Source organism: Aptenodytes patagonicus, chromosome 2 (assembly GCF_965638725.1).
Source record: "Aptenodytes patagonicus chromosome 2, bAptPat1.pri.cur, whole genome shotgun sequence".
NCBI classification, from domain to species: Eukaryota; Metazoa; Chordata; class Aves; order Sphenisciformes; family Spheniscidae; genus Aptenodytes; species Aptenodytes patagonicus.
Window position 1 is genome coordinate 13,607,684 of NC_134950.1, and position 72,089 is coordinate 13,679,772.

The window sequence follows — 72,089 nt, forward strand, 5'->3', positions numbered from 1 at the left end:
ATAGAGAATTGTCTCTAGATACAGAGAGCAATACTTTTCTGTTCTTGCTACTTCCAAAGGCTTGGATCTCTTAAGTGATAGCCAGTGACAGGAACCAGCCCAACTTGGACGATAAAACCCTGCACTACAAGAAAAACGCCAAAACAACAAGAACCGCATTCTTAGGACCAAAAAATAAAAATAAAATATAAAAGAGTAGATGGGGAGAGATACTTGCCACCTCCTAAGAAGATTTTTAAATCAAAGGGGGACACTGTGATTAGATTAAGGCCCCAGAATGACAACAACTCAGCTTTCTCTTTGAACTCAGAGCGGCTCCCAGGATGAAGTGGTGTTCAAAGACAATTCCTTTGCATGAATAATATGGGGGAGGGTTTAATTACCACCTCCTCCTCTCATTCTTCATCTTCTCAAGCCAGAAAGCTCAGGTTTCAGCAGTTTTGTTTCTCACTGACACTGTGGCAGACGGGGGGGGGAAGGGAGAGAAGGGAGGAAATACTACAAGGCTGGGTAAAAAGGGCAGCAGCCAGTGAGCTGTAGCAACAAGGACAGAAAATAAAAGAGCACTGCTTCCTTTATATATAACCAGTTTAAAAGAAAGAAAGAAGAAAGAAAGAAAGAAAGAAAGAAAGAAAGAAAGAAAGAAAGAAAGAAAGAAAGAAAGAAAGAAAGAAAGAAAGAAAGAAAGAAAGAAAGAAAGAAAGAAAGAAAGAAAGAAAGAAAGAAAGAGAAAGAAAGAAAGAAAGAAAGAAAGAAAGAAAGAGAAAGAAAGAAAAGAAAGAAAGAAAGAAAAGAAAGAAAGAAAGAAAGAAAGAAAGAAAGAAAGAAAAGAAAGAGAAAGAAAGAAAGAAAGAAAGAAAGAAAGAAAGAAAGAAAGAAAAAGAAAAGAAAGAAAAAGAAAGAAAGAGAAAGAAAAAGAAAGAAAAAGAAAGAAAGAAAGAAAGAAAGAAAGAAAGAAAAAGAAAAGAAAGAAAAAGAAAGAAAGAAAAAGAAAGAAAGAAAGAAAAAGAAAGAAAGAAAGAGAAAGAAAGAAAGAAAGAAAGAGAAAGAAAGAAAGAAAGAAAGAGAAAGAAAGAAAGAAAGAAAGAAAGAAAGAAAGAAAGAAAGAAAGAAAGAAAAAGAAAGAAAGAAAGAAAGAAAGAAAGAAAGAAAGAAAGAAAGAAAGAGAGAGAGAAAGAAAGAAAGAAAGAAAGAAAGAAAGAAAGAAAGAAAGAAAGAAAGAAAGAAAAAGAAAGAAAGAAAGAAAGAAAGGAAGAAAGGAAGAAAGAAAGGAAGAAAGAAAAGAAAGAAAGAAAGAAAGAGAAAGAAAGAAAGAAAGAAAGAAAGAAAAGAAAGAAAGAAAGAAAGAAAGAAAGAAAGAAAGAAAGAAAGAAAGAAAGAAAGAAAGAAAGAAAGAAAGAAAGAAAGAAAGAGAAAGAAAGAGAAAGAAAAAGAGAAAGCAAGCAAGCGTGAGCTATCCCACTGATATTATAGATCTCTGGAAAGGGTAGTGTCAGAAAGCGCAACTCTTGTGCAAAACAATCCTATGGCTCAAAACTCATCTCACTCAGAGGTGTTTGTTACATTATAGCTATATGGGAACCATGGTATATACAAAGCAGAGCTGTGTTGAACCTGGTTTCACTCTGGCCAAGTCAGGTTAAGTAGAGCTACAACAGATCCAGACCAAGAATGATTAAATCCTAATGTTCCCCTGTGTGAATAAAGACCAAATTCATGTTGCCTTTATATTTATGTTGTCACTTATCCCCTTTTTAATGGATAAGATATTATGCATTGCTAATGTTATTGGCCAGTAACACCGAACAGAGAGAGAAGTGTGAGTCTGTTTTTACCAGATTTCAGATCTTTTCAAATACAATTGACTTGAGTTCAGATAATATTCACAGCTTAGAGCAGAGGTAAGAAATTCTCTTAGTTAATATTATTAATAGCTTATGATCAGCCGTGCTATCGCTTGTCTCTGCAGACCTCTTAAAATATCTGCAATAAGAGTGCCCTCTCTGGACAAAAAAAGTAAGCTCTCCACATGCATTGCAGAGACAGGGATCTGGTTGTATTTCCTCTCTCCAACTCCTCAAAGCTCTCTCTGTAACACTCAGTGGCGAATCGCCTCTTGCCACTCTCTTCCCAGCTCATTTGCCAGCTGAGGATCTCTGAAATGCAGTGTCCCCCGCCGTAGGAACCGCACGCCCTTCCTGACATGAACTTTCCCTTGCCAGGACTCCGCCGTGAGTCAGTTGGAACTAATTAGTGTTGTGCAAAGCTTACGTTAGGCAATAGCAGCTGCGTGATGAAGCAGATTCCTCCCAGGTTGCTCCGTTTCCAGTGGTTTCTGACTAACCTCCCCGGTCCGTGCCAGGTGTCGATGGGACACCCCACAGGGAGGTAGTGGCTTCATTTGCTCTCCTCCAGCGTCTGTCTTGGGTGGAGGTGAAAGGGAGCAGAGCAGGCAGTTAGAGTGCACTTGGTTGGGTCCACCCAACCCGAGGGCACCCAAGGACACCTGAGACCAGGAGAAAAGGATCAGCAAATGCCTGATGTCTGAATTACCAAGTAGAAGCAGCCTAGAGTGTCAAAGACACTCTCAGGACCTCAGTCTGAGCTCAGGTTTCCACATTCCATCTGCTCCTGTGCTAAACAGCAATGGGCCCTCCTAGAAAAGCTCTCAGGCAGCTCTGCCTGCTAAGGAGAGGTCATGTGAAGACTCAGTACATTGAAGCTTTTGGCCAGGCACAAAGTGCTGGGGCCCATTCATACTGTGGGTGAGCGCTCCCCCAAGCGTCCAGGACTCACCTGGAGAACCACATGGGCCAAGTTAGAAGCAGCCGCACGGGTGCTCGTACAGGCAAGAAACATGGGCAGAAAGAGAATTGACACTTAAGCCTGGTCTTGGGGCTATTTCTACCCTGTAGAGGTAGACCGTGAGCCCCTTTTGTGGTTTGTATAATAAGGCAAGCCTAACCCTGCACCACAGAAGGTGCTGCTTGGGTGATTATCTCCCCGACAGGAGGGTGAGGGGGAAGTGGGAAATATTCAGTGGGGCTGATGGTTTCTGTAGGAACAGAGGAAGACAGAAAGTAAAAAAAAAAATTAAAAAAACCTTTTATACTTTACTTCAATGAAAGATTCCTCTCTGTTTCTGAGAAAGAACCAGAGATAAGCCAGTATAACACATCATCACGAACTATCTCTACCCAACTCCACACCTTGGGGGATTTGGTTGCTGATTTGCCTTTACTGAAACATTGCCCAGCTGCTGAGGGGTTTGATCAGCCACCCAGAAGATGACGAAACAAATGACACTGGAGGAGATGGAGGTTCCCAGTAGCAGACACAAGATAAGGATTCAGGCCACTTTGCAGCCCTGCCCTCCTCGCTGCAGCTGGCTCGAGCAGCCCACACAACCGCTGAACTCTTTTGGGGAAGACTGGCTTCTGGAAGAGAGAAGATAAAGAAAGACAGATGGACAGATCATCCAAGATTAATGATGGAAAAAAAATGAAAGGACTTGTAAGAGGAAATTTTCGCTATGCCAGAATCATTATTAATCCCCTGCAACTCCCTATGACTAAGAGCTGTTAAACTTCATTGGCATTTAAAAATGCAGATATTCCATTGCACAGGCAAAAAGCTGCTAAGATATTGGGATATGCAAAGGGGATTAACTGTAATAGGCATTTTTCATTCACACGTTAGAGTATTTTTTCAAAAGTGTTTATTACTTTGTCTCTTTAGCTTCTGGCAAGTTGTTTGTACCTCCTCTATTTTTTAACAACTGCTTTTTTTAATTTGACAGTGTTTTTTAACTCCCATGCCAGTTTCTAAGAAATTAATCAGAGAGAAAGAAGTTTCAAAAATATGAAGGTATTCCAAGCACTGGGTAAATGAGTGTCCAAAAAAAGACCAAAATCAATTCCCTCACTGAGATAAACATGGGCACAACCCTTAGTAGACATCACAGAGGCAAAGCTTGATGGGAAACAAGTCTTGATGCTCGCAGCATCACTTGCTTTGATACAAAATTATATTTATAGAATTTTAATTTTAACCTTTTTGCAACCTTTTCTCTTCAGGGTCCCCTTCACAGGTAAACTTAATGTAGCATCTTTGTCTTTCATTGCTTTGCACCGCACGCCATTATTTGAGCAACATGAGACTCTGAGTTATCTGTGCAAAGCAAGACTGGCATTCAGGTTTCCAATTGATTCAGCTGTAAATGGAGACCACAGGGACAAGGATCAAATCTTTTTCCTAACAGGGATGATATGACAGTAGGCACTACCAGGCTGCTTATACAACACATACTCCAAACTCAGGTATTCCCAGCAGCTCTCAGCTGAAAGATCACCCTGCTTTTGAGTGCAGAGCTGGCACTGTGGCTGTACAGGGATGCCAAAGCAGCAGTGCGTGGCAAACCCTTTGCCACGTTGGGTTGGTAATGGGCAAAAAGCTAAAGCTCCAGGAGATGCAAAAGGCTGAAAAGCCCCTCCGAGGCTGCAGACACCCATGCATGAGTTATCATCACTCCAAGCCCCCTCAGCTCTTGTGTGCACCTGCAAACTGCCTTTGAACATGCAGGTGGGGTGTTGTCATTTCTTTGCTACCTCCTATAGGGAACACGTGATACTGCCTCCTGAATCTTCAAGCTTACACTAAGCTTACAATGTTTGCCTGAAATAGGGTAAAAAGGCACAAATCCACCTCTTGGAAAGCAAATGCTGCCAGTTCATTGAAACACATGGCCCTTTACTTCCTCCATAAGAGAAGGTCTAGAGCAGCTAAGCAAACTCAAAGGCAGGATACAAGATAAAGGCAGCTTTGAGAAGAAGGATTTGAGGTTTTATTTTTCCATTGCTCCATTCTAGAAATAACAATCAAACCTCAGGAAGGGGTGAGGTGGCACTCCATCATTACAGATTGTGTGTGTCAGTGCATAGATGCTGTGGAGATCCCTAGCTGGGGCCTGGACCTCAGTTCGAGCATGGAAAGTCCCTCAGGAATGGCTCTGTACTTCCCGAGGAAGCAGTAAAAATGTTATAGGTCTCTGCAACAACTGGTGTTCGTCTGCTTTCACAAACGACCTTTTTACATTCACATTCATGCCCACATTTCTTGAATGCAAGAAACAATTAACACCCCTCTTTTTTCCATTGTTACAAGGAATTGTAACTAAAGGATGGCAACAAATTCCTTCTGTCCCAGGTCCCAGGAGAGAGAAAGCCTTGGTACATCCGTGAGCTGGGGACACCGGAGGGTCAATCTAGGGAAAAGCCACCAGCTGTTGTTTCAGAGCACTGTGAGGAGGCAGGCTGCAGGTTCAAAGTACCCTGCAGATGTGTCTGGAAAGGAAGTGGGAAAAGAAATGTCTGTTAGCTGCGACTTCCCTCGGACTAGGATGGAAAGGGCACGGGCAAAATTTTCTCTTGTTCTCTTGAGAACAGAGGTTTATCAGAAGCTGTCCCCTAATTTAGTTCTGCTTTTCCCATGATTCTCTGCCTCCGATTGGGATGGGTCTCCTTCCAGCGAGGAGTACAACTTACACAGATGAAGAAAACCCTCGATCTTCAAAGGGCTGCAGCACATTGCCATAATGCCATCATAGCATGGCTTAGCCCCATCTATATAGGCAAGATCAAACAGTATCCTGCAGAGTCAGGATGCTATTGCATTACAACATGATTCTTCCCCTTGACAGATTTGGCCAAAAGCCAGGCAACAAAATGGGTCTGCTCGAAGTGAGCAGACTTGAAGTCATAGACAGCAGTTAGAGATTTATGCTGCTGCAGTTGCTTCAATCTCCAGCATACCCACATGAGAAATCAAATCAAGACGCTGTCCCCCAGTATTTCAGGCTTACCCAGCCATCTGCAAACCAATGGTATGAACTTTGTGCCTTGTATGTTATCACTGTAGCTAAACATACTGCATTTTTTTTTCAAAAATGTGTTCATCAAGTAAATTAATCATTAATAATAATAAATATTAGTTAATATTAATCTGCAGAAAATCAGGGGGGGGATCCTTTGGGAATATCCCTATGTAAGCATATCAAGAAATCATGCTATGCTCTCATTTTCTAATGTAACTGCCCATTCAATGATAGCTTGATAGAACATGGCATAGAACTTTCTGGTGGCACTTTGCTGCCAAGATGTTTTAATAAAAGGGAATCAGCAGGAGGTAGCAACCTGAAGTACCAAGCAATGCCACAAAATCCAGAGATTTTGTGAAGAGATTTTATTTGTCCTTCTTCATACATCTGTACCCTTGATTTTGGCCTTGAAGTCATGAATGTATTTATTATTCCTTGCAATATGCAGGATGAATCATAGAATCATAGAATAGTTTGGGTTGGAAGGGACCTCTAAAGATCATCTAGTCCAATGCCCCTGCCGTGGGCAGGGACAATCCATCAGTACTGTGGATTGGAGAGGGGAGAGTGAGAGAAATGAGCCTGTTAGGGCTTGGTGAATCTAGCAGGACTAGCAGAGGGACTGAGGCCCTTAATACGTCTATGTTAAAAGGCCTTGTGTCTGCTGTAATCTGGAATTTGCCAAATGTTTTCTGCATGCATGTAGGATTGAATACAATTGAGTTTATACTGTGTACCCAGCCACCACATCTGAGATGAGTCATAGTGTATGCTAAGCTCAAACCCATTGCAAAAAGAAACACTGAGGGATTTACACAAAAATATAGACTAGTGTGTCCTGAATGAGTGCATTTCCTTGGGTCAAGTGATGGGCTGCAAAATCTTAAGCTGCTGTAACTCAAGTCCTAGCAATCATATGCCTAATATATTACAAAGTCTGTGTCTATCCCAGTAAATGAAATTAATTAGAGTCTGTTCACTGGTGCTGAAGGGTCATGTAATGGTTTGTGTTCTCATGACTGGGCTGGAGCCTGCAGCTGGTTCTGCCTGGTTTGGTACAGTAGACATAGCCTCACATGCTGTCAGATGAGCGTGTTCAAAAGGACAAAAAAAATCTTTCTTAACCTCAGAAAGCTGAGACCTCTGCAGGTGACATTAAATGTCATGGGAGGACAGAGCTCTCTCCAGTAAGTACTTGCAGACTAGGGACTTGTTAAGTGTCATGTCCAGGAGGACCCTGAGTTCCAGCTGGATGGCAGATGGCACCTTTTACCACTGGTCACAGAACATGAGTGTTTGCAGAATCACTGGTTAAATAACAGTATCAGAGCATTATGTTAAATTGTGTGTTTGCCTGCGTAAACCATTGTGTGAGATGCAGAGGGTTACTCCAAAAGGTTAATAAAATCAGTAGTGTAAGGTATGTTTAACCTCTAGAAACAGGCATGTGCCAGGAGCACTGAAGATATTTTAATAGCCAAATCACTGTTGTGCCCTCCAGCCACAGCGGGGAAAAGCCACTCACTAAAACACAGGAAGATGCAATGGGGCAATGTCTCTTTAGCCATGATGCTCCTTTAAGAGTCAGTCCACAACATAACACAACAGCTCTGAATTACCCTCTGTAGGAAGCTGCCATCCTCCACTGACTATGGAAAGATCTTGGAAAAAACATCCAGCCTCTACACACGCTCCCCTCCTGCCCCAACACGCTGTTCCCAGCTCGGGGGGACAGAGACACAGTGGCTGCCTGTAGCCCACAGTGGGGACAGCAGCGTGGCAAGGCTCACAGCTCTCCCTGACAGATGAACATGGAAGTTCATGCTTCTTCTCATGGCATTGTTTCCATGCCTGTGTCTACCCGGAGGATTTCCTCTTGCCGTGACCGGCGATGGAAAGACTTTCTCCCACCGTAGGCCAGACAGTCAATATCACTTCAGACTGCAGCGTGCGGCAGCAGGAAAAGCTGAACTCTGCATCAGGGCATGTTAACGCTGCCAAATCTCTGTCGATTCACTGGTAGCTCTGATATGTCACCTACTCCTGTGGCTGTGGTCAGGGAAAAGACCCCCTCATTGTCAAGGCTTCAGTCTGACAACAGGCATGAAAGAGCAGTGTCTTTGAAATCTGCCCTCATAACCAGAACTGAAAACAACATTTTCAGTAAAAGATTAGGAGAGCAAGTTGAACCAGCAGGCTCTGCAGCCTGTCATTACTCACAGGTTTGCTTTGTTATCAGCACGTACATTCAAACGCATGTTTGCAAAAGGGCTGTGGCACGGTCGCCCCGTTCAAATCGTGGAGGAAAGCAACAAAATTATTTGGCTTGTGTTTGCCTGTGATGAGGTCTTGCCTTCTTTGTGTGCAAGCTGCTGGGGATCATTAGTACTCTCTGATATTTGTTATTTGCAAGCAGGCCTGCTCTCTTCAGGTTCATTTCCTGCTCCTCAATGCAACACTACTAGACATTTTCGCACACTCCGGATGCATTGCATAACACGGGGCAAAAATCTTCAGCAACTAAGTGACTGCCTGACCATCCAATAACCCAAACAGCTCAGCTGTCGTACGCTGCAACCCAGCTTCCTACCCAGACCACAGGCCGAGAAAATCCATGAAGGCCAGAGAGCTCCACAAAGTGGGACCTGCACCCTTCCCACAGCTTAACAGTATATCCCAGGCAAGAAAAAATATGGGCAAATCCAGGCTCCTGGGACAGCAATTGATTGTTAGTGTTGTCACATAAGACGTTGCCATAGACAAGTGTTTTGGGTCCCATCTTGAGATGCACCCTTCCTTGGTAAGGTCTGCATGTCACAGACACATCGCACAGCCACACTGCTCAGCAGCCAGCTGGGAGGTGCACAGCACCCCACAAGTGTTAGGTTCACTCCTGATTTTTAGCTACTTTTGATGGAAAATGAGTCACTAACTCAGAGCTACTGCTCTGATGTGGGACTTCCAGAGAAAGGAACAAGACATACATGTGCCCTTTGATTTCTGGTAAATTTTCATACAACATGGGCAGAAAATAGGTCTCTAAGTAGTATGAGTGCAGCTGCATCCCTGGGGGTCTCCTGGGGCAGCTGTACTCAGATGCCTGCAGGATGGTGACCCTTCTCTCACTGAGCTGGTGACGGTAGGAAGGGGCTGTCATTTTAATAATATTCACCTTCCTACCACTGATCTGCAACATGAATCATGTTCTTGGAAAGTGAGCAAGAGACCATGTAATTATTTGGGTAAAGTGGCAAGTTTGGGTGAACTGATTGGCAAGTACTAGCAACAGACAAAAGAGCACCCTAAAAATTAATAAAAGGGGAGTCCTGAGCCCCCGCCTAGATCTCAAACACTCTAGGAAAGTCTCACTCACTTTTTTAATTTCAGTTAATGAAAATTTCATTTCAATGAAAATTGAAATTTCATTTCAATGATTTTTTTTGTAATTATAAATAAACACCTTAGAGGGTCCAGATCCCTGTGTCTTCATTCCCATGTGGCAGCTGAGGATGACTGCATTGCCTCAGCTGGCAGTGCTATTGGGAGGACAACCCCAAACACCAGGCTGGCAGAGGCCAGGGCAATGCTGCAAGCAGGCTGTGACTGGCTGCACCACTTCAGTGCCCTGCCTAGGCAGCAGGGCGATTAATAAAGGCAAGTACCTCCAACCAGTTGTGGAGGCTTCTAAAAACCACTATGCTGGTGGGTGTAAAAACCACTATTCTGTCCAGTTTCTCCATCTGAAGGCAGCTGGGAATGTACAGGAGTGTGTCCCCATCCTGTGAGCAGCCTGTTGGAGGTGAGAGCCCCAACATCCTCCCAGGTGGGAAACTCGTCCTCTTGAGAGATGGTTGGGCTCTCCAGACTGGTCAGGATCAGCCCTGTCAGGAGCTTGGCAGCAGTGAAATAGTGTGGATGAACACGTGCCAACCTTGAGCGGCCTGGCTCTGGTCAGTTTAGTTTACTAACACAGTCATTGTTTGTAGATCTATCTTTCAATTGCATGTGCTCTTTGTTTTATGTGGTGTTATCTATGGATTCTGAACAGAATCTAATGCCGCTACTTAAAAATAACATCGAGTTGTTCTAAACTGGGCTCTCACTACTGTCACATTAGACTACAGGCATGTGATTAAGTCATTTCTCTTAAATTAGACTTCACAAAAGAAACCTCTAACTGACCCGCTTTTACTTCTATTCCATGCTGGTTACACATTAAAACTCATTACTTCAAACCATCCTGAAAGGCATTTTTGCTGACAATCACAGTCCATTCTAGCCAAGAGTTCTGGACACATCCAAATGTGCATGACTTGTTTCTAGTCTGAACCTGTCTGCTATTAACTGCTAACTGTTGCTTTGAGTTATGGCTTTCTCTGCTATATGAAGGAGAATTTGTTGGAAAGTTTCAATTTTGCAAGAGTGATTCCATTTTAAAGACCAGTGGTTTTCTCCAGATCCTGTAAAGCTTTACTTATAAATAACCTTGGATTTAAATGCCCAGAACACTGGCAGCCTCTAAAATGGTTCTGTATATAGTGAAAACAACCACAGAGTTTTAGGTCTGTCTGCACCCAGTCTTCATGAGCCTCAAACTGCCCACGACATTTATATTAAAATCTGCAAGTGGATTCTCAGTTGCCATAAAATCATAATTTAGGGCATGATTCCGCTTTCACTTCCACCCATATCAGTTTCTGTAACTCTCTCACTTCCAGCAGAATCCGCTACATGTGGAAGTAGGTGTGGAACACACCTGACATGTCAGTCCAGTTGTTGGTAGTTTCATGGAGTTTAGGGATGGAAGAAACTGCTAGATTGCTTAGTCTGACATCCTCATTATGGAAATCCATTCAGTTATTCTTGTACTGTGTCCAACAAATTGCACGGAGCTAAAATGTAGCTTCCAAAAAAGCATCCAGAGGATTTCAAAACATAGGAATCCACCACTCCCCTTCATCGTTCAGACAACTGTTAAAGAAAACTCACTATTAAATGTGCCTCCTGTTTAGCTTGAATAAGTCTACCTTCCACGTTTAGCTTTTCACTGTTACATGAAAAAGATCCTTATTATCTCTCATTTTCTTCCTATGAAGACAACTGTGCATTGCAAACAGTTTGCTTCTTGTTTTTCTTTTCGAAAAGTTCTGCACAGTAGCTGATCTGCAATAGAAGAGTCTGTGTAAATCCTTACCTGAAGAGAAGATGCAAGGTAAGAGCCCTTCAGCATGGATAGGCTCAGCCACCTCAGCTTCACTGAGGGACCAGCTCTGTTCATATTTCCTGGCAGCAATGTTACCGAGGATGCTGTTTAGGGCAGTCCTGCTGCCAGCCACCACCGGCTGCTCATTTCCACCCGAGGACATCCCTGTGCCCCTCACCTTGGACAGCCAGGTCATACGTGCACATAGGAAATGGCTTTCATGCTTTGTGGCTGTCTTCAACACTGATCAATTCACTGAAGCAATCAGTTAAGCACTGCAAACTGCTGGTCCAAATGAGGGAGTAGATTGACATATGTGTATGTGTGTGTGTGTGGTGTATGTTGGGGAGAAGACTGACACATTTAAGGGTGATAGGAAAGAAGAGGCAGGAAAAATACACATGGAGCCATCCCCTCAAGATAAAAGCAAGTACTCAATAGTTGCTGGAGAGTGGCTAACATGCCATCAATTAATTCCCTAATTTGCTCTGCGATAGCCAATTTATTTAACCATAGCCTATGTCAAACTCCCCCCAAAATATATTTTGTCTGGCCTCTGTCAAACAAACCCATTGCCTCATTAGAAAATGAAGTCAGGTTAGTTCATTAAGATTATACTCCTACTGCTGGTGATCATCTATGCCTGCAGACAGTGACAGCCAAGAAGTCCCTCTTCCCCACTACTTGTGATTATAAATCCTAATTAGAAAACAGGATTGTTTGATAATGGTAACCATGTGGACGTAACATAATGTATAAATGTAGATGTGATATACTTCCAATGAAACACATCTACATCTGTTTTCTATAGCACTGCGTGGATTGGCATTAATCATATCCTCCTACTTTTAATTCCTTCCTGGTAGGAGAACCTAGCTTCAGTGACCTACGTTATCCCGCTTGCCCTGACAGCATGATCACACAACATGAGCTATGGCTGAGAAGGAAGTAGCTGTGGACATGAGAGACTCACCACTCCCATTATGTCATTTTCTAAAACAAAGTTTCAGTGTGATTTAAGTGCTGCTATTGCTGCCCTTGTAATACAAGTAGGACACAAAGATTTGTGCCTCACCAGACTCTGTCTCTTGATCCCTGTTCAAACCTAAAGAGCATGGGATTAAGCCAATGGGACACTGTATTTCCAGAGTAATATACAGTCATCAGTAGAGGAGACGTGCAGCCTCCAAATTTAAACTATTAAAATGTGGAATACAAAAAACAAGAAATAATAGTTCATTTGTAACAAATGCACATTTGAAAAACTTCATTTGTAACACTTGGTTACAAAAAGAAGAAAAAACCCAAACAAACCCATCCCCCTCAAACCTCATTTCAGAAATTATCCTAGACGTGAAGTCCCTTGGGCAGGACACAGGTGTCCCTGAATCAAGGCAAGGCAAACAAGTGCCCAGGGAGCCCAGGAGACACTGGCAGCAACAGCTCCCCAAGGCACAGCTTTGGGGGTAGCCATGTTCAAGAATGGACTTGGGACATCTGTGTTAGACTTAATCATCTCTTGCTTCTGGAAGCATCAGAGAAAGTCTGATGTCAGGAAATCATGCTTCAGGACTCACACAGACGTCAAGGACTTGGTTACGTGTATGATGGTAGCAAAGCTTGGTGATAGCTCCTTGCCTGGCTAAATGACAAACGTTCATCATGTTATAAGCCTGGCTTACACCAGATATTTGGGCTGTAGGAAGGCTAGTGTGGACAGGGGGTTCAGTATCCCTCTTGACACCCTTCTGCCCTCTGGCCCTGCTTGGAGCAGACACTGCAATTTGCCCCTTGCCTGATGAGAGAGCTGTGCTGAGCCTTGTAGCAAAAGGTTGTGTAACAGCAATCATTTGGAGGTGGTTGGAGTATGGGAACGGTGCTGCCTAGGGAGGAAGGCCTGAAAGCCCTGACAGACTTCATGCTTGCTAAGCCATGCTGTACTTTCAAGGACACGCTAAACCATCATAAACCAGATTGCTGCCAAAAGCAGTTGTCCTGCCTTCTCCCTGCCCAAGTTACTTGTTCTTACTTTTTTGCTGCTCCCTCTCCCCAAACAGCTATTTCCTAAGCTAGGTCAGCTCTCCTGACATAGGGAAAGGGACAGTGAGGAGAGAGGAATGAGGAGCCCGAAGCAGGAGGAGGGTGAGACAGCTGCTTTCCCTGGCACTGCCAGGTTAAAACAGCCACAAAACTCTGGCTTAAACTACAGGCAGACTTGTTATTTGAGGCAGACCAATTGCTCAAGAGCTCAGCTTCGATGCATATCCTAAAGCCACTCTTTCCCTTGGCAGTGACTGAGCACATCCAAAGATCTGACCACTTCCCCAGGGTACCCAAAAAATCTCCAGCCTAGGTAACCACTGACTTTAAACCATTTATTGCATATGAGGAGCCCCCAGACTGCTGCAAAGTTTTCCCATGCCAGAAGGTAACGACGGGCAATAACTCGGCAAGGAGTCATCACTGGGTTTCCCTATGGTGTCTGGACATGATCCCTTTGTGGGCCCGACGCCTCCAAGCAGCGACCTTTGTGGTCCTTGAGAAAACAGCACTGGGGAATGAGAAGCTGATTCCCCCCCATCCTCCCCCGAGGGTCCCTGCCAGGGCACGGCGAGACACAGCAGCATCCAGCCCGACTCTGCGCACCCGCCCGCACCGGCCCCGCTCCGGCAGCGCATCCCGGTTCTGGGTGTTACCAGGCTCCGTGCTGCTCCTCTCACTTCAACAGTGCCACCTAGTGCCTTTTTAAATAATTTCAAGTGGAAATGGGGCTCGAAAGTGGGGAAATCCGCGTTTGAGGCAGAGAGGAGTTACAAAGGGAAGGAGCCCGCCCGCGGGAGAGAAAGCTGCTGGCAGGCGGCAGACGGTGGGGTGTGCTGTTAAGTGCCGATGCCCCTGGCTAACTGTAAACCATCAACAGAGCACAGAGTGAACATTTCTGGTTTAAAAAAAAACCAAAAAAACCCTAAAAAAACCCCCCACCACACAATTTTCCAGTTCTTAAATCGTCTAACGTGTTTCCTGGCTTGTTTTAACACAAGTGGCATGGGTATTAATGCCAGTGGGAGCTTCCTTGGGTATTTACTACTGCAAATGTTTCCGAGAGTGAATGGGTAAAGCAGGATTGGAAACTGCGAAGTTCACCCATTCATAGAGGCAATTCCCTTATTAATAAAAACCAGCAGCAGCAAAAACTGTCACAGCCGAATAGGGGCTGTGGGAGGGACGAGTCCCACACCCCAAGCCTAGAGATGCAGGGAGTGGGGAAGTGGGGGTTTCCGCCTAACTGCGGGGCATGAAGAAATCAGGTGGTGGCAACATGTGTGTATTGCATTTCTCTGCAAAATTTGCAACTTAGCTAATTGAATTCCTGCCGCTGAACTGGTCCTTGGCTGAGATCATTTCAATGGGCAGGGTTGGTTTCTTTTTTTTTCCTCCTTACAGGAGTTCCCTCCCCTCCTTCTTCCCATCCTCCGCCTATTAAAACAACTCAAGTCTCACTTGTTAAAAGACCCCATAACGTGGAGGAGGCAGAAAAGCAGCAGCAGCAGCAGCAGCAGGAAAGAAAAAGACGTCTGGAAAATATTACCCGTTTGCTGCTGCTGCTGCTGAGAAACCTCATTGAAACAGTTACTTGGTCAGCAAGGCATCACCAAAGAGACTATCTGATGCTGTACATCTCTCAAACTTTCAGCCGCTGCCTTGCAACTTCTCCAGGCTCCTGGCTAGCCGGGTTTGAAATAAGATCTTCAGCTTCGACCACGAGAAACTGACTCCTAATTTATTACTTCTAACTTTTTTATTATTATTATTTGAAAAAAAAAAAAAATCCCACAGCTTTGAGCTAGAAACTGAAGCAGAGAAAGAAAAATACATGGTAATTGTGAAAACACGTGGGAGAAAATGAGTAGGACTGAATAGCCTTAAACGATTTTTAAAAAAAATTTCATTTTTACTTATTTTTTATTTCTGAGCGTCTCAATAAGTCCCTGAAAAGTGCGATTTGATCTTTTACCTCAAACTTGGAAACTGTTCAGCGGGAGCAACGGTACGTGAGACCACACAGCTGGCTGGAGCCCCTCTATGACCAAAGGACAGAAGGACAAACAAGGTAGGTGATTTATGATTAAGCTTCTGGCACCTCAGAAGACCCTCTCCTCCCATCCCCGCTATTCAAGGGAGGAGAGATGAAACAGATCCCCAAAATACGAGCGGGGCTGGGGGAGCATCTTACCGGCTCTACGCTACACCTATCTCAGCAATGAATAGGACCGTAGTGAGGATGAATGAGGTTTTCAGCTTCAACCCCTCCTCCGTGTAATCCGTTTAAGATATTGCTGAGCTTTAAGATTTGGGAAAAAAAAACAAAAACAAACCAAAACCCAAAAAACAAAAAACCCCAAACAAACCACCAAAAAACGCCAAACCCCAAACCCCCAACCAAACCTAAAATTAAAATAAAATCGAGCAACAGGTTAGGCAGCCGCGCCGCTGAGCCCAGCGGGGGAGGCGAGACCTGCTCACAGCCCGGGCTGGCTTCTCCCCGGCCGTCCCCTGCCTCCGCATCCAGGGCCGGGAGGGGGGACGTGACAGGAGCGGAGGGAGGGATGGGACTGCAGGAAGGAAGGCGAGGAGGCGGCCGGCGGGAGGAGGGCTGAAGTCCCGCCTCGGAGGGGAGAAACCAGCGCGACCGAGCTGCCTCGGCGCCGCGCTGAGCGGAGAGGACGGTTTCCCGAGGGAGGGACGGGAGAGGAGGGGTGCGGCGGGGCGGGAGCTGCAGGATGCCCGCGAACTTCCAGCGCTGCACGCCTGAGCGCGGTCCCGCCCCGTCGGGCAGCCCGCCGGCGGGACCCGGGCCGGCGGCCGGCGGCGGCTGCGGGGGCCGGCTGAAGGAGGGTCACGCCGGGGGCCCGCGGCCGCGGGGGGCCAAGGCAGCTCCAGCGCGGCCTTGAACGCCCCCTGCCCGGCCGGCGTCGGGCGGGGAAGGCCCCCACCGCCCCGCTCAGCCCGGCTGACCGCTGGGGTCCCGGCTGCCCCCGCCGGCCCGGGCTCGGCCAGCGCCGCCGGGCGGAGCGGAGCCCGCCCCCCTCGTGACGTGGCAGCGCGGGGGAACCCCCCCGGCGCCCCGCCCACCCGCTGTGACGCGGCCAGCACCGCCCCCATTGGCTGCGGCGCCGGGCCGGGGTTCCCCCGGAGGAGCAGCCCCGCGGCGGCGGGCGGAGCCCCGCGGACCCGGCCCGGGCCACGGCACTGCCCGCGCCGCTTCCTCGGTGTTCACCCCTCGGCAGTCTCGGGGCCTCCTTCCCGGCTGGAAGCCCCGTCGGCGGCCTTCCGCAGACCTCTGTCCCCCGCGGCCCCTCCCTGCACCTGTGCGAGTGCCAGTTCGCGTCCCTCGGACACGGCCGAGACCCAGCTCGTAAGAGCCTTAATACCCTTCGCCTTATCTTGCCCGACTCCATAGCAGTGCTGGCAAAGAGGGATGAAAGGGACCTTAAGAGAGAATTTACCCCATTTCCCAGCCCCCGATATACGACGACACTCCTGGTGGGCGTTGGCTAACCCCTTCTTCAGGGTCTGCAGTGACCCCACATCTCCCGAGGCATAGCCACTCCTCCACGTTAGCACCCTGCTTCATAGCCTCCTTCCTTATGGATCACTTTTCCGTAGGCACACAGGCGTTTTTTCTCCAGCACACATTGCGTGTGACGTGGGTGCCTTGGGGCTTGCTTAAGAGAAAGGGTAGGTCATTTCGTTCGGGGGTGATGGCAGTGAAATGTGTTCTCTTTCCCTAAAGAACTGCTCAAAATCCAGCCCCCACCAAGGTTAGAGGAGTTTTGTCACTGGTGTCAATAAAGCCAGGGTTTTATTTCATGTTAGTAAATCTTTCTTATCCTGCATGGAAGTGCAGAAAAACCTGGGAAAAGGTTTTCCCAGTAGGAAGAGCAGCTCTACTGGGTTCAGTGGAGTTTCCCATGCTAGTTCACTAGCAACAAACTTGGCGGTTCATATTTATGATGTGGAAGCAAATTTGCTTCATTTTGTTACTATTCAAGATTAGTGTATAAAGCAGCAAATTACTCCTCCATTCAGTGTAGTGGGACTTGACTGAGTCAAACAAGATAGGACCTGTGCTTTATAAACAAATTACAAGATAAAAAGCTATGAACACCAAATAAATATTTATTTGCTGGATAAAGGCATGGAATAGTCAGTTTTGTGCCAAAAACATCCATGGACTTCATAACCAGCAACAAGAAAACATTTCTAAACTAGATTTTTGTTTAACCGCAATCCAAAATATCTGAGTACAAATATGATTTACTTCTTGATTTATTTATCAGAGCATTTGATGGGGGAGGGTTGGCCTTCTTTTGGTTAATGTAACAACTAGTGTATCACTGTCTACATTAGGGACAAATCCAACCAGCAGCTGTAGAATTCATTCCACATCGGTTACTCAAACCTGTAAGAGACTAAATTTGGGCAGTTTAGTGGGAAACATACATTGAGCAGACAGGAGATTCTTGATTTGCTGATCAAAGCCTGTGCATGCAGATACAGTTTGCCATCATTACTAATCCTGTTCTTTATTTTAAACCTTAGCCCAGAGTTAATTTTAGTCTTATGTGAGCCCTTTCCAGAAGATCAATGGTATGACAAAATCTGGAAGTGATAAATAACCAATAGCACCAGATATGGTAACTCTGCTGTAGTAAAGATGTACAGATGTAACACAACTTTTCAGTTTCCTCTCTGCAGGCTGTAAAACAGAAGAGAGAGTCTGGACAGCTGTTTTATGCTTGTAATTAATGTGTACCTGGAATCATTTGTACTTCAAAGATAAATGATTTATTCTGCCGCCAAAATAAGGCTAATAAAAAGTCTAAATATTGGCTGGAAAATTGTAACGCTCAGATACAATTTGTGTATACACACAGGGTATATGCATATAAGGCCACATACAGTATGTGTCAGCCTGTGTGCATGCACACACACGCTCACACATGCACTCAAACACGCTCATGCCATTGAAGCAGCTGATCTGTTGAAGTCAATCCTATTATTCTCACAAGTAAGGAGGTTTTTTTAAGGCTTATGAAAGATGATACTCTTCCTTTAGTTGTGTGCAAAACAGCCCTCGGTAGCTGTATGCACATATATACCTGTGTGTGTCAGCTTTTATGTTGCCAACCTCACTGATCCCAGGCATCCTGCTGAGTAAGAGTTGCATGTTTATTACAGACAAACCCTTACTGACTCTACCTTCAGGTGAATATAGGCAAGGAAAATAGGAAGTGGTCTGATGGTTTTTGTTGGTGTTTTTCTGAGGAAAAACAGTTATATGGAACTGGAGAACCAGTGGGTCCCATATCACGCCAGAAAGAGTAACATTACAAATATCAGTAACCTAAGCCTTATGAAGGGGTTTGTAGACCTTCAAGAACCTCTTGCATGATCATGATTCCCCTTTTACAGGTGAGGAAGCTGAGGCAGAGGGAGATGAATTCACTTACCTAAGGTCACCCAGCAGGTGAATGGCAACACTAGGAACAAAATCCAAATTGTCTGGGTCCTGGTCCACTCTTAGATTCCCTAATGTAAGAAATGCAGTGGTTAAGCGATGACCCATCTGACAACCTTCATAAGGGACATTAATCTGTATAATAAATTTGTCAAATGTATGCACACATTTTTATCATCAGTATCCCAGAAACAGCAGCTTCGCAGAGAAAGATTTTTTTTTTATGCCTGCACTACAGAACTGCAAGATAAATTATCACTGATTTCCCTCTTCAGCAAAATACTTAAGTGCACACTTATCTTTAATGACATACTTACATGCTTTGCTGAATCCAAAGCCTCAGCACTAAGGTTCAGAGGACCATGACTAGTAGATGTTCAAGAATTCAGCTTCTATACAGGCATGTAAAAATGAGACATTTTCAAGGGTTTTCAGTGCTCAGCACTTCTGGTTGCAGCAAAGATCTTTCGGACAAGTCTGATGTGCAGATCTCGTATGTGGGGTTGGTTTGTATTAGCATTTCAGTTTGAATCAGGAGTGTGCTATTGAAGCCAATGACACAATTGCCCCCCTTCCAACCAAATTGCTTTGGTTTGTATTGCAAAGCGATCGCTGGGCACACAAACTGATTTCCTCTTGAATGAAGCTAATTGCAAGATGTACCCCTGGAGCACACTTTTCAGACAATAATGGTTTTTCAATCCATGGGGTCTGACTAAACTTAGTTCCGAGTAAAATATGAAAATGTATGGAGGGTGGAAGTTAGGTCCTCAGCACCAGGTGTTCCTACTACTACTACTACTGTTCCTGTAGTATTGGACCATTTGCCGATGTGGCCAAAGCCCTAGATGTCTAGAGAGAGACATAGCTCTTTTGAACCTTTAGAGGTGAAGGGGACAAAATAAGCATATTTGTGACTGAACCTTTAATGCTGTCTTCTGGACAAATATTGACTTTTGCAGTGTAAGGTTTTTTAAAAATGTGTTCAGATGTTTGGAATTAATAAGTGCTAATTCTTTCAAACAACCTTCCAAATAATTACGTCTTATGTACAAACTTCCTGTGTCTCCCCCTCTTGCTTTTTAATCTTCTGGGGAAAAGCTAGCCAGAAGTACTACATGGCAAGATGTTTAAGTGTTGTACATGAGAGATGACTTCTGAAACAGATGATGTAGTGAGCTGTATCCCACGTGTTGCAAGCAAACCTAACTTCAGTTTGACCTCCCGTCAGTCACTGGTTCCACGTCCTGTATCAGCAGAAGCAGGGAAGCACCTGATTGCTTCCTTAGCGCTCACAGGAGCTACACAACGGCTGGTATGGAATAAGTGAACAGACTGCAGATAATACTGATGTGTTCAGACACCAATACACATAGGTTTTCTGGATACATATTTGCCCCTATTCTGTTGCTTACTTTCTGATGTATTAGTAACAAATTAAGCTTTTTTTCTCTTTGCCTCCTGACTTTGCAAAGGGATGAACTATCTTCAGGTCCTGTTACGCTCAGGGATGCATGAAAGCTGATTAATAACCATATGGATGGACTGTGCTATATTATTTTGGAGAGGGGAAAAAGTGGTGCTTTACCATGGAAGTCAGCAGTGTTCTTTGCTGAGTAAAGACCCAGTCCAAATCAGGACATAAGAACATGCTGAATTTCAGTCAAGTGTCTAGATCTTATTGAAGTTAGATCTATGTACCTTAATAACAGTTAAATGCTAGCCTAAACATTTTTCAGAATAGAGAGAACTCAAGCATATTTTGCTGTTCTTCTAATTTGAGATCTAAGGCATTATTCAGTCTGAGAAAGGAGTGTGATCTCTAGTGTTAGAGTTAATACCCCAGTCATTATATGTACTACGTAGGTATCAGTCAACTCTTTGTTAACCTGACATTTTTTATGAAAATAATCTTAGAAGACTACAACTTTTAGTTATGCCAGTTGGTAATAGTAATGTAGAGTAAGTTCTCCTTCATCACAGGTGTGACCCAAAAAAAATACTCTTTGCATGGCTTTATCAGGATGCCAAAAGAGACACAATGCTAAACACCTCACTAGGTGGACTCTGATGTCAAGTACATGCAAAGGTTCATTTCTTGGCCATGCTTTTCCATAGGAGCCTCCAAAGAGAGGCACACATTGCCTCCTTCTGTACAGTCGCTACAAGGCACATACATACTTGGGACTGCTTGGTGAATCAAAATGTGTCACTGAATCAGCAACAGCCTCCATAGCATTAGGATTGAGTGCACCCTCAGTAAGTTTGCAGACGACACCAAGCTGGGCGGGAGTGTTGATCTGCTCGAGGGTAGGAAGGCTCTGCAGAGGGACCTGGACAGGCTGGATCGATGGGCCCAGGCCAACTGTATGAGGTTCAACAAGGCCAAGTGCCGGGTCCTGCACTTTGGCCACAACAACCCCATGCAGCACTACAGGCTTGGGGAAGAGTGGCTGGAAAGCTGCCTGGCGGAAAAGGACCTGGGGGTGCTGGTTGACAGCCGGCTGAACATGAGCCGGCAGTGTGCCCAGGCGGCCAAGAAGGCCAATGGCCTCCTGGCCTGTATCAGAAATAGTGTGGCCAGCAGGAGTAGGGAAGTGATCGTGCCCCTGTACTCGGCACTGGTGAGGCCGCACCTCGAATACTGTGTTCAGTTTTGGGCCCCTCACTACAAGAAGGACGTCGAGGTGCTGGAGCGTGTCCAGAGAAGGGCAACGAGGCTGGTGAGGGGTCTGGAGAACAAGTCTTCTGAGGAGCGGCTGAGGGAACTGGGACTGTTTAGCCTGGAGAAAAGGAGGCTGAGGGGAGACCTCATCGCTCTCTACAACTCCCTGAAAGGAGGTTGTAGCGAGGTGGGTGTTGGTCTTTTCTCCGAAGTAACAAGCGATAGGACGAGAGGAAATGGCCTCAAGTTGCGGCAGGGGAGGTTTAGATTGGATGTAAGGAAAAATGTCTTTACTGAAAGAGTGGTGAAACATTGGAACAGGCTGCCCAGGGAAGTGGTGGAGTCCCCCTCCCTGGAGGTATTTAAAAGACGTGAGATGAGGCGCTTAGGGACATGGTTTAGTGGGCATGGTGGTGTTGGGTTAACGGTTGGACTCGATGATCTTAGATGTCTTTTCCAACCTCAATGATTCTATGATTCTATGATTCTATGATTTAGCATATGGCTTTCATATTTCATTTCTACTAGATGGGCTGGTTAGTACTGACCAGCTCCATCCATGGAAATAAACAGCTGCAAGATCATGACAACAAATTGCTCAGCAGTAGACTTTGAAGTCTCTCTACATACACTCATCTTGTGCATACGAACCTTGACCCTGTTTGCTGGAGGCTGTGTAAAGCTTGTACTGGGTTCAGCACTGCGGGGTTAGGTGAAGGTGCCCATAAAGGATTTAGGTGCCCAAACCACAGAGTGGCATTAGTAGTACTGTCTCAGGCTTCCTGTGCAGTACATGTGGGACATAGGCACCTCCAAAAAGAGTCTGACACAGCCAGTGCCCTGGGCAGGGCAGGCGTTAATATACAGGTGTCTGCAGCTACTTACTTAAAACTTGAATCTTCAGTCTTATTGCCTCCTGAAAATCTCCTTCAGGGCTCATGCAAAGCAATGGACCCTATGACTTCTTTCAGTGCTAATAGTGCTTAGCACTTTTCCGTGCTAATTTTCACTCTTAAAAAAGTAATAATAAAGAAAGAACATTGCAGGTACTGTCTTCCTCCTCCTGCTTTACAGAACTGGTTAAAAACCTGCCCAGAAAGTGCAAGATCCAGGTTTGACTCCAGAGGCAGTGAGGTAACCCACCAACTCACCTTCTCACCAGGTGAGAAGCCATGTCCCTCTCCTCACTCCAACACCTTTTCCCATGTAGCAGCAGTTCCATGTGTATGCAGAAGTGACCTGCAATTATGTTTATCCAGGAGCAGGGACCGGCTGCAGGTCTTCCATGTGTTGAGCACCTCATCCCTAGCTTAGGCGGTGCTTTTTTTCTGAAGTGCTACAGTGCCTATTTCCCAGGACAAACTTACCAGGTTAGATCCCTCAAGGAACTGAAGATCCATTAGGCTGAAGCATAAACAAAACACTAAGCTGCGCTGATCATACGAGGTGTGTACGGTACCCCCTGCCAATTAGTCAGCTGTTGAGTAGGTCTGTAGTGATGGCAACTTTGAATATAAGCAATTACATTTTTCTGAAAGAATATTGCTAGCACTCAGAAAGAGTGATTATCGATGAAATGACTGAAAAATAATTGTGGCTTTGAAAGTTAACACGGGTGCACAAATGCTTAACCAAGCATTTGACACTTACATCTTGACTCAGCATGGCATTATTCGAGGCTTGCACGGTTAAAATGCAGTACTGTACACTGGTTCTCCAATAATGCTTGATTCTAGCTGTATGTGACAAGTTCAGGAAACTTCAGGAATGGATTTCAACTAATGCCTTACTAAGGATGCCCTTTTACATTTCACTGTGTTAGGCCAGGCTAGACATTCATAACAGCACTGTCTGACCTTAAAATCTTTGATGTAGCTATTCCCTACACTTGGTGCCTTTATTTGACTCAGCAGTTCATTTTTGGTCCCAGACATGTACAAGCATCATTTCCTTTTAACTTCTTGGCTCAATTATTGGAGAAGGGTGGAGAGTTTTTGGCTTCTTTGCCATTGTTTGGGCACGTTCAAGTTGATAAAGATGAGTTCTGCTGGGCAAGTTATCAATAGCTCACGTGCTAAAGCTTGAGAATATTGAGCAACTTTTTCCAGACTTTCCCTGAGATTCAGTCAGTTAAAAGACTATACATAAAAACCTCAATTGCACATACAAAGGGGAAAGTTTCTTTGATGAAAGCCAGGAATTTAGATCAAAACACAGTTTATTTTCCCAAGGTTGACAGTGAAAGGATAGAAAAAAACCGCTGTTTTATTAAGACCAGAAATCCATTTCTTGATCTTAAAAGACTGGTTTTTTGCAAGGGAGGGAAGCTGTGCTGTAATGACAGGATCAGAGAATTCATTTCTCTTTTTTTCCTTTTGTGCAGAAACACTTCATAGGAGAGAAAAAGCAATAACAAATTAATATAAAAGAAGCCTAGTACAGTATATAGTCAGTCAAATGTAAATGCTTCAGATCTTAATCTAAATCCTGTGAGCTCTACCCATACAAGTGGTGCATTGATTTCAGTCATATAATTCTTAATATAAGCATACTGTAGCCCCTACTCACTAATAGGAATTTTCTATTTCTGGCAAGAGAAGCAAAGTAGTGGACCCCAAATGGAAAAGCAGAGTACAACTGCACCGTTAATGAAAAGTTTACCTTGATGTTTGTGACCTTCTGTGTGCTTGAGGGATTAATAAACACACAGGCTATTTGACTTCAAGGTGATCTAGAGGGGATCCATTACTTAATCTGTTTTCTAAAGTGAGTCTATTTTGGGCACTGAGTTTTAATTCACCTATAGTGGTGGTAAGCATAAGCTATCTTTTATTAAGCTTCTCTATGACCCCCGTTGTGAAAGACTTTCAGACAGGCCAGAGCAGGGACAGTCCCTTTTGCTGGTGGGTGATTACAGCACCTGTCGGAGCCCAGCTGTAAGTATTCAAGGAAGTCCTAGAGATAGGGTCCGATTTCTTTGACAGTCTCTCCAAATATATATTTAAGAGGCTTCCTCCTGTCTTGAAATTTAAGACCCTAAATAGCCAGTGGAAAAAAGCAGTATTTGTAACTTCAGACTTTATGCTCGCCTGGTTTATTTTTATTTTGTAAGTGATTCTGTGTTGACTTTTTTTTTTTCCAAGCCTGTAACTTTTCAGACAGAAATATAATTGATGACAGCTATGCTGCTGCAGCTTGGTAGTATTCTTTCAAGAAAGAGTTAAAGACATACATGATGTAAGGAAGTGCTGTTCCAACTTCAGCTTTGGCCAACAGATGGTGAAACAAACATGACCAGCAGACAAGCAAGATGATAGCAGCAGGGAAAATATGAATAGTAGTAAGAAAACACAAATATTAAGTCCATTACTCTGAGAGGCCCTAATTCAGCAAAATATTCAAGCATGAGTTTCAGATTCATTGACTTGCAACACACTTGCTTGGTTAGCCTTAAGCAGACATTTGTTTTATGACCTTAATGTCAAACGCATCGATTGACATAAAACATTGTCATTAACTTTCCTGTAATTCTGAGAAAGCTGTTGCATAAAATGGTTAATGTGATTGTCAACAAAAAGCAGTTAGGTAGCAACATATTCATAGAATCATAGAATCACAAAATCATTTAGGTTGGAAAGGATCTTTAAGATCATCGAGTCCAACCGTTAACCTAACACTGCCAAGTCCACCACTAAACCATGTCACTAAGTGCCACATCTACATATCTTTTAAATACCTCCAGGGATGGTGACTCAGCCAGTTCCCTGGGCAGCCTGTTCCAATGCTTGACAACCCTTTTGGTGAAGAAATTTTTCCTCACGTCCAATCTAAACCTCCCCTGACGCAACTTGAGGCCATTTCCTCTCGTCCTATCGCTAGTTACTTGGGAGAAGAGACCGACACCCACCTCGCTACAACCTCCTTTCAGGTAGTTGTAGAGAGCAATGAGGTCTCCCCTCAGCCTCCTTTTCTCCAGGCTAAACAACCCCAGTTCCTTCAGCCGCTCCTCAGAAGACTTGTGCTCTAGACCCTTCACCAACCTCGTTGCCCTTCTCTGGACACGCTCCAGCACCTCAACGTCCTTCTTGTAGTGAGGGGCCCAAAACTGAACACACTATTCGAGGTCTGGCCTCAGCAGCGCCTGTCTGCCTGCCTATATTTTTTGTCTCAAGAATACCAGAGCAACCCTCCATGCTAGCCAGCTCCTCCATAACCCAGAGCTTAGGTTAGAAGACTTTACAGCCAGGTAACCTAAATATGCAGACGTTGTCAGAATCAACTGATGTTCTAATGAATTTCTCAGTCCAGGGTGGAGTCCTGGCTCTGTTAAATTAATGAGTACTTTTGCCACAGACTTAATCTCAGTCAAGCTTTAGCCCTATACACACATGCTCACACGTGCATATATCTGTGTACACAAATGTATGAATAATACATTTTTGCAATGGTATTGAGAAGACCTTTTAAAGCAGATGTCTGATTATATAAATATAAATTATAAATATATTCAGACATCTGTTTAAAAAATTATAAATACATTCAGACATCTGTTTTAAGAATGTCTTTCCAATATTTTTGCAAACATAACTAAGCAACAGAAGCGATTCAGGGTGGGATGCAGTCATGACATAGATGGGGGATGAGGAGGGGCTGCCCAGACATTCAGCTGTTCTGCTTGCCTGCGACCATATGAAGCGAGTGGTGGCCCAAAAGCCCTTTCTCCAACCCAACCCCGGGCAATAAGACAGAGAATCTCATTCAGCAAGCCTAGGCTGCCAAAATAAGATGCTGACACAGACAGCACCTTCTGTGAGGACATTACAAGTAGTAGAAAATGTCCCTAGCACATTAAGTGTATTTGAATCTTACTTTACATGGAGGAATTACTGCAAAGAGATGTTAAGTTGAGCAAGGTGATGCAGTAAGTCCATGACGCAGCCAGAAGCACAGGGTGTTTCTGTTGATGCTGAGCTCTATGTTGTAGCCACGCGGACCCCTTACGAGGTCTCATAATAGCAAGTGGTGGCTCCGCTAACGGTTTCCGTGCTTCTTTGCAGATGTATTGTGAGAGGTTTATATGTATCCTGAGAATACTTGGAACCACACTCTTTGGGGTGTCCCTCCTGCTGGGAATCACCGCTGCTTACATTGTGGGCTACCAGTTCATCCAAACAGACAACTACTACTTCTCCTTTGGACTCTATGGTGCTATCCTGGCATCACATCTCATCATCCAAAGCCTGTTTGCCTTCCTAGAGCACAGGAAAATGAAGCGGTCACTAGAGACTCCAATCAAGCTGAACAAAACAGTTGCCCTTTGTATTGCTGCCTATCAAGAGGATCCTGACTACTTAAGAAAATGTTTACTTTCTGTGAAAAGATTGACCTACCCTGGAATTAAAGTTGTTATGGTCATTGATGGGAATTCGGAAGATGATGTTTACATGATGGACATTTTTACTGAAATCATGGGTAGGGACAAATCTGCCACTTATATCTGGAGTAATAACTTCCATGACAAAGGTCCGGGTGAGACGGAGGAGTCTCACAGAGAGAGCATGCAACACGTATCTCAGCTGGTCCTGTCCAACAAAAGTGTTTGCATCATGCAGAAATGGGGTGGAAAAAGAGAAGTAATGTACACAGCATTCAAAGCACTGGGGAGAAGCGTGGATTATGTACAGGTAGGTATTAGAGTGCCAGGTCAGTGCCAATTCAAACACACTTTGAAAGAAAGCAGCTTTTGTATATTCTGTGCAGCATGTTAGAAGCCATCCTAGTCCCTGATGAACACAGTGCTCCTTTCAGTCTCTTCAAAAACAGCTTGACCGTTAAAAGCATATCTTGCTACCTTTTAAAATGGTCAACCTATTTGTGAATATGTTAAATCTGTGCACCAACTACTGGAGAAATCTGAAATCCTTCCTCAGACTTCAGTACTATCCCCTCATCCAAATGGTTTTGCTTCAGACAAAGCCAGTGGCCTCCTGAAGACCCCTTCTCTACTCCTGTAGGTCAAGATCTCAGTAAGTTTTTATTTTGTGAGGTTGTTAGCAGCCCCATATGAAAGCAGACAGACAGGTATTTGGTGGCACTAGGGAATACCTCAGGGCAGTGGTGGAGTCTGTAAAAGAGATGGGGATATTTTAAAGGCTTCAAAGGCTGTGCGGAGTATTCAATAAAAGGGTTAATGTGCAGCCTTGAAAGAAAGATTTCTTCAGCTAAACCTGAAGGAGCTTTTGCTTCATCACTTACAGCTGCATTACCTCACTCACCGCGACTTGGCCTTTAAAGCCCTTATGACACTATTCACTTAAAAATGAATTAGGCTGGGTCCTCTCTCCCTGTTTCCAAAGCAGCAGAGACACATTTCTTTCCAGCTGCCTTGGATCCCATGAAAGATTTTCTATGTTTTTGCCTTACACATTGAAGCACTCCTCGCTCCTGCAAACAGCCCTGCTGACTGTGGGAAGGGGAAGAGCTTGTATGTGGAAGAAGGCGGGTGGGATCAGGGTCTCTGGCTGGACACTGAGGATCCTTCCTTCTTGATCAAGGCCAGCAAGGCTTATTTGACTAATCCCACTGAATATGAGATGATCTTCCTAATTAACCACCCGCAGCCCTTCCCGCCTTCTCCCGACCTCAGAGCATCCAGCAGTCTCCTCCGGTGGAGAAGCAGCTCCCCACAAGATGCTCTCTGCTGGCTCAGGGCAGCTGTATGGCTGAGCCATATGTGTTTCTGGGGTCCATGCCCAGCCTTGTGTGGGTGTGTGTGTGCATGCTCTGCACAGCACAGCGTCCACAGGCACAATGTCCAAGGGGTGCGGAGAGGCTGCCAGTAGCTGGGCTGAGAGCAGCGAGTCCTCCACGCACAGGAGGGACAGAAACTGAAGAGTGATAGGAACCACTCTGTTATCGGAGCTGGAAGAGTAAGGCAAAGATTTAAAACCCATCCCCTACCACTTCCAAAATGGAAACGGATTTATTCTCTGAAAACAATGGGCTTAAGCTCTCCATTGTCTGCACTTTGGTTTTGTGCTGTGAGGGACTATGATGGGATAAAAATGCTGGTTTTCTTTATTAGCATGGTTTTACATTTGCTTTGCACAGAAGTATCAGATTGCAGAGAGAGAAGGCAGAGAGGAAACAGATTCATTGCAACTTTCCTCCCTCAGTCCAGCTCTTGCATTTGTTCAGGGGACCTGGAAAAAGTGTTTCTATTTCAACAGTCATAGTATAAACTGAGAAAATGGAAGAGATGTTTCTTGTCTTTCAGTCAATTAACACTCCTGACCTGGTTCAGAAGTCCTGATGAATGTGCCAGGGACTGTAATGCTGCTGTAAGCAGCCACCAAAGGCTGCAGTAATGATTGATGCCACAGTCACATCTACAGTCACATCTATATTAGAAATGCAGCACCTTGTTGGCCCTGGCTGCTACACAGTCGTGATGCAATGCAGCTAAAATGTGGCTCTGTTTTATGAATGAATGAAGGTTGAGACAATTCAAATAGTTCTTTGGGGGTACCCAAGGTAAATTACTTTAAACAGGCCCAACATTTTAAGGGCTGAAAAATCTGCATCAGTGATCAAGCACTTAAAAAAGTGGACCAGTCAGCACCATTGCCAACCACTGAAACTGTGGGCCTCATGGTTTTTAAAAGACACTTTGGGGTTATGGACAGACAATCATAAACAGTCAGACCAATGCAGATAATGAGCTGTTGCTCATTAGTGGTGTCTTATTAAATACCTGAAACTGCTGTGAAGGCTTGTTTCTGTCCTGGAGGAGGTTAGGAGGGTGCAAGCAATCAGGTAGAGGAGTTAAACTGGCAGATATCATTAGTGCAGAGCTGGTCGGTGCAACCAGGGTGCAATTAATCTTGGCTTGATGGAGGTGCCCATGTGGACAGTCCAGCACAGCCTGAATGTCTCAGAGCAGCTTGGATAAACAGCCACTGGTTATAACTAGTATCTGAACAACTCGCTTAAGGTCGAGTGTCCCTTTCATGCAACTCTATGAGCCAAGGCAGTAATTTCTAGGTCACTCAGCCCTTATGTGAAAAGATGGCAAATTGGCTCTTGGGCTGTGCTGTGCTGCCCCTGGCTGGGCAGACCTCAGTGTGTTTTATCTGGGTTCCTAAGTGTCTGCCTTTCTCTGGGCTTGTCCTCTTTTCACCTGCAAAAACTTCATCTAAATGGAAAATGATGGCTTGTCAGGTTTGCCCCAGAAACCCAGACATGTCCACTGTGCTGACATGCCCAGGACACATGCTGGTAATTTGTAAATAAATCCAGTGTTTTCAGGATTACTCATCTCATATTAGTGATGTTGCTCATGGGCAGGTCTTTCTGCTATAGATAAATGCATCTGACGGGGTGGGGGCTGCTCAGCTGCCTCAAGTGATAGGCACTGGACGGAAAGCAGAGGGGCTGGGGAGGGGGCTGATCCCAGCCCACCACTCATGGTCACAAGAAATGGGATGAGTATCACTGCCTGAGCCCTGGGTACTCAGCAAACTACAGATTCCTTGTGCAAAACACTCAGCAACAGGTTTGTTCAGGAAGTCCCAGATAGAAATAGAGGCATCCTTTCCCCTCTTCAGCAGAATTGTTTTGCTCCCTTTCTATCACTGAGTGCTGTCACTGATGACAGCTTTCCACCAAAGCTGGAGGCACACCTTGGCCAGGTTACAAAGGTGCTCCTCAGGATGAGTCCTTTGAGGAGAGGAGCTGGATGCATCAAGTTAGCAGGAGCTGGAGATGCTTGTGGCTTTTCTCATTTGAGAGCTTTCATCAGCTTTCTCCTCTCAGCCTTCTCTCAGCATGCAGGGGAACATGTTGGCAGACACTCAGCTGCATCCCAAGCTATGCAGCCCAACTATCCCAGGTAATCTCCCTGCTCGAGTCTGGTCCGTAATGGAGACCCAAAACGCTCTCCTCCCCCTTCACAGACCAGACATGAAGGTTTCCACTCCCCTGGAGCGAGGGGGCTTAGGCTGAATTGAAAGGCTGGACGAAAGGGCACCAAAATTAGGATACCTAATATGAAGCCTCACCAGAATCTGACTTAACAGGTTATTCATGCAGAGCTAAAGACTTTTGCCCCTACTATCCCCATCTGAAATTGCAGGAATGCAACGTGGGGATAAACTGGAAGCAGTATGAGAATTTGTAGGGCAGGATCCAGCCGGCCAGAGGGGTGTTTCTGGGACAGCCTCCTCTGCTCCAGTTTCTGGGTGTCTGTGAAATGAGTTTACACATGATGGGGGCACCGCTTACAGCAGCAGCTGTGACAAGGAGACACCCGCTTGTTTTAAAGAGGCTGCAGCCATGTCATTCGCCTCTGAGCAAAGGACAGCAATGCCAGCTGCCTCACAGACAGGCCAGCCTGTCTGAGCCCTCCTCCTACTCTCCAGGGGAAAGCCAATTCCTAATGTACACAGTGTTTAGTTGACTAGGAGTGTTTGTGTGGCTGAAACGCCTTGTGTGTGTCATCTATTTCTGCCCTGCTCTCATGGAGTACTGCACTTCGGGACTTGCTCCTTCTGGCCTTACATATTTTTTATAAGAATGCCAGAGGAAAATAGCAAATAATTTCTATATATCAAATGTCAAATCCCTGCACTACTAATAACACACCATGCATCTAAAATTAAAAATGAGTTTGTTCTGGAATCCAAGATACATATCTTACATGAATTGCTAAAGCCTTCTGTGAGTGAAAGAACTATTAGATTTCTTCCCAGACTCCTAGCTTACTTCTTCTTTTTTATAACAAGTGTCTGGAATTTAACTCCTTGCTCCTTCCCTCATATGGCAGTGGGAAACATTTGAACAGGGTGCTACAACCATGCAGCCGACGCAGGGAAACGCTATGTCAGGGCTCAGCAGGAATCTGCCACACACCCACAAACAACGTCTTGCTCTGCAGTGCCCCATCTCTGAGAGCGTATCACTTATTCGAAGAAGCCAGCCCAGTGTGCCAGTAAAACAAATAGAGCTGATACAGAAGAGAGGATTGTTTGCATGCACAGCCCTAACAAGTACTCTGTTTCATTCAGCACTACTCCTTGCTGCCTGATACAAGTGGCCTTTAACAGAAGTATCAATGCAGACTGCAAAGTGAGATTTAATTGCATTCAGGAGAATATGCATTTAGAGTCACTACAATCGCTCGCATGATTTTTATTTTCTTCTCTAGTGTACTCCTTTACCCATTTTTGTTCTTGTTTTGTCTTACTTGTAGGTCTGTGATTCAGATACAATGCTTGATCCAGCCTCATCAGTGGAGATGGTAAAGGTTTTAGAAGAAGATCCAATGGTTGGAGGAGTTGGAGGTGATGTGCAGGCGAGTATGACAATTTTCAGATTAACAGAGGGGTTTCAGCAACTGTTTGCACTGCAACAGATTTCCCTGCCTGGAACAGCATTGAATATACTATGATACCATTATAGAGTCTCTTATGATACCTTAACCCTTCTGTCTGTTGAACAGAAACTCTTATTCTTGGATGTGAGCACTGTACGGTTTTAACACCTAGAGAAAACAAACAAATATTATTCTCCCCCATATATGTGAAAAGTGGGGCACTGGCATTGTCAGGACTGTTGCATCTTTGAGTCTCTGGGTATAACCGCTTGCTCAGGGTACCAAAGAAAAGCTATAGGCGAGCAGGGAATTGAGAACAGGTCTTCCAAAGCCAAGTCCAGCACCCCAAGCACTTCAATTATGTTACCACTGGCAGCCAAGATTGTTAGGAATAACAGCCTTTTTGAAATGCAGTGCACTATGCGCTCTGTGTATTGTTGGGTTTCCTCTGCATCTCTGTCAGGCAGGACAATGGAAAGCCCCCAAGTCGGCCCAGCTCCACTTCTGTCAGGATTTCCAGTATTGCTGGGTTTGGCTGACAACTACAGCAAAAGGCTGTTAATTCCTTTTGACACAATTGCTTCTGCTGCAATTTATAAAGAAAAATGCATATGAATATTTCAATTGGCCTTAGGTTTGATCCCCCGTACTCAGTTAGACTTTTATGTGAGACGGAGGAGAAAGGGCCATCTATATGGGCAAGCACTTACTAATGAACGCCCCAGTAGTCAGAAGTATTTCAGGCATATGGCTCTTAACTCCAGAAATTAAGATACCCGCAGAAGCCTGAATATCTTTGTGGCTCTGGACTGACCACGAACCAGGCGTCACACTCACCCTACACATGTCAGAAGCCAGGCACATGAGTACAACTGGAAGGAGACAGTATGGGTTCAGCTGTGACAGTGAAGGTTCATAAGCATCTGCAGAGAGAGAGGTGGGAAGGACATGTGTTCTCTGGGAGGAAGGGTGGCAAAATGAAGGCTCTGGGCTTTTTTTTTTTCCCAATTCGCTTTCCAGCATACACCAAATACATTTGAGCCAGCTTAAGCCTACCCCTGAGCCCTGCTGCTTCTAAAATGTTCTGGAATTAAATTGAAACAGAGACAAGATTGGCCCTTGGCCTTCAAACCTGACAGAAATTAGGGCCATCAGAGCAAAAGACTATTTCTTTCTAGTTGCAGGAAAGTGCTTTCTAGTTGTAAAAGGCCACAGATTCCCCTGAAAATCCCCACACTGAGAAGATATTGGTGCAGAGCTGGCACAGCCACCCTGCTACACACATCCTTGCCACATTCCCCAGCACAAGGTGCGTGCTGAGAACCTGGATGTGAAGACATGGACTTGGGCTTCTGCACATGCTTATAGCTCAGTTGAGTGTTCAGACTCCTAGACTATGTCTATGTTGTATTTTAAGTGTAGGTCTGAGCTTCAGGTGAGCTTTGGGGCATACAGAAGAGAAAGACTGAGACCTTTATGCAGGCCAAAGCAAGACTCTACTGGAGTGTGACAGTATGTCTTGGGGCAACATAACAGGGCTGGTACTGCAGAGACGAATCAGAACAGGTTGTTCCTCAGAGGGCCTAATGTCAGATATGGGGACATAGTCCAGAGTCAAACCTCTAGGGCCAGCCTTATGATACCAAAAATGTAGCCCAAAGACCATGTGCTCAGCCTTTCTCATGCTCCAGCATAGCTTTAGGAGGGCTGGAAGAAGTCCTGTGAGTCCCAAAGATGTGTGCGGGGGGCAGAGAAGCAGGAGGCCACATCTGGGACTCCACCATCTCCTCTCGGGAGAGGCTGAGTCCAGCAGGTCCTTAACTGGGGGTGGAGGGAAAGGAAGAATGAGCCAGAAAAGAAGTTTCTTGGTGGAGAATAGGAAAGGTTGCAAGGAAAAAGAGAACATTTTGGTGGAACAGACTTTTGAAGGCTTCATCTTGCCCTTCCTGTCAATGTCCTGGACTGTACAGGTAACTCCTGGATTCACTGTGCGTTGGACACAGGAGTGAGGTTCCCCCTGTATTTCGGCTAATGGTGCTCTAGTCTCTGCAAATTCCTTATTGATCCAATGTGTATATTTTCTGTCTCAAGAGCTCATCTAAAATGAATTTTTTTTTTTATTTTGCAGATTTTGAACAAATATGATTCCTGGATCTCCTTTCTGAGCAGCGTGAGATACTGGATGGCATTTAACATAGAAAGAGCCTGTCAGTCCTATTTCGGCTGTGTACAGTGCATCAGTGGACCTCTGGGAATGTACAGAAACTCTTTACTCCATGAATTTGTGGAAGATTGGTACAATCAAGAATTTATGGGCTCCCAGTGCAGCTTTGGAGATGACAGGCATCTAACTAACAGAGTGCTAAGTCTGGGCTATGCAACAAAATACACAGCTAGATCCAAGTGCCTTACCGAAACACCGATAGAGTATCTCAGGTGGCTGAATCAGCAGACCCGCTGGAGTAAATCGTACTTTAGAGAGTGGCTTTATAATGCAATGTGGTTCCACAAGCACCATTTGTGGATGACCTATGAAGCTGTAATCACTGGATTCTTTCCTTTCTTCCTTATCGCCACAGTCATTCAGCTCTTCTACAGGGGAAAAATCTGGAACATCCTCCTCTTCTTGTTGACAGTTCAGTTAGTGGGCCTGATAAAGTCTTCCTTTGCCAGCTTCCTTAGGGGCAACATTGTCATGGTTTTCATGTCACTCTACTCAGTGTTGTACATGTCAAGTTTACTGCCAGCAAAGATGTTTGCAATTGCCACGATAAACAAAGCAGGGTGGGGCACGTCAGGAAGAAAAACCATTGTAGTTAATTTTATAGGACTCATTCCAGTCTCCATTTGGTTTACAATCCTCCTAGGTGGCGTAATTTTCACTATCTACAAGGAATCAAAAAAGCCATTTTCTGAGTCAAAACAGACAGTTCTCATCATTGGCACAATACTCTATGCATGTTACTGGGTTATGCTTTTGACTTTGTACTTGGTTCTTATCATCAAATGTGGCAGGCGGAAGAAAGAGCAACACTATGACATGGTGCTAGATGTATGATGTTTCCATGGGAAGTTACCCAGAGAGTTGTAAAGCAACCCAACGACCTTGTAGTATCTGTGGCATCAAACGAATGTTGCCAAGGGAAATGGATCATTGCTGCTGGGAATAGGACATTTATATTCCTCTGGGTTCATTTTCATCCTGCCAAAGTAAGGAAAAAAAAAGGATAAAAAATGATTTTTTTTTATTTCCAAGGGGGGGGGAATGCAAACCACACAGTTTCGACCTGTTCGCAAGAAAATGGGAGAACTTCTACGTTTATGCACTTTTTTATTGTGCATACGCCTGACAGTGTTACGTTCTATATACCTCACTGGTCATGCTTATGTGTGTGGACAGGAAGGAAAGGAGTTTGGAGAATCAAGAAAAGGATCTTACAACCCCTTGCAATCTAATTTATGAACTTCTCTTTTTTATAGTTCTGTTTATAGGAAGGGTCTTTTGTGTTAGGCTGCCAAATGTAATGCCAAAGGTAAATTTTAAGAGGCCATTGGCTGAGCTGTATTTTTATATTATTGTATTATTTGTGTGTGTGTATTTTTAAGCCAACTTTTTTCTAAATCACATATTTTATATTTTACTATCTGCCAAAAAAAGCTGCCTCCCCAACATTTTGTTCTTTAGCCTTTTTAAATACATTTGGGGAAAAAATCATACTTCATCCCCCAAAATCTGTGCTGAATTGATTTTGTTCAAAACAGAAAGAAAGAATAAAGTGTCTCTGCATTTTTGCAACTGATGAATGGTTATTTCTGTGAAAAAGCATTTAAATGTGCTCTTTGAAGACATTTATTAGGAAAGGCCCAACGTTGTCAGTTTTTGAATACAAGCATATTTGTGCATAAAAAAGGCCAAAGGGGTAGATATGTGCAATTTGGGGTTTTGTTTTGGATAACATTGTAAAAGGGAAGTTTGCTTCTCTGCTGAGAGCATAATATCCCTGGCATGCGCAATAGCCATAAGGCAAGGCAGGCCTCCGTACCGTTGGAGAATACATTGCTATAGGAAAGCTCCCGCTGATTTTACATGGGACCTGAGGAGTCAAAAGCTTCTGATCTGGAGAAATATTGGACACCCAAAACTACTATTGCCTTCACTGATGGTCATAGTTGTTCATAATCTGCTAGTACCAAGCAAATAGTTCAGATTTTTGAGCTTAAAAAAAATACATGGAAAGAAAATGTATCAACACTTTCAAAATGTGGGTGTCTTACTGTAAAACTTCTGCAGTGCCCTTCATACAGTTTACAGAAAATACAAACATCAGCTTCACTGACATCCAGTGTAATATAGACCCCAGTACTGAGCCCAATAAATTGTGTTTGACTAAAGCATATCTACCAGAAAAGAAGCCAACTTTTTTTTTCAGAAAACATCAAGTGTTAGCAAATCCATCACTTTCTTGGTGCCTAATAATCAGTCTTGGACATTTATTTTGGACCATGGTTTTGATAAATAATATTCAGGACTAAATTCTGCAATCCTTCACCAGCCAAAGGAATGTGGCATTGAGCCCTAATATACTTTATAAGAGCAACAGAAAGCCAGCTGCATACAGATACATGCCCTTTTTAGATTCTGGTATTAAAAGCACTGTGGTAAAGCAGAAATCAGCATATGATGCTTAAAGAACTTAGAAGCATTTTCAGCTTCTCTTTTTTATGCAGACATGAATAGATTCTGCTGTAGAATGAACTGCACACACACTACCTTATTTGTCTGATTATCTTGAGGTACATGATTGCTTGAAAGTCATACTAATATTATGTTAATGATTGGAGAGTTGATTCATGTTGATTACAAAATAGAACAGTATTAAAAAAAACCAAAAGAAACAGTAAAAATAATAAAAAAAAACCTTGACTATGCCTATTAACTATTTATGATGTAAGTTAAAGCTTGGGTTAACATTCAAATGTCAAATAAATCCTCTCATTCTATAAAAAGATTGAATTAATTGCCTGTATTTATTCTAGCAATTATTCAATGTACTTCCAATATAGGTTGTATAGTATAATTGTTACTTTCATAAATAAAATATTTTTGATAAGATTATGACTAATTCATGGTATTTCTGATCACCACTTCTGCTTTGAAGCCATCAGTTTGCACAGTTTGAAGGATGTTATTATACTGTCACCAGCCTGATTTCCAAGTAGGAATTTGCCATGGCGTAGCAGAGCACCTGGAGGAGGCAGGGACTGGTCCCTGCTCTGAGAGGCAGCACAGGAATCAGGAACCACAGGTCCCCCGGGCGCTGGTACCTGGCACCCTGATGGCACAGTATACGGGTAGTGCTTGGAGTCTCTGCCTGGCTCTGCCAGCAGCTGCTAGATGAATTTGGTCAAAGCGTTTCCTTCCCTTTTTCCTCCACTGCCTGATTTGTAAAACAGGAATTGCAACCCAACCTCCTTTTGGGAAGTGCTTTCAAGTTTATGGCCAAAGTACTTTACATGAGAGCTGATATTTTCCAGCCCTCCTGTCCACTGGAAGTTAGTACCCTCCATAGCTGGGCAAGCAGAGGAGAACATGTACGTGGCCTTCTACTGCTCCTTATTACTGCTATTTCTCAAGCCCACTTTGCTCTAGCGCAGCTGAAGTGCATATATGTATTTTCTATCACTGAGGGTTATGGGCAGCAGCCACTGGTAGAGGGACAAAGTGACATCTCGCACATCTCTCAGACCATGACAGGTTTGTCAAAGGTCAATTACTTAGGAGACAGCTTCTCAGCACCTGTTACCCTATGTCTGGATATTGTGCCCAGTTTTGGGTCCCCCAGTACAAGAAACTGGAGCAAGTTCAATGTAGGGCCAGTATGATGGTTTGGGCTGGAGCAGAGGGGCTGAGAGAGCTGGTCTGGCTCAGCTGGAGGAGGGATGGCTTCAAGGGGAGGACACCTAAGGTCACCTTCAATACCTATAGGGAGGTCATCAAGAAGGTGCAGCCAGGCTCTTCACAGTGCTGCCTGGTGGGAAGATGGAAGACTCTTGAGTTTAAGTAAGTTGAAAGGGAAGAAGTTTGGACAGGGTATAAATAGGGAATTCTTCCCCATGAGGACAGTCAGGCACTGAAGCAGGTTCACAGGAGAGACGTGCAGCCTCCATCCTGGGAGGGTTTCAAGACTATTCTAGATGAAGTCCTGAGATGCCTGGTCTGACCTCAGAGCTGTCCCTGCTTTGAGCAGGAGGTTAGGCTAGAGACCTCCAAAGCCCCTTCCAACATGAATTCTCCTTTCATCCTTTCTGAAGCAGGTGCTGACAGTCTGCTTCCTAATGACAGCTCCCACCCACACGGAAGCTCATTCCTATCTCTGTTTCCCACACATCTGCCCTGACTCTGGGCACAAATAGCTTATCAGCAGCTGGTACTGAGTACCCAGAAAAATCAGAGCCCTTCCTGTGACTCTGTGTCCCCACCATGTTTACGTCTGTATAAAAAATCGTTTCAGCAGAAAACAAGACTACGAAACAGTTCTTAATGAAAATGTTCTTAGACAAATTAAATTCTTCAGTAACATTTCCTTTGCTCATTTTCATCTCAAAATTATTCCTTTGTATTTCCAAAAACTTTTGGTTCTTGGAAAAAAATAAAATATGTTTTTCATTAATAACAAATATAATTGTGGGATCTCTGTCAAAAGAACAAAACATGTTAAAAGAAAAATTCATGCTTTGTTTTGAACTTTTTTAAAAACACAGATATTTTTCATCCATCTCTGATAGACAGATGGTGTTGAACACTATGAGAAACTCCCACAAACTATAAATTCTACAGAAAAGTTAAAAGACAATCTTTCAAAAAAATGCCATGAATTGGCAATATCTCAGGTTATAACCCATTTCCAGAGTGGAGTAACTTGGGTTTGAGAGTATCTGTTTGCAGAGACCAGGTGTGAAGAAAAACCTGCGGGAATCAGAGGTGCAACAGGGACAAAGGAGCCCTCCTGTTCTGTCTGCTAACAAGCTTTGGTTTGGCCAAGAATCAGGTTTCTTTCAATGGGAAATGCATGAATATTTAACAGAACTTTTCTAGGAGGCAGAAAAAATCCTGTCAGACATGTACTGCCAAACATGTCCCAATGTACAAGCTGTTGTGAATCTGTTTGTTAAAAAATTTGGTCTGAATTTTATTCTTAGCAAGAGATAAGATGGTAAAGAGGAGACAAAATATACTGAAAGCTGTTAATGAGGTTTGGTATTACTGAGTCTTTGTTGGAAATGCCACTTTTCTCTGGAGTTAACACAATTAACTTAAACATAGTGCAATTTTTTTCCCAACTTTCATTTGGCCTAAGTTTGCTGCTTCAGTTTCAGATCTGATGGATGGATGAGTGCCCCAAATTGTTGCTGCTTCTTCCAGCTATGGTATTTTGTATAATAAAGGATTCTGCCTCTCCCAAAGAAAACCAACTTGAGTTTTCTTCTAGAATAGAATAATAATAGAATAGAATAAAATTTCTGTAAGTTACCATGGCTGCACAGATGAAAATGGTCCTGTAGTTACATTTACACTAAATAAATGAGAGACCCAGACCACGTGTCTTGAGCTTTGGTACATGATAATACCCTGTACTGTTCAAGTATAAGCATGGTCTGTGGCATGTTTTTGTCATGGGCCAGATAGTGCTGCCCCAAACAATGTTGGACACAGGTAGGAGAAATGCATGGAGTGGGAACCAGACTGGTTTGGGGGATTGTAGAGCTTAGGTGTGATCTCTGTCATCAGCTGGTCTCAAGATTGAAGAACAGTCCCTGGCTTCCCCCCCCCCGATTAAATATAAGCTATCAATACCACACTGAGGAGAACAATACATGGTCAGCTTACCCCTTATGGGACATCATGCACATGGCATCATACTCTCAAGAGATCAATAGATGTCATTAGTTCTGCAGCTCTTGAAAACAACTTCTTTTCTTTTCTTTTCTTTTCTTTTCTTTTCTTTTCTTTTCTTTTCTTTTCTTTTCTTTTCTTTTCTTTTCTTTTCTTTTCTTTTCTTTTCTTTTCTTTTCTTTTCTTTTCTTTTCTTTTCTTTTCTTTTCTTTTCTTTTCTTTTCTTTTCTTTTCTTTTCTTTTCTTTTCTTTTTTCTCTTTTCTTTTTTCTTTTCTTTTCTTTCTTTCTTTCTTTCTTTCTTTCTTTCTTTCTTTCTTTCTTTCTTTCTTTCTTTCTTTCTTTCTTTCTTTCTTTCTTTCTTTCTTTCTTTCTTTCTTTCTTTCTTTCTCTCCTTTCTTTCTTTCTTCTTAGAAAAAAGGTAAACTGTTTTTATTTAGAGGGAGAGCTTATCTATGTGGAAGCCTAACTTGCATTCAGACTTCAAAAGACATCCTCAAACACAAACTGAAATTAATTTCAGTGACTTTAGATACCTATAGCAGATACTGCTACCTCTGTAGATGTTATTGAGTTTCTTTTGTAGCCAATGGAGAGAAAGAGCCCTGACTGGGCACAGCTCGCCTGACAATGGCTATTTCACACTTACACCTTAAGGTGATGGAATTCCTTCCCTACAAGTGCCTTGTTTCTCTTTGCTGACTATGGAGGGAGGCTCAGTGATCCATTCAGATCATCGGCTCATAGTGTAATTCAGGTTAGAGGGACCTCAGAAGGTCATCTAGTCCAACCTCCCGCTCAAAGCAGGAACAGCTATGAAGTAAATAAAACCTGAGAAAAGACACAACCACAGTGTAAGCACAATCTTTCCTAAACGCTGACTTTTGTAGGTGCTCAGACTTGGTCAGACAAGTCCTACCTCAGCTGTCTCCAGGCAAGGAACACTAGCTTGCTCCAGAGGGTGAACCCAGCACCCCGTGCATACATCCCGCACTTTGGCAATGGTGGACCAACACCCTGGCATTGGGGCAAGAATCCTTGCAAGAGTCGTAGCTGCTGTGGTGCCATTTCTCCCAGCCATCAGCTCAACATCTTTCACATAGCACTTCTTTCCTCAGTTCTCCACCATACATGGGTTCATATGCATATATGTATATCTATATCTACATCTATTACTATATTTAGCTATATTCCTTCCTAGGTCCTAGGAATGTAATAGTCCGTTTCTCATAGCGAGCCAAAATCCTGCTGGATAGGACAATTTCACATGTGTTGGACCTGCATGCTGCAGCAATGCTGCAGACAAAGATTCTTTTTTCTTGTTATTTTTATAAACAGCTCTACATATACTTGATCTTGTCTTCTTTAAAATGACCACCAAGGAGACTGGCCGGCAACTTTTCCTGGAGATAGGGGGAGGAGGGGAAGTGGATAGTTAATGCTCTGACCTGCCTTCTGGCTGAGCATGTCATGTAAGGAGATTGGATGTTCAGGTGCAAAATTTGTGGTGCTTGATTCCAGCCAAGAGAAAGTTCAAACAAAACCACCTAAAAGGGGTATCCATGTAGTTCTTACCACAGATATGTCCCAGGAGTTTAATGTAAACCAGGTATGAGATCAGAATTTAATCACATTTTTTTTAAAAAAACCTATCCATTTGAATCACTGAGAGTTCTCTTTGGACACTTTTATCCATTAAAATGTCTCTCAAAGATAAAAGCTAAACAGATACAAGCCAGGTTTACATTAATGTAAAAACACATGCACTGTGAAAGCCTTGTCTACACAAGGAAGTTTATCTGATGTAACCAAAAACTTTGTGATTTTACTTATTGTAGTATAAGCGTTATTTTATTTGGTTTGTTTTGATTTATGTTTCTTAGGAAATTATGCCCATAATTGTAAAATTTGAACTCCTGTTCACTAGCTTGAACAAAGAAGAAAGCTTCACTTAAATTGTGATAATAAATTGGTTTAATCAAACTGGCAGAGAAACATGACACTTTTATGTCGATCTGTGCCAGATACATTTTAGTTCAGTCTTGCATGATTTACCTTAAGATAAGCCAAGATGTGAATTTACAGCACTTCAGACAGTCCATAAAGACTGCCCTGGGCAAGTCCTTGCTCTGCAGTAAGTGTGAGGTAGCTTAGCCTGCAGCATCAGAGTCATTAGTTACATTGCATTTGCCACAGGGTAAGAGAGGAAACATGGACAGATAATGTATGATGACTAAGGCAGTATAAACTCATGCCCCAGGCTGCTCAAAGAAGCTTTTAAATGTATCCGTATCTTAAACTGATCAGGACTGCCTTCTAGGTAAACCAGGGGCATGTGCACACAAAGACACTCAGGAGAGTTGAAGTGAATTGCCAAGATTTCAAGCTGGTTATTTAACCTGTGGGAAGCCTCCATTAAGAAGGTGTTTTCAGAATAAAAGCAACTCTGCTTCGATTTAGTACCCCCCTGCTTTTAGATAGGACTTTAATACAGTTTACCTCTTGCACATTAAAAGTCTGACCAAGATGTGCTCACATGATCACAAGCATACTGTAAGAAGTTGCCCTCCTGCAGGCACTGGAAGAAGATACTGAGACATACCGTCTACTGCAAAGCAAATTAAACTGGGATAGTTGTAGGTGTGCCCCTAGACATGCACCATCTCTGCCTCGCACAGGACTTTGCACAGGCCAGAGCCAAAATAGCTGCCTCACGCTGCCAGCGCCCATTTTCCTCGGGCTGTTCTTAGCTGAACAAGGAGCAGGCTATTGGCTGAACGACTGCATATGCCCCTGTGAAGCAACTCCAGTGCCTGACAGATGCACAGGTTGCCTATATGATGTACTCAAGCAGTAAAACAGAACATGCTGTACGTGCAGCAAACCCATATTTGCCAGGAAGCACAGGAGTTGGGTGTGCAAGCGAGACATCTGGTCCTGGCAGCAGCGGAAGGAGAAGAAGAGATTTCATCATTAAAAGCAGCATAAGTAAGCTGTAAGTATGCTATCTCACTGCATGGCACATCCATTTGTGGTGAAATGAGCATTGCTCCAGCTGCTTTGCCTGGAGGCATTGGCACATCAGCCTGTTACCCCAAGGGAAAAAGAGTATGAACCTATAGTGCATTATGCTGGGTGCAATTGCCACGGTGCACACTCTTGCCTCTTGGCCTACTGGAAGCAGTTTACTCCTCTTTTGCTGACAGACCAGCTACTTTATACATACTGCAACATGAAAGCAGGCTCACAGGCAGCTGCCAGATCCATTAATTACAATTTTTATAATTATTAGTCTTTAATTCTAGTAATTAATTAATTGATGGGCATTTGGCTCAACTCAGTTCCAGGACTAAAACACACAATGTAATCAGTTGGATAGCAGTGTTCCTTGCAAGTGCTATTAAAATACTTCCATGGAGAATGAATCACCCACATGCCCCAGGCAGAGTGCGCTCCCCAGGCAGCATGAAAGATCCCACACGTGTATGTATACCTGTTGGATAGTGCGCGTTGTCCATAGCTGCCAGCTTGGCCCCTCTCTTACTTTGTCTCTGATCTGATTGCTCCTTATGTTCTTAATTAAATTACGGGAGTGTGAGGTTCTGGCCAAGTTAATCATGGCCGGGAATCAACGTTCATATTTCTCTTGCAGCTTTGAAGTCTGTCTAATCTATCCTGTTATCACTATAATATCTGAGATGTGATGAGGGCTTTGTAAGTACACAGATTAGACAGATTGCAAAGTTAATGGGGACATATGGGTGTTGTTTCTTAGCCATTATTCTTTCTGTAATTGTGGTGGAAAGAATCTGTCAGCAGAAATGCACTCTCCAGTAATACATTGCTGCAGCATGTTGGTAAATGTTGGGGAGAGTGCTGGTCTGCGAGAGTGTGTTCTGCACACACAATCGGTCACTCCATACCTTTTGCTTGTTTTGTTTTTTTTTAAACACCTAACTAGTGATGGAGTTATTTAGAAATATATCTGGCATTGACTTTAGCTTCCCAACCACTGTATGCAGCTTTCTGATCAACCTGGTGTTGAAACAAAACAAAAAGCTTATTATCTTTGTGGTTTTCTGCCTGTGACTTTTGGATGATACACTATGTGTTAATAAGCAAAGCCCCTGGAAACTCAGCATCATTGCACGGGACACCTGCATCCTTTTGTTTTCCAGCCACTTCCTCAAGTCTAATTTGTTACATCTTGGTGTAAATCAGCACAGCCAGGCAGGTATAAAACTGAAGTCTTAACCACCCATAGCAATTACACGTTATGTTTCATAAGATTAGGCAGGAAGCACTCCATAAATTCCAGTAGTTAACACTCATTTTAATTGAATTGCCCCCTAAGTTTGAATGGAGCCAGTATTCCTCTGCTCTGAACTGTTGCATTTCCCAAAACATGGCTGTGTAACAACAAACAGATGTTTTCCAAGGCAGACAAGGCCACATTTCTAGTGATGGTAAAGTGATGCCTCTGTTTTGTACATTTGTCAAGTACTTCTTCATCTAAAATAATTGGAAAAAACTTCCTTTTGGCTCTGCTACATTGAATCCATTAGCATAAGCAGAAGTTTGAAAAGATCTAACAATTACCTGGAGTTTAATGTATATTAAACCATTTGATCTTGATTTGTCCTCTTGTCCACAGGCAAGACAAGTCATCAGGAAGCAGGGACACATGTTTATCTAAGCAAAGCAGAAAATGGATCATTCCTTAGATCCATTTAGGCTCTAAAACATACTGTACTTATAGGACTGTAGCATAGCAGAGCTGCGTTTACTTGTTTGTGTGAGGTAAACTACTAAAATAACTTGCCTAGGACAATATTGTGTTCTAGAAGACTAGCATCTAGACTGTCTTTACATGCCAGCTACTTCAGATCAATTTAGAAATAGCTGAGGCATGCAAGATGCTCCTACTGTTATACCTGCAGCCATAAGAGATTTTCTGCTTTGCATCCTTACCTGCTTCAGTACCAGATCAGCCAGGTTCATGAAAAACATGTTCATCAATGGTGACTTCAGATAAAATATTTGAATAGTGATATTCAGGCGAATAGCACTCTCAGTCCCTTGTATGACCCCAGTTGTGGAGGCAGCAACAGCAGCCAACAGCCAGGGATATTTACTTCTTCAAGAGTTACAGCTACATCAGGAAGACACAGTCTGTCTTTGCCCTGATACATGTAGATTGTAATCCAGCTGGCATCGTCCTTTACTGCTGCTGCCAAACCTCTGAAAGGGAGGGGCTGCATATTTTAAAGCCTTGCCTGCACATGTCAGTTTATTTAGTATATGCTAAGTCATTTATTTTAATCAATTAGATCAATGAAGCTCCTGGGAGTTTACTCAGGCACACCTGTTTTGGTTTTTTCTTTTAAGCTTATGTTATTTGGAATCAAAGCCAAAAAAGCCATTCTTATGCCGCAGTAAGTCTATCCAAGAGTAGAAGAGGCGTCCCCCATGGATTGTCCTATATTATTATGTTCATACAAACAGTAAAATTCAGACAAGCCACAACTCATTACAAACAGGAACATACAAACACGAAAATGCTAGAAGGAACAGTCTTACATTACTTGCATAGGAGCAGAATACTCTAGAAAAGTAGGTTCCAACCCACGACTCTGACAGCCCTCAAAAACTGGTTGTGGTCAGAGGAAATAAGTTAAAGATGAGACCAGCAGGCAGAGCCGAGCTTGTAACTTCTGCAGTTTTGCTGGTAACTTCCACCTGTGAGCTAACTACAGGTTGAAGAGCACTGAAGAGTTTTTTTCCATCTCTAATGGCTATAATCTCACTGTTGAATTTCTTCTTCTTAAATTCACCCCTAATTATGCTTGAGTGTTTGGCAGAAACATAAGAAATTCTCCATTTAAGAAACTATGAAGCCTTGTGAAATGCATTCCCATTTAACACACTTCTGTTAAGAATAAGACTCCTCAGAAGTTGTTTTTCACTTAAAGATCTGAAGATGTTTGGCAACTCCATAAATACAGATTCTGTGTGTATAAATGCTCAGTGAAATCAGATTTCCTCCAAAGGAATTCTAAGATTTTAAAAACATTTTATAAAACTGCGTGCAATGTTTCAAAGATGAGTCGACAAGCATCACCCATGCTGAATGATGGCCAGTTTGGATTCAAATTCTATGGCACCATTACCATGTCCTAGAGTTTGAATAAAATTTCAACCACCGTTTGACTGATCCCCACATGCCACAAATATAAAATGGATTCCAGACAGACCTTGATTGTGTCCCTGCAGAGACACCCACTTTGAAATGCAACCTCTTTTTTCAACCAGCTGTCATATAATTGTTGTCTATATATTTTCACCAACCATATACCTTATAATGGTTCACCTGACCCCTTCCTTTGGATCATAGGTCCTTAGTTTGCTCCAGACATTGTTCTGTGAAATGTCTTGAAAGTCTCATCAAAATGAGAAATAGCATGTCTACAGCTTCCCCCTCTTCTGCTCTCACATAAAAGTAGGCCGTTGAATAGTTTCACAGAATTTGTTCTCAGTTAAGACACATTAGCTAATTTTATTACTTACTATTTTCTATCTTCCTTGCTTTTCTCCTACCTTGCTTTTTATGACATTATTTCTTTGCCAGTCTCCAATCCACTGGAGCCTGCCATGTCCCAGAGAGTTCCTAGTGGTCCACAGAAAGTTTCGGGTTAGCTCGATGAACGCTCAAGGCCACGCTAACTTGCATACATAGCTTTTTCAGCACAGTCTTTCCTTTTGGGCCAGCCTGTAGACATTGGGTAGGAGGCAACAGAAGGCACATGAGCTGGGGTACCTCCATTCCTATGAGCCATGCCCTCTACTCCTTCCTCTGAGCTTTGACTAATTCCCAAGCAATAGTCCAGAGACACCCTCCAAATTCAGGCAAATGCAAGTACCACAACGATGTCTGAAAAGATGGAGGTGAATAATGATTTTGAGGCTTTCTTCATCTGTTCTCACACACCCCAATCTTAGCCTTTCCCTCTACATTTGCTGTGGCAATTAAATCTTTAATTTCACCTCTTCTCCCTGACAAGACTATTTTATTTCAGCTGTTTGAGCTACCAGAGCTGAAAGCAGGTGGTTGCTACAGCATGGTTTGGGGTGATTCAGAGCACTTTACATCCTCTGTCTGAATGTATTGTGCAGCAATGAGAAACTGAGTCTGTGCTGTTGCTAAACCTTGAATCAGTTCTATTGGTAAGCTAGAAGAGATGATGTTCCCCTTCATTTTCTTTCCTAGACCAACATGGGACTCAATGAATTCAAGATGTGTATATTCCAAGACAGCAGGAACACTAGGATGATGGGAATTACCTAGCTGACACATACCACCACCCACACACTTCATAAAGTCCAGTCTCAAATTGACTAGTATTACATTCAGAAGTAGGCTTTTCCCTGCGTAACTACATGTAAAACTACTACAAGTTTTTGGCCCAGTGTTACATAGGTATGGGTCTAGTCTTGTGAGGTACTAAGCCCATACACCTACTAGCAGAGGAGACATCGAACTCATCTACAGGTCTAAATTCAATGTGTATTTTGCCTGAGAAAACACTAATTATTATTATTATTTTGTATTACTTGTTTTAATAAATACTCTTTGAAGTGCTAATTATTCTGCTGCTGCAACTTTTCTTGTTGGTATATGCAGAATGTACTGCTTTGTGATAATTCTATCATCTTATCTATTTACTATTTTCTAGTGAGTGGCTTACTATGAGCAATTCATTCCTTCGTTTGCTCTTTTACCTTCCTGTATCAACATTTGAGCTCAGGGTGGAAACTTCCACTTCTCTGCTGGAAGAGATCAGATAGTTGGCAGAATTTTTGCCAAGGTACGCAGAATTTCTACAGGGGCTTTTTCTGCCTACTTGGCTATTTGTAGCCTACTTGGTCCTCTTATACTTTCAGTCAAGATACGATTGGTACTTGCAGAAAGGGTGCTTTTTTTTAGATTTGGTGTTGAGACCAGATTTCACAAAACCCCACAAATTCTGTTAGCTGAGCTGCATGCCAGAGTGCAACACATTTCAGCAACTGTCTTTTATGCACTTCATTAAGTGTAAAAGTAACAACCATCTCAGTGTTCTCCATAATGAAAGGATTCTTTGAGAGTTAAATACTCTTCTAGTTGTTTTTGATCAAGCTTAATACGTGTGAAATTTGTGGGAATGACAGTCCCATAGACTAACAGCAACAACAGGTACAGCCAGAAATCCTGACTTGCATAACATATCCATAACATGCCATCAGTTTGCTTTTGACCTACTCAGAAGACCTTGTTGATCAGTTTTGCTCTCACAGTGATTCAGTTGGAGTTCTCCCTGCTGTCTTTCAGCAAGGATATCCACAGGTGGCTTTTTGACATAGGAACTTAGGGAGAAGGTGTAACATACCACATGGTTTCCTTATGCAATTTAACTCACTGTGGTACCCTGTCTACACTTTCACAGCTGGCAAAATGAGCAAGACCATTTCACAGTCAGACAGTGCCATGTTAGCCATCTGCAATTATTTTGGGGGGCTAAATTATCAGTCAGATAACCCAATTTTGATAAAAAAACCCCAGCTATGGATATCTTGAAGCAAAGACACAGAACAAATGAGACCGGTTTATATATTTGTTTCAACTTCACTTTAAACAATAGGCTTGAGGTGTTATTTGCCCTGTTCATTTCAAAGGGTTGTTAACTAGATGCCCAGTGCTGATAAATGTCATCACGCTATGTCCTCTTTACAGTATGTTCCAGATCAAAACCCTGGACTGCTGCGCATGTACCCTTCTTGTGTTGCCTGCTTACAGAGAGATTACGTCCTGGACACATTTTAGCCACAGTAGAGCCAGGCAAACTCACCTTAAGCTGCCTGTCCTGGGTGAACTTGCTTCAACTTGACTTGGGAGCACTCAAAGAGCATGGCAAAGGTGAGGAAAGGAAAAGATAGGGCCTCCTAGGAAACTCCAGCAAAGAGGAATACAAGGAGGAGTGTCCAGCAGTCTTTTCCAGTGACATGACCCAGGCAGAGTGTTCACCTCTCAACAGGCTGCACTCAGCTGTGCAGCAGAATCAGTATTATACAGTAAAGCAAGTTATATTTACAGCCCATTCAATGTTACAGCTGCTCTTGTAAATCTGGCTGCAGACATAATGGGCTGACAAATGTATTCCAAAGACTGTACAACAACATAGCTTGAAGTGAACCATGATTGACATGTAAGTTAAATGCAAAATCCATTTTAATGCTCTGAACTGTATTTCCCCTTTTTTTTAATCCTTTCCCATTCCATCCATACTTTGGACTCTCTTCCCCCCTTGCCAGAGCAATCTCCCAGACACAGGGCCATCTTCTGTTGTTTACTCAGCAGCAGTGAAACATTTTCAGATAACTCCTTCCTTGATGACAGACAGTTTAAAATGAGGGAACTTGGGGGTAGAAATTGTTGGTTAGTTTAAAAATACATATGTACATATATGCAGAAAGAGAGAGATAGATATTTGTATAGAATTTGTATATATGTTTTAATGTAAGAGGAAGAATAGGTATCACTTTTCCAGCCGTAAATCAATAATGATCTGAACATCAACAGCTTTTAAAACTTGAAATGAATTAAACTCTGCAATTTTCAGTTTTTCTGGTCATGCCCTATCTCATCCAGTCCAGTGATCTCTGCTCTCTCCCATCACTGTTTTCTCTCCCCTGACAGCTCCAGACCTGTCCACTCCCTCTCTCACCACACAGATGCTTTAGTAAAGCTCATTTGTTTTCACACACCTGGTAAACTTTTGGTTAGATTTTAAAAACAAAAGAAAAAAAAACTTCAGTAAACTTTTTTCACTCCCAAATTCCCTAAATGCAAGAAGTGGGAAAGACATATGTTCTTAGTAAAACCACACAGTCCTGAGGGACACGGCCTGGACCCCTGGAATAGCCTTTAGCTCTCAGCAAGATGGATCTGCTCTTTCTTATTTACACCACTGTAAAAGAGAAGTTGAAGCGAATTGCACTGTATCAGTGCAAAAGCAACGTGAAGCAGCAATGCCCCACCTTATTCTTTCTCTCTGATTTCCAACCCATTTGAGTAAAATCTAACCATCAAGCCTCACTGAGTCGGAGCCCTTGTCTTTTGTTCCTCAGCTCCAGCTTGAATGATCCCACGTTTTCCCCAGATCTTCAAACACATCCCCGGCCACTCCCTAGCCTGTACAGAAAAAGGAAAGCTGGCAACTTCAAGAGCACCGACCACTCCTCCCTGCTCAGAGGCCGCTGCACATCTCTGCTTTGATGTGGCTGACCTCCTCTGAACTGGAGAAGACTGTTGCTTCTCAACACAGATTTCCCCCTGAGGCAATGAATTATCCTGACAACTAACTACTGACAACTGACACCTCCCCAAAGGGCTCCATCCTACTGTGGGAACCAACACTTCAATGGGAAGCTTCGATGTATATCCCAGGCTGGAAGTGGGGCACTTGGTGCTTAATGAACATTTCTATTTTGCTGAGAGACAACCAGAGGCTGGAGGGTTTGAGCTGGAATCTGAAAGTTTGAAAGTGTTTTGATGTGACGGCTCAGCCCTTCTCGTGACAAAACAGAAGCCAGTTGTGAAATCTGGAAACATTCCCAAATTTCCCCTATTTCTAAATGGACATTGAGATGAGTTTGAAGTGTAATTTCAACGTTGACTCTCCATGGATCATTGGTTTGTGCCTCCCTTTACTTTCTCTTTTGTGCCATCCTTCCCATGCACATCTCCTCCAGTTTCCACTTTAAGGAAATAAGAGTTTATGAAATGATTATTCTTCTTTACCAGGCTCAGTCAGCAAAAACTTTGCAAAAATGAAAAGTGTTGAAAACAAACAATGGTTTTAGTTATTTCTAAATTAACTATTTTTTAAAAAATATTTTTGTCCTGGGGAATATAAAATCAAACTGCATAAGGAAAATCTGAAATGTTAAATTATTTTTAAAGTTTTACATGCTAAATCCACTCACATCTTGTCCCAGCTGCAAACTTGCACATGCGCAACACAGTAACACATTCAGAAGACCATTCACAATGTGTGATTTAAGGCTGGTCCATTCTGTGGACTAGGGTTTTAGGTTAAGAGCATTTTTTTTTTCTCTGGTATGTTTTACTAGGAAACATGTAACTGAAGAAACCCACCTGGATTATTAAGTTTAGCCCATAATCAGAAGTAAGTCTGTATAGTGCAGGTGGCTTGACAGATCAATCAATCCACCACAGCCATAAAATACTTCCCCTGGAAAGAAAAGCAGAATTAGTGTCCTGGATTAGTTTGGTTAAAAGCACAAGATTTTCCTTAGATGCTGAGCACCAATACATAAAACCAAAATGCCTTCCTATCTGACGTCGTGGCCTGGGTCATAGCTCCTTCTAGCTCCAGGTTTAGCCATGAGCCTAACCTTGAGCATGTGAAGCAGACCAAAACATCTGAGAGTAGAAATATTTTGGAGTGCCATTAGGAACAGCCTATCTATCAGGTGTACTGGGACTAATTCACCAACTTCAGACATTTTTTCATCAACGAATACAAAGAAGCATTAAATAGGACACATCAGAAGCTAGATCCTCAGTTTGTATAAATCAGCCTTGTTCAGCAGATTTATGCTGAACCAGTTAAACACATACTGAGTTTCGGATTGCATTCTACGCAACATTTACATAAAGTCGGAAAACTTACTATATTTTTAACAATACTTTTTTCCAGCAAATCAAAATGGCTTGAGCTCTGCTTTAAAAAAAAAAAAAAAATTCTTCTGCATGTCTCAACTTTGAGAGTGTCCCCTTCTTCAATGTCACTGATGGGCAGCAAGTGATTGCAACTGATGGTATCTGCTAGCCAGAGGATACAAATGTGCTAATCTTACTTCCAATATAAACAACAGTTGGGGCAACTTTTTGCAATGTAAATGGTTTGTTGGGTGCATTTTATGACACAGGTTGTGCCTTCACAAGCACTGGTCATTGTTTGCTTTTCTTTAAAATGAAGTCAAAGTATTTCACAGCCTTGTTTGGCACCAAAATAAATTAGGTCCCTTTGTGTACGGTCTAGGTGCAAGTGTGCACGTAGGCATGTGTGCTCAGTTCTTAAAGGGGATGGAGTTTTCAAGAATTCAGAAGACATCAACTGCATGTAAGGACTTAGGGTTTTCTTAACACTGAAGAGAATTAAATATAAAGAAAAACTATGTAGGGCTTATTTTTTTGCTTTTCAGTTTTTGAGACATGCACTAACATTGTATTTGCAGACTTTTGTTTGTGCCAAGGAAAAATAGACATTTACCCTGGTTGAAAACTGAACTTTTTTTGTTCACATGAATTTGAGACTATCGAGCTGCCCAAAACAACCCCAAAACCTTCAAGTCAGAAAGATTGGATTTGAGTCTTTTTGTTTGTTTATCCATAGTAATTTTAAAAGACATTAAAAACCTGCCATTAACTGATGTGATCTTCACATTTCCAGTCACTGAGCTCACTTGGAGATGAAAGACTCCTCCTGGCTGTTACTCAGCACTTTCCCTTTGCGCTGCCCTGTCCCACCACAGAGGTTATTAACTTTTTACAAGCGCTGCTCACATCCTCCCTTTGATGGATGGTGCTAAGCTTGTATTTAGATTACAGGATTTCCCAGCAAGGCTGTTTTGTTATTGAGGGGGAGCAAATTTTAACACAAGATGGTTTTTCATATCAACCACTCGATTTTCCCCATAAAAATTTCTGTGGGGAATCTGCTTCAGGGAGTTTCACACCATACCATCCCAAGGCCTTAATGCAAGGTCATGGGTGCCCCAAATACAGGGTGCAGTGGTAGGTTTTGGACTAATTCTCTTCTGTTTTTCATGTCCGACTGCAAAGTGCAGGGGGGTTTTCCCCCACTGCTTTCAGCCCTGCTCTCTTGCAGCTCCTGCCCCGATGCGGGAAACCTGGGGTGACCCGCATGAAGACTCTGGGAGAGGAGAGAGGAAGAGGGCAGAGAGAGGAAAGAAAGCACCCTTTTGCCGCTCTGAAACCCTCATCCTCTTTCAAAGTGGGGGAAAAAAAAAAGAGAAGGTGGAGAGGGAGGCCGGAGGGGAAGAAATTTCCCTGCCACCTCATTACTGCTCTGCTCACTGTAAACTCCCAGTTGTGGCCAGCCTGGCTCCCGCCCTTCTCTCCCCTCTGGCTTCTGCACCTAAATTTCTCACAACCTTCTTCCCAGCTGGAAATATAAATCAAGACACATTCAGGATTAAAAAAAAAAAAGTCTGCGTAAGAATGCCCCATTCTCATTTATGGATTACGTAGGAACAAACCTTGTTGGTCTTCACCGTCTTTAACTTCTGTGATTTCTAGCTGAATTTTCATGACTCATGAATCCACTTTTCTGGCTAAAGAACTTACTGGCTTAATTTTTTTTTTTTCCTCAGTGGAAAAAAGCTGACACCAGATGTTTCTTTAGACCCTTCCCTGTCCTGAGTGAGTAAACACCAGACACAAACAGGCTGTTCTGTCATCTTGCTCCACTCCAGAGTACCAACAGTTTTATCATTTAGTTAAGAAAAAAAATGCATTTGAACTGCTACCAACTGCATTTCCAGCTAAAGATACGTAAGTCCTCACTCTTAAAATTAAATAAAAGTGTTTACGTATGTAAAATATGACTGTTTATGAGCCCTGTGGTATGATGCACGGACACAATGAAGCTCTTGTGCTGCCTGAGCCCTCGGCTCTGACGAGCATGTCTCCTGGCCCAGGAAAGCAACGGCCCTTTCTAACAGCCACCGGTCAGTATTTTTAAACCTCCTCTCCTAAAATAACATGTCAATGTTTGCCTATCTGAATTTACAGGAAGGCTGAATGAAAATTTGTGGGCACACCACTGTAAATGGATTTTGTCACGGTTTTTATGATGTCATGAGACTACTTATCGTGCTGTGCTGAGAAAGTGAGCAAGAATTGCACTTCTCCCTGCAGCCCCCTTGCCTCTGAAGGGATTTTTGAACTCTTTAACACCGGTGGAAGTGGGGGGTTGAAATTGTGGACAGCAAACTACCCCTCCTGAGGTGAAGGTGAGCATGTTGAATCTGTTCCGCCAATCGGTGTTCAAGCTTGCCATGTTGCTTACAAATATATCCTGAAGTGAACCATAAAAAAACCACCACACAGACAATTTTAATTCCTTCCCTGTCAGTCATGCCGCTACATTTGTTTAGCAGCTGAGCATGGCACTGTGGCGCTAGCTGATATTTTATCTTGTGCTACTGGTAAAAATCTACTTATTTTGTATCAAGACATTTGAGAGAGAGGGAAGAGTAAACAACCCCTCAAGTCCCAAGATGTTTTTGTACTGAGGCCACTATATCTGCAAGTTACAGATCTTTCAAACTTTTTTCAGTTACGCTCACATAAAATATTAGATTACTGCATGGTTAATTAATATTATTGTAATATCACCTTTCATGTAGAAAAATGTCAGTTCCTTCCACCTCGGTCTTTGCTTAACAAGTAATTCAGAGAACAAATGTTGGGTGTTGGAGCTTTGTCACCTTACCATAATTGTTTAAAATTAGGTCTCACTCTAGCCTCCTTCTGTAGTCAGAGGACAGAGTTATGTACCTTCTGGGAGCTACTCATCCATGCAAAAATTGATGCCTAGTTTTACATTGACACTGAGGCACAGGTAGACTCCTTTCCAGTAGGATCCTGGGGTGCCCCAGGGCAAGACCTAATTGTGTAAGTGAGTGTTTTTCATTATAGGCCATAAAACACATTTATGCGTATGTGCATTTTGCAGCACCCAGTCATTTGCATCACAATTTCCAGAGCGGTGTCTTCACCGCACAACCCCAGGGGTTTTGGTTGCAGCACTGGGGTGGGCGGCATGTGTTTGTAGATGGTGGGGAGGGATTTCAGGGTGCAAAGCCCTCTGATATATGTCTGGGGGACATACGGGAGGGAGGGTGGTGCTGTCTCATACTGGTAGCGGGAAGCAGCCCCTGGAGCAAACCCCCCTACAACTGTAGCTGGGTTATGTCTCAAGGGAAACCAGTCACTTCATGCTGGGAAAGGTCCTGAGTGAGAACTAATGCACAAGCACTATGAGTGATGGGGGGAGGGAACCTGGGACAAGGGAGGGAGCATGGGAACAAAAACAACCAGGAATTCTGTCTGGAAACTGCAGTTTCAGTAGTGCCAAGATCTTTAACTTAATCTTAAATCTGATTTCTCCTTTGGTCCCCAGCATCCGGTGCAATGCAGTCCATCCTGTGGAAACCACGTACCTGAGTGTGTCTCCTAGCTAGTGTGTGCTTAAATAACTTTCAGAACTGAGGGGCAGGCGTGGGGAGAAGGACACCTTCTTGGACAATGATATTTGTGAAACATTGAGATAGAACATGATAGTCTTCAGGGCTGCAGCAGGGCTGGGTTTTTGTGACGGGGTGTCAAAGGATATTCCTGGTATTGTTTTGGTTTCCTTCTGAGCCTGCAGAGTCGCCCCACTTCCTTCAGTACTGGAAGCCATCCAGATAGATCAGGGTGGTAAGAGGTGAGAAATTGCTTTGCAATTTAGCCACATATGGAAAACATGCTTTGGAAAATGTATTTATTTGTCTTCTTAAAGGTGAATGTAGAGATTTTCTAGTCTGAGGCATATTTCTGAGTCAATTTCCCAGCATAGATCTATGTCTTGATTCCATCAGAGTTAAATTTAAGAATATATTTGTTTTGCAGTCAGGAAAAAAATATGCTTTATCCTTACTTGTTTCACATTTCTGCACCTTCAATTCCCAGCAGATGTGGTAAGAAGGTGACTTTTTTGTTGTCCTCTTCCAGTTAGGACATTATAACAATGGCAGACTAAGAAGTGAAGACTAATTCCTGTCCACTTAGGCAGCATGAGCCATGTCTATGCTCCAATATACACATCCAGACCACCTTACTGCAGCCAGCTGGCACTGACTCACCTATTGCTCTTTACTGCTGAAGGAACCAGGGTCTGACAGGCTGGAAATCTGCACAGTTTAAAATGATCTTTTAACTTTTGAGGGATGACAGCATTTAAGTGGATGATCTGGATGTGGCCTACAACTCTGATTCTATAGTTAATCTCTACATAGAGAGCCATTAAATGCTAGTTTAACTTTGGATAGAGATGCAAATTCTTTAAACATTAGTTTCCTAAAATGAGTATTTAGAAAGAGCATATTATTATAATCTGATGTCACAAAAGTGCAATGGGTAGCAGCATAGTTCATAGGCAAAATTAATAAAAGGATAGGCAAAGTAAATATGAGGAGAGACTTTTGTGCTACTGATGGAGTCATAAGTTGTAAAGCAGTTGTAAAGCAGTTGTAAAGCACTGAGAGTCAGATGCAAGCTGCTCACTTTCTCCAGTATCCAACAAAATGCCCATACAGTGAGCAATTTCACATAATATAAGCAGTCTTCTGCTGCTTTATTGAATCACTGCATAATCCAAAAAAATGTATCTTTTGGGAAGAAAAGTTGGTTTCTTTACCAACCCAAACTCTGGGGTGAGTTTCAGAGCACCAGAGAAACATCGATGTTCTCTTGCTCGTGAGGCATTAGTGAGGGTGGAAGTGTTGCCCAGGCATAATTGCACTGGAAACTCATGCTGTTGCTTCATTCTTTGTCATTTCAGGAGATGCTGGTTCTTACAAAGTGGGGAGAGGGAGTCATCTTCTTGCTGAAGGCTGAACAGGCTTTTTGAGCACTCTTGGATGGCCACACTAGCACACAGCACAGTGCCGAACACAATTAGTGCATATACACAAAATATGGCCACAGGCCTTACATAATTAAGTGGTGGGAATATCTGTCCATGGGCTGTAGGATCCCTATTTTATAGGTACAAACCTTCCGGTCTGAGGACAGTCTGAGGCATTTGGTGGTGTCTTTTACACTAAAACAAAGGGTAGTTGATATGTCTCTCAGGAAATGAATACACTGAAGAGCATTCAGGGTAAAATTACTGGTCTCCAGCATTATCAGTCTTAAAGTTGGTAGTTTCTAGAACTGATTTAGTTTAATTATGCAAAATGAGAGACTATAAATCAACTTTATGATACTTATATATTTTCCTTGTGAGGTTGATAAAGTCTGTATGTTTCTTGCTTCATCTCGTCTTCTCTCGGTTACCCTTAATTTTCCAGATGCAGTTGACACCCTAGTTAATCGGAGTACTTCAGATTCCTGCCATGAAGACACTACCCTAGAGAACTTCTAATTGCAGAGCTGATGGTATTTAACTAACTTCAAGGTTTTAGATTTGGGGAGGTTATTAGAAATACAGTCCACATATGCAACATTTTCCCTCAAGATGTCTGAGGTTACATTAATTAATCAAGCATCCAGGATAGGAAGCATTAATCACTTGTCTCTGCACATCTCTGGGATTATTCCAAAACCTCCTTCCTTTTCTCTGTCAATATAAATAAAATAGAGAAGAGGAAAGTTTAACATACGGTCAGAGACAGAGAACATGTCCTTTTCTCCAGGAGCATACATCAAAGATTTGCAGAGATAGGTCTGATTCATTGACAACGCTCTTGGGCCAATATAGAGTCAAGGATGTGAATCAGATACAAGGAATATGACTTTAAACCTCCATAAATGATTTTTAAAGATGATGATATAATAAATTTATATTTTCCTTGCTTTGCTCCCCCATTCAATATTCTGCTATAAAATATTCCCTTTGTAGCAATTCCTTTTGCCCTTATCTCCAAGACACTAGGAATAGCTGTGGATGTGAAAACCTGAAAATCTCCATTCTTGAGCAGAGTCCAGGAATCAAACTCAAAAAGCCGTATCATGAACCAGGATGGAACCAAGTGTCTTGTCAAATCAGTCTTCTGAGGGTTCATGTTCATGGTGTTGGTGATGTAAGGGAACTGATAACATTATGATGTCCTTGAGGTGCATTGCCAGTTCATGTCAGACACAGATGAAGTTTTCCGAAAGCAACTCAGCAAGCTAAGGGGAAGATTGGCAGTTCCTAGAAAGATCAAGCTGAATGCCAGCTGCATGGAGCATTTTTCATCTAAAATTAACAGTCATACTCTGTTCTCAGCTACATGAGAGAAGCCCAGGTTACTACAGCTAAACCAGTGGAGTTGCTCCAAACTGTTAGTGGTGTAGATGTACTTGATTTCCATGAAAGTGGTGGAAGACCTCTTATTTCATTCCCCTTTATTCTCTTGATATTCTCGATTTCCAATTAATTCTTCTTAGTTTACCCTTTCAAACTATAGGCAGTAATTCAGGTTTTCCATGCTTTAGAGTGTTTACAATACCATGACAAAGAATCTAAGCTATCTGATCTTCTTTTCTTAAATCTGAATGACACCATCAGTGTGAGTTTACCTTCTATTGTACTGTTCTGAAAAGCTAAACTATCCTGAAATGATCTTGGTCCCTAGAGTTGCATGGTCAAAGTTAGTCACAGGTCAGAAAGTCAGTCAAGGCCACAGTGAAGACATGCAACATACGTAAGCTGTGATACATCAATTCTATAGCTTTCTTATAGCAAGCAAAATTTCATATCAAGCTTCTCTTCCAGGAATGCACAGAAAGGAGAATAACAGAAACGAGTTTGGGACAAAAGATTTTCTCCTGCTCTCTGTGGCACTACAAGGAATTAGGAGACTAAATATTAGATAATTAAAAGGAGCAATGGGTTTTGAAGGAACAGGGTCTCCTATGATCAAAAGGCTGCATCATATCCAAAGCTAAAGAGTTTTTCTGTTTATACTTTTTAAGTTAAGCCACTTGGATTTTCTTTTGTAAATGATGCCCTATGGCCCTGAAGGATAAAACCATGTGGGAAAAGACTAACTGCCTGATATTTTTGCCCTCCTATGGAATTGCTGCACCCTTGTGCAAGAAAGTCAACAAACTTTTGTCTTTTGTTAAGACAACAAAAAAAGTTTTTACAAATATATTAATGACAAGAAGAGAGCCAAGGAAAATCTCCATCCTTTATTGGATGCAAGGGGGAACATTGTCACTGAGGATGAGGAAAAGGCTGAGGTACTCAATGCCTTCTTTGCCTCAGTCTTTAACAGGCAGACCAGTTATCCTCAGGGTACTCGGCCCCCTGAGCTGGAAGACGGGGATGGCGAGCAGGATGAACCCCCCGTAATCCAAGAGGAAGCAGTCAATGACCTGCTATGCCACCTGAACACTCACAAGTCTATGGGGCCGGATGGGATCCACCCGAGAGTGCTGAGGGAGCTGGCGGAGGTGCTCGCCAAGCCACTCTCCATCATTTATCAGCAGTCCTGGTTAACAGGGGAGGTCCCAGATGACTGGAGGCTTGCCAATGTGACGCCCATCTACAAGAAGTGCCGGAAGGAGGATCCGGGGAACTACAGGCCTGTCAGCCTGACCTCGGTGCCGGGGAAGATTATGGAGCGGTTCATCTTGAGGGCGCTCACAAGGCATGAGCGGGACAACCAGGGGATCCGGCCCAGCAAGCACGGGTTCATGAGAGGCAGGTCCTGCTTGACCAACCTGATCTCCTTCTATGACCAGGTGACCCGCCTAGTGGACGAGGGAAAGGCTGTGGATGTGGTCTACCTGGACTTCAGCAAGGCCTTTGACACTGTCTCCCACAGCATTCTCCCAGAGAAGCTGGCGGCTCACGGCTTAGACAGGTGTACTCTGCGCTGGGTCAAAAACTGGCTGGACGGCCGGGCCCAGAGAGTTGTGGTGAATGGAGTTCAATCCAGTTGGCGGCCGGTCACGAGCGGTGTTCCCCAGGGCTCAGTACTGGGGCCGGTCTTGTTTAATATCTTTATCAATGATCTGGATGAGGGGATTGAGTGCACCCTCAGTAAGTCTGCAGACGACACCAAGTTGGGCGGGAGTGTTGATCTGCTCGAGGGTAGGAAGGCTCTGCAGAGGGACCTGGACAGGCTGGGTCGATGGGCCCAGGCCAACTGTATGAGGTTCAACAAGGCCAAGTGCCGGGTCCTGCACTTCGGCCACAACAACCCCATGCAGCGCTACAGGCTTGGGGAAGAGTGGCTGGAAAGCTGCCTGGAGGAAAAGGACCTGGGGGTGCTGGTCGACAGCCGGCTGAACATGAGCCGGCAGTGTGCCCAGGCGGCCAAGAAGGCCAATGGCATCCTGGCCTGTATCAGAACTAGTGTGGCCAGCAGGAGTAGGGAAGTGATCGTGCCCCTGTACTCGGCACTGGTGAGGCCGCACCTCGAATACTGTGTTCAGTTTTGGGCCCCTCACTACAAGAAGGACGTCGAGGTGCTGGAGCGTGTCCAGAGAAGGGCAACGAGGCTGGTGAGGGGTCTGGAGAACAAGTCTTCTGAGGAGCGGCTGAGGGAACTGGGGTTGTTTAGCCTGGAGAAAAGGAGGCTGAGGGGAGACCTCATCGCTCTCTACAACTCCCTGAAAGGAGGTTGTAGCGAGGTGGGTGTCAGTCTCTTCTCCCAAGTAACTAGTGATAGGATGAGAGGAAATGGCCTCCAGTTGCTCCAGGGGAGGTTTAGATTGGACATGAGGAAAAATTTCTTTACTGAAAGAGTGGTGAAACATTGGAACAGGCTGCCCAGGGAAGTGGTGGAGTCCCCCTCCCTGGAGGTATTTAAAAGACGTGTAGATGAGGCGCTTAGGGACATGGTTTAGTGGGCATGGTGGTTTTGGGTTGACGGTTGGACTCGATGATCTTAGAGGTCTTTTCCAACCTCAATGATTCTATGATTCTATGATTCTATGAAAGTCAACTTTTCCTCATGCCTGTAACATAATCGTTGGGCCACTGTCTTGGTTTCAGCTATCCCCTGAGGCATCCAGTCCATATCAGCAGTCAGTTTACTTTTGCAAATGAAAAAAGAGGGTGAGTCCATTAGTCAAGACCCAAAATCCACACTGAAGTGACAGCATGCCAAACTGCACAGATGCTAGTGAATGTATGCATAGTTTCAGTATTGCTTCAGAAAAATATCATGTGACTCATTACCTATCTTTCCCACAAGAGAAACGTCATTGAAAAACAGAAAATGAACACATGGCTTTAAATGGAACTGCTAATTTTTATGTTACTTGAAAGTAAAAAGCCAGATCACACTGGCAACAACATGGAATTTTCTTCATTTGATTCACAAATCTACAGGAGAAGGGAAATGTTTATCACCTCACATAAGAAATTTTGAGCATTCAGCATAAAATACAAATCTCCATTTAAATCTTTTGTGCTTAGTGAATTCTTTTCAGTATGACACACAGATAGAGAGGAAATTTTAGTTAGTATTGGTTTGGAACAAAAAAAAAAAACATTTTTTAGTAAGTAATTTCTGAAACAACCCCAGCTTTGCAGAAATCTCTGTCCTGCCTCATCCTGTTTTACAGAGTTCCCTTTCTGTGCAGATTCTGGCAGAAGTCAGCTTGTTAATTCCCAATGACAAGAATTAGCCAGATAATTCGGTCGACACGCCAGAGGGATGGGATGCCATCCAGAGGGACCTGGACAAGCTCGAGAAGTGGGCCTGTGTGAACCTCATGAGGTTTAACAAGGCCAAGTGCAAGGTCCTGCACCTGAGTCGGGGCAACCCCCAGTATCAAAACAGGCTGGGGGATGAAGGGATTGAGAGCAGCCCTGCCAAGAAGGACTTGGGGGTACTGGTAGATGAAAAGCTGGACATGAGCCAGCAATGTGCGCTCGCAGCCCAGAAGGCCAAGCGTATCCTGGGCTGCATGAAAAGCGTGGCCAGCAGGTCGAGGGAGGTGATTCTGCCCCTCTACTCCGCTCTCATGAGACCCCACCTGGAGTACTGTGTCCAGCTCTCGAGCCCTCAGCATAAGAAAGACATGGACCTGTTGGAGCGGGTCCAGAAGAGGGCCACGAAACTACTCATCAACACCAATCATTTTAGACAGAAGACTCAAGGTAAGCACTTCTTAGTTTGCAAGACACTTGCTAGAAATTGAGTTAGCAAATTAACAACAAATTCTTGGAAATAATTCATTTTCTCATGAGTTCTAGGAAAAAAGAAAAAGAACAGAACGAGGCAACCTTACATCTTCTTGTCTTTAAACTCAGATACCTATCAATTCTTTTCTTGTTTATTCAGAATTTATTAAAACAAGGGGTGCACTTGAACATCTTAAAGAGTGAAGTGACTAAATTCCATCTTTCCATATGAAGGATAGAAAGTAATTCTTTTATGTACAAAAGAAATCAAAAATGTGTATCCACAAATTGTTTTTCATCATAAGTGCTTCAGTTGATGGATTCTAAATGACTGATTGTACTTGCAAACAAATTTCCTCCCATCACAATGGAAAGAAATTAGTTATTAAAATTTGGCTTGTATTAATATAAAGTACCTCTGTGGTGTTTTCTAAAGTAAATTGAATATACTTTTGATGTTGCATGTAGAGTTGGAAGACTGTTCCAACCTGCCCACTTCTCTAATTAACTGAGAAAGACATTAAAACATCAGTATCAGTCATAAAGGTAAGGAAATAGAGACAAGCAGTAGTGAAGATTTTATTAAAAAATCAGTTTTCTGATCTACATCTCTTTTTAATCAATGGAAGAATCATGTAAAAGCCAATCAGACTTTAAAAATAAACCAAAGTGCATCTGTATGAAGATTTTCAAGAGCAGATAGCATTTTTGGCAGCTCAGCTCAGTTTGAAAGTTAATTTCATAAAGTCATAGAATCATAGAATCATTTAGGTTAAAAAGGACCTTTAAGATCATTGAGTCCAACCGTAAACCTAACACTGCCAAGTCCACCACTAAACCATGTCACTATGTGCCACATCTACATATCTTTTAAATACCTCCAGGGATGGTGACTCAACTACCTCCAGGGATGGTGACTCAGCCAGTTCCCTGGGCAGCCTGTTCCAATGCTTGACAACCCTTTCAGTGAAGAAATTTTTCCTCACGTCCAATCTAAACCTCCCCTGGAGCAACTTGAGGCCATTTCCTCTCGTCCTATCGCTTGTTACTTGGGAGAAGAGACCGACACCCACCTCGCTGCTACAACCTCCTTTCAGGGAGTTGTAGAGAGCGATGAGGTCTCCCCTCAGCCTCCTTTTCTCCAGGCTAAACAGTCCCAGTTCCCTCAGCCGCTCCTCAGAAGACTTGTTCTCCAGACCCTTCACCAGCTTCGTTGCTCTTCTTTGTTGATCCCTTTGCAGTTCTGGAAATCTTTTCATACTTTCCACCCATCTATTTCAGTTAAATAGCTAAATTGTTGAGAAGAAGTAAAAGCAAACGTAGCCTTTTCTATGAAATCTCATTCTGTAGCCAGAAGCAGTTAGAGCAGTGACTTTCTCACAAAAAGATACTTTTACTTGACAGGGAAATGGGTTTGTGCTAATGACCTTTATAAGGAAAAGAGTGACTCCAAAATCCGAAAGGACCCTACTGCATGTGGGGTATTTTTGAAGGAGGAAGTTCATAAGTCATTCTTCCATATTATGTAAATACATCTATATGTGTGGATTTAATTATCTATTTTTTAAAACTTAGGTCGAGTACTATAGTCCTTAGTCCTACAATACTCAGCCTGAAAAACTATTTTTAAAATTAATACTTAGAAAATGAATAATCTGGATTTTAATCTCTAAAGTATAATTTATACATTGAAATTACAGGTAAACTGTGGAAAAAATTGCAGTATTCAGATACTGAGTAACGTCATAGCAGATCCAATTATGAAATAATTTTTTCCTTGAAACTAGAAGATCTTAACTATGCATTTGATAAAAACTTAAATCATATTCTCCAGAGAGGAAAACAGAGGGAAAAGAAGCATATGGAGGTCAGTCTGGGTGTGACATCCATTACCACATCAATCTAAGCCGCATTAGTCATTTCAATGTATATTTTTTTTTTACTTATAACATATCGCCACTTCAAGAGCTTGGGTTCATTGTGGGAAAGGAAAGGGAAGAGGAAAAGGAAGAGGGAAGGGAAAAGGGAAAGGAAAGGAAGGGAAGCGAAGGGAAGAAACTGCAGAAATACACACTGTTTCTGGGAAGACAGCAAGATGGACTAGTCCAACCATGGACTTCCGGAGGGTGGACTTTGGCCTGTTCAGGACGCTGGTTGAGAGAGTCCCGTGGGAGACAGTCCTGAAGGGCAAAGGGGTCCAGGAAGGCTGGACATTCTTCAAGAAGGAAGCCTTAAAGGCGCAGGAGCAGGCTGTCCCTGTACGCCGTAAGAAGAATGGGCGGGGAAGACGACCGGCCTGGCTGAACGGGGAGCTCTTGCTGGGACTCAGGAAAAAAAGGAGAGTTTACCGCTTGTGGAAGAAGGGGCAGGCGACTCAAGAAGAGTAGTACAGGGATCTCGTTAGGTCGTGCAGAGAAGAAATGAGAAAGGCAAAAGCCCAGCTAGAACGCAATCTGGCCGCTGTCGTTAAAGACAACAAAAAAAGTTTTTACAAATATATTAATGACAAGAAGAGAGCCAAGGAGAATCTCCATCCTTTATTGGATGCGGGGGGGAACATTGTCACTGAGGATGAGGAAAAGGCTGAGGTACTCAATGCCTTCTTTGCCTCAGTCTTTAACAGGCAGACCAGTTATCCTCAGGGTACTCGGCCCCCTGAGCTGGAAGACGGGGACGGCGAGCAGGATGAACCCCCCATAATCCAAGAGGAAGCAGTCAATGACCTGCTACGCCACCTGGACGCTCACAAGTCTGTGGGGCCGGATGGGATCCACCCGAGAGTGCTGAGGGAGCTGGCGGAGGAGCTCGCCAAGCCACTCTCCATCTTTTATCAGCAGTCCTGGTTAACGGGGGAGGTCCCGGACGACTGGAGGCTTGCCAATGTGACGCCCATCTACAAGAAGTGCCGGAAGGAGGATCCGGGGAACTACAGGCCTGTCAGCCTGACCTCGGTGCCGGGGAAGATTATGGAGCGGTTCATCTTGAGGGCGCTCACAAGGCATGAGCGGGACAACCAGGGGATCCGGCCCAGCAAGCACGGGTTCATGAGAGGCAGGTCCTGCTTGACCAACCTGATCTCCTTCTATGACCAGGTGACCCGCCTAGTGGACGAGGGAAAGGCTGTGGATGTGGTCTACCTGGACTTCAGCAAGGCCTTTGACACCGTCTCCCACAGCATTCTCCTCGAGAAGCTGGCAGCTCACGGCTTAGACAGGTGTACTCTGCGCTGGGTCAAAAACTGGCTGGACGGCCGGGCCCAGAGAGTTGTGGTGAATGGAGTTCAATCCAGTTGGCGGCCGGTCACGAGCGGTGTTCCCCAGGGCTCAGTACTGGGGCCGGTCTTGTTTAATATCTTTATCAATGATCTGGATGAGGGGATTGAGTGCACCCTCAGTAAGTCTGCAGACGACACCAAGTTGGGCGGGAGTGTTGATCTGCTCGAGGGTAGGAAGGCTCTGCAGAGGGACCTGGACAGGCTGGGTCGATGGGCCCAGGCCAACTGTATGAGGTTCAACAAGGCCAAGTGCCGGGTCCTGCACTTCGGCCACAACAACCCCATGCAGCGCTACAGGCTTGGGGAAGAGTGGCTGGAAAGCTGCCTGGAGGAAAAGGACCTGGGGGTGTTGGTCGACAGCCGGCTGAACATGAGCCGGCAGTGTGCCCAGGCGGCCAAGAAGGCCAATGGCATCCTGGCCTGTATCAGAACTAGTGTGGCCAGCAGGAGTAGGGAAGTGATCGTGCCCCTGTACTCGGCACTGGTGAGGCCGCACCTCGAATACTGTGTTCAGTTTTGGGCCCCTCACTACAAGAAGGACGTTGAGGTGCTGGAGCGTGTCCAGAGAAGGGCAACGAGGCTGGTGAGGGGTCTAGAGCACAAGTCTTCTGAGGAGCGGCTGAGGGAACTGGGGTTGTTTAGCCTGGAGAAAAGGAGGCTGAGGGGAGACCTCATCGCTCTCTACAACTCCCTGAAAGGAGGTTGTAGTAGCGAGGTGGGTGTCGGTCTCTTCTCCCAAGTAACCAGCGATAGGACGAGAGGAAATGGCCTCAAGTTGCACCAGGGGAGGTTTAGATTGGACGTGAGGAAAAATTTCTTTACTGAAAGCGTGGTGAAACATTGGACCAGGCTGCCCAGGGAAGTGGTGGAGTCCCCCTCCCTGGAGGTATTTAAAAGACGAGTAGATGAGGCACTTAGGGACATGGTTTAGTGGGTGGTGGTTTTGGGTTGACGGTTGGACTCGATGATCTTAGAGTTCTTTTCCAACCTCAATGATTCTATGATTCTATGGAGGAATAGAGTACAGCATGCAATAAACTACTCACAGTTTATGGGCCCTCAAAGGCACAGTTCTTAACTGGGCAGGTGTGCTGTTGCCTTGTTGGTTGCTCTCAGGGATCCTGAGCTTACACAGCATTGCTGGCTATTTTTCAAATATATTTTTTATACTTCTAATGTGATAACTAAGTGATGCCCATTTCTTATTCCCAGCTTTCCCCCATTCTCCCCATATAAAGGAGCAGCCCATTCCCAAACTGGGCAGAGAAAGGATGACTTCACTGAAAGATTTTTTAAGTGTCCATGAAGAGAAGGTATCTGCTTTGCAGGACAGCTCAGAGAAATTGCTCAGGGGACAAGAAAAACAGAAGAAAGCACAGTGATGTGGCACTGGTATGCTGTCACTGGAATGGGTGACAATATGGGGAAGAGGGGACCCACCAGAATCATCTGCAGTGGTGCACAAACTGGAACAAAAACAATTGTGGGAGGATTTAAAAACCCTTGCCAAGGAGCATGTTTGCACCCCTGCCTTAATCCATAGATCTGTCAAGAAAGAATAAAAATAGCTTTAAATCATGCCTCACAAAAACACCACCAGTCTATGGGGTGCTGTAAGCAAACTGAATTTTGCCACCCCAGCGTGAGAGTCCTGGACCTGGTCAGCACCTCCAAAGAGGTGAACTGGGGGAGCCCTGGAAAGCAAGTCCTGCAGTTCCTCCTGCTTTGGTTGTATTCCTGGGCAGGAGGACACAACCATGAGACTTGGTACTGGCACAAGCCATCCCAAGCAGAACAGGGGCCTCCTTGGGCTCCCCAAGTGGGAGCCCAAGTTTCAAATAAAAGAGTGCATTTGGCAAGTGGAGATTGATCACAATACTGATCTGAAATAATGCTTTTGGCTTTAACCTTTCCTCTCCTGAATTTGCTTCACCCGTCTGTGGCGCTTCACTATTAATCAGCAACAAGAACCTTTTGTAGTGGAACGCCGCCTTCTTCCTACACCTTTGTGCAACATTAAGCAATTGTAATATTAATAATAATAATCCTATACGGTAAGGGGTAAACTGCTGCCAGCAAGTGACTCTTCCAGAACAGCTGCACTGTTCAGATTTGGGGTGGCCTGAGCACTCTTTTGGTTTTCATGAAAGGGACAATTAAGCAACTTCTGTAGAGGCGAAACTTGGAAACAACTAAAGCCACTGCCCAAGGCAACTGGGCCAATGTGCAAAAGCTGGAGCAGTGTGCACAGTATATTAACTGTGCTTCCCTATATGAAAGCAGCAGAGTATGAGTATGGGTTTGCGGGGATCATAGAGCCATGAGAAGCAGGTGCGGGGGGTACCCTGGCCAAAAGAATAGGCAGAACTTTACTTCTGCCTTTTCTGAAGTGGCATTTTGGGTATTTCTGAGCAAGGAATTACTGAGACTTCTCAGGACCCCTAGGAGAAACAGGTTCTTGTGCCCACTCATTGGAAGTAAACTAGATGACAGCAAAGATGATGCCTTGTTCATGATACCAAATTTTCCTCCCAAAGAGGAAAAAACAAAAAGAGTCCTGAAACATCCTGAATATGAATCAGATGTTCATGACACAAGGAGAGGAAAGGCTCTGAGGGGGTTGTAAGAGTTAATGGATTAATTTGCGAATGCTTTGAGATCTTGCTGTAATGCTCGGGGGGAGGGGAGAGAACAGAACGCTTGCTCTGTACATATTTGCAGCTCCCTAAATGAAGACCACAGTGCCAGGGCTTGAATTTCACACATTAATCCACGGGGACCTTCAAGCCAGACACACGGCTCTGAGGCAGCAAGGAAAATAGTTCTTTGCTGTTTTTCAAATCTATCTGATTAGGTGGATTTCTACCACATGAGCAACCTTACAGCCAAAGAACAGTCGCTTCTTTAGAAAGCAGCAACAAGAACAGCTTAGAGAAACTCTGTTAGAAAAAAGGTAGTGTCTGTTTGCGATCACCAGGTGGACTAAATCTGTGCTGATGTGGATTCTGTTTCCCACAGTGGAAGAGTGGGAAAGTGATCTTCCCTTGCTCTTGGGATAGAAATGGTATCGGATGAATCAGCCTCTTACAAGAGCTTTTTGGACAGAATGCAGGAAAATCTTCATATGATTTGAATTTTGTTAACTCACAAGTGTTATTGTTTTATGTCACTGGCAAACATAGTATCATTAATAATAGGATCTGCCAAATGCTACTACTTTATGGGACTTATGACAGTCGAATCTATGCATCAATAGCTTACAGCCTCACACCTGTTAGCAGGACTCATCCTGCCCAGCAGCAGGGACCTTGCCCATGGGTGCACAGTATTATCAGCTTCCACACCAGCCAAGCCAGGCTAGGGCTCTCAGCACTTTGCAGGACTGACTCTTATGTTTCTGCCCTTTCCAGCAGAACCCTGGGATATTGAAAAGAGCCAATAAACAAAAAACTAAAGCCAACAAGAAGAAAGCCCAGTATTTGCTGAAAATGCTGAGCAACGTTTGCACTGATTCTGTTAATGTGCCCCTGAAATTTCCTGCATGTCCTGCTGTGCAAATACCAAAAGTCAATGGCTTTATTTCTCCAAATATTAGGGAATATTTTCTTTGGCTTTGCTCCATACGCATCGTCATTCCTCACGCCCTACATTTCAGAGCAGGGTTTGAAAAAGACACGCCTGGGGAACATTTCACTTACCTACTCTGAGATTTGAGTTTGCACCAGATCCTAAGGATCAGGTGAATTTAGCAGGGTGTTTCCATTTTCTCTGTGAACACTGTGTGTAACATTGCTTACCGAACATTAGCTGTTGCAAGCATCCTTATTCTTACCTACTGGGGCTGTACAAGAGGGTCACGTGAAATTGGTTTTCCCAGGCTGTGGGCAGGCTTTGGAGTTATGACACAGTGGCTTGAATTTCAACCTATGAATTGAAATCACAGCGTCAGGGCTGGGAGCTGCTGGGCTCAGTAAGCTGTGATCCATCCCAACTGCAGGCCCTCTCCACTATCAAGGGATTGAATGTACAGACCCCATTTATGGGCAGTAAATGAAATTATTCCAGCGCTTAGCTAGGAAAACCAACCCGTTACCATGCTGCTTGTGCCATGCAAGCTGCTGCTGTCATAAGTCTTATTTTAAATTTGTCATTCTTGGCTGTCAGCAAAAGAACAGGAGTACAGCACACAGAGCAGAATAAACTCTGTGACTGCAAGTTCTAGGCAAAGTTGCTCCAGTATGTATTAAAAAATGTAAGAAGTACCATAGCCAGTCAAATCAAAGGCCTGTCTAGCCAAGTATCCTGTCTCTGACAGTGATTATTAGCAGATACTGAAAAAAAGTATGAGAATTAAGGCATATAGAGTCCTTTCACTGCCTTCAGCCTCCAAAAATCAACAGCTTAGAGATTTCCTGAGACTGAAATTACATCCAGATCATAGTGTCAAATAGTCAACAAAGCACCCATCCTCCATTAATGTGTCAGTCCTTTTTGGAATTTATTTATTTAATTTATTTGGCCACAGTAACTACAGGCCACACAAAGTTTTCTTTTTTTTTGCCTATTTTAAACTGTGTCTGACAATTTTATTGGATACCCCCTAAGATTTTATGTTCTGAGAGACTGTAAATGATCAGTCCCTGTTTGTTTTCCTTGCACCACCCTGGTTTTACAGAACTGTGTTATATTCTGCCTCCATTGTCATTTTTCCAAACTGAGAAACCCTATGATTTAATCAGCAGATTGACACTAAAGAAGAAAAAGGATTTGCGGTAGGACCAGTTGTAGAAGAGGGAGGAGGTTCTGGAGGCAGGTCTTGCTCTGGACATCTTCTCACCCACTCTGTAGACCTGTGAAGTTGAAGAACAGATATTGTGTCCTGGCAGCAAGTAAGCACTAGGCTCTGGTGTCGGAGGAAGAAAAGCAAAGGACCCCTGCTCTGAGACTCCGACCTTCCTCCCCAGGGCCACCAAGATACGGAGGTGGATGGCAACTGTCACATAAGGGTGGCAGGAGAACCTATCTGCCACATAGCTCTTAAAGGCAGGCAGAAAAGAAAAGGAGAAGGCATCATCTTCTCTGATGCATACAACTGCCTGTGTTGAGGGTCTGAAGGAAGTTGGGCAGCTGGGTGGCTTAGGACAGGGGAGAATTTTCTGCGTGATTTCACGAGGAAGTCTTAAAAACCACCTGACCAGGAAGATCAGGTTGATGATGCTTTTTATGATCAAAGAGGACAATCATCTTAAACTCAATATTTGGTGTCAGTGGGGGCATTTGAACTGCTGGGCAAGAAAGGAAGTAGATCATAGGCTGTGGGCAAATTTGGAGAAGAGGTTGGGTAAACTGTTTTGACGCAGAAATAGAAAGAAAGTTAATGGGAGCAAAGATTCACCTAGGTCTGATTGTAAGGCACAGAGAAAGATGGAAGATGAGTCAGGTCATGGAAGTCCTGAAAAAAGAGTTCACAATCCTTAAAAAAGTGAGGAAGGAGAAGATCAGATAGAAAATATGAAGTTTCAAGAAGGAAGCCCAGTAAACTCTATGAGTCCATGGCTGAAATTTCACAGGGCAGCTGCCAGAGTGAAAGGAGATGGGGAAAGGAGTAAGGCAGAAAGTTCCTGCCTGCAAGCTGGCAGCTGGTCCCAGGACGAATAGTAATAATACGAGCACAAATTGTCCCAAAGCAGAGAAAGGGTAGGAAAGCCAGCAAGAGATCAGCTTCCCTGGCATTTAGCTTTACTGACCTTAATAGATTTTATTACTGCTATAGATAAAATTAGGCCTTTATAGGAAAACCTCTTTTCCCTCTTGCTCTCAGCTCAGGTCTGGTTCTGAGTCATAAACCCATAAACTTGCACCTTCAGTTTCAGTCTCTTCTGTGAAGGAAGCCATGTTAAAATATAGGCCTTTAAGGTCATTAAACCCAAGTGTACATGGAAGAGATTAAAAAAAACAGCAAGAAGCATATTCCCAGAGATAAAAACCTGTGCAGGTTCATTTAATGTTATTATGACTTTGCAGAAAAGGAAGGTGCAAAAGGAACAGATGTCCAAATGTAATTGTTTAAAAACTTGTATGCAAGGTGGAGAGATGGCTCTTTCCCACCACATGGCCATGGGAGGAGTGATGTGAGATTTACATGTGCACATGAAAAACCCAAGGAAACTGGTGAGCCGTGGTCTGAGGCAGCCGCCCTGGTGCCACTTCCCTGTGTTGTCAGAGCTGCCTCTAGAACGAGCAGAGCTGGACCGTAACGCCCCAGGTCCACTGGTCGGGAACAGCCTGTTCTGCAGTGTTGCACTAAAAACCCTGCCTGCAAGACAATCTATCACTGATAATTTTGCAGACTTTTCATGGAAACGACTCCCTCGCTCACAGATTTCAAATAAAAACCATCATGAATGTGATCTGGCAGCCAGAGCACATGTTTTCATTAATTAAGATGTTAGTCATGGAACCACCAAGATCACTGCCAGACAAATAAGTAAACATACTCAGGACATCCAGGACTAGTAAACTTTTTACTTTATAGGACTACTTTTTCCATGATTCTTTGTCACATCTTATATATCTAACGTGGCTTCAACAGCAAGCAGCTCCCTATGATAAATTGCATCATTGTTTGTTTTTACATAGAAGATACTGCCTAAATAGGTGCTTGCCTTAACTTCAGGATATTGCCTGCTAAGAATTGAGTGCTTAATTTGACAAGCAAGAACAGATGATACCCTAGCCTGGAAGAAGCATTATAAAAAGGAACTGCAGTCTTGTGATCTCTAGCCCTACGTCCTCTAAGTTTGGGTAGGATGTCTTGATAACAGGACAGTGAAGGCTGTTTTCTCACTCACAAGTTTTCTCACCGCTCCCCACCCTGCTCTGTGCCTGTGAGCTCATCCCCATGAACAAAACAATCTCCTTTCATTCAGTGTCACTCCTTGAGCTGAGATTGGAAACGGTTTAACTAAAAGTCCCAGTCTGGGCATTCCTGTTCTCAATGATATTGCAGGTTCCCCTGCCCACCCCTGCCTGAGAAATTAAAATCTGTAAAGAAATGTTAAAAGTTTTGAGATACAGTCTGTAAATGAGTAAGGTTTGTAAAATACCTGTTCTCCTGATACATGTAACTTGTGATCCCTATGCTTGATTTTCCAGAAAATTTTTTTAGCATCTACTTTAAGGTCATGGTGCCTTAGACCACTGGAGGCTGCAATGTAGTTAGCCATTATATTTGCAGAGGTTGTGGTCTCTTTCCTTTAGCAATTTTCTCTGCTAAAACTTATCAAAACTACCTTCCCTACAA

The 72,089-nt window shown here is 43.6% G+C and overlaps 1 protein-coding gene across 1 annotated transcript; it reads left to right on the top strand.

Moving 5' to 3' along the window:
• The first annotated feature begins 26,322 nt into the window (after positions 1-26,322).
• On the top strand, positions 26,323-34,838 carry HAS2 (hyaluronan synthase 2). Its single transcript, XM_076332150.1, has 3 exons — positions 26,323-26,949; positions 31,515-31,616; positions 33,766-34,838. Exons 1-3 carry the CDS (start codon positions 26,323-26,325, stop codon positions 34,693-34,695), a joined length of 1,659 nt encoding a protein of 552 aa, XP_076188265.1. The 3' UTR covers positions 34,696-34,838.
• The last annotated feature ends 37,251 nt before the right edge of the window (positions 34,839-72,089 follow it).

What these genes read in the sequence shown, in the direction of transcription:
- HAS2 (XM_076332150.1), top strand. Translation starts at nt 26,323, where the DNA reads ATGTATTGTGAGAGGTTTATATGTATCCTGAGAATACTTGGAACCACA. An exon ending in GAAGCGTGGATTATGTACAG is followed by an intron (nt 26,950 to 31,514) that starts GTAGGTATTAGA and finishes TCTTACTTGTAG; the next exon opens with GTCTGTGATTCAGATACAAT. An exon ending in GAGTTGGAGGTGATGTGCAG is followed by an intron (nt 31,617 to 33,765) that starts GCGAGTATGACA and finishes TTTATTTTGCAG; the next exon opens with ATTTTGAACAAATATGATTC.